The following is a 60262-nucleotide window of genomic DNA, read 5'->3' as shown; positions in this document are numbered from 1 at the left end:
GAAATTGGCAGAATTTGTAGAAAGATCGGACAGAATACTCGTAATCTTGAAATTTGCAGCCCACGATCCAGCACCAAAGTTGATCAAAGTATATTTCCTTTTGGAAAAAGGAAGAAAACCTTTTTTTTTTCATAGAAGCAAAAAAGTTACTAACACTCTGGTATTCTCTTATTATTTTACCCTCCCGTCCCTCCCTTTCTCTATCCCCCCGTTTTCCACCTCGGATCACAATCCTGCACCTGCGCCAATGAATACTCCTCGCGCAGAAACCTGGCTCTTCCAATACTGTAGCGCTGCGGCACACCTTGTTTTAGAAAGCGAAAGAGGCATTGCCCATGACGTTTTAGTGCTATAAGGCGTGCTCCTCTGCTCACTCCTAATAGAATGCCTTCATTCGGGGTGACTGCTGAAGAGACTGGCAATGTTCATCTAGGTAGAACTTTGGGGTGCTATTGATAAAGATGCCTTGTGCAGTGGCGACAGTAACTTTACTGTTTATATCAGTAATCTTGTCCAAGCATGGCTGCTTCATTAAATACCAGCCTGGCAATATCATGTAGCTCAGAGCCATTTCTGTTTACACTGAGGGCCTCAGACTAATCTGATTTCTGTAAAATATTTTTGCGGTTCCTTCAGAGACGGTAGTAATGTTCTGTTTTCTTTGTTAGTTATACAAAACGGAAACTACCGGGCCCTGCCTGGATTTTGCTGACTTCGGAGTTAAACTACTCCATCAATGTCAATAATGCAGCAAGTATAAAAGTATACACGAACAAAGCTCCAGTCGGGAAATCTGTGGTATGCAAAGATTCTGATCAGACCTGGTTCATTCGCTCGGTCTGGCCATTGGTCTTAGAATGATAAGCAGTATGCTAGAACCAGTTAAACGAATGCGGTACGTTATAGAATGGAGAGGGATCTATGGTTACTGCGAAACCTGTAACTCCGAGGGTCTAGCTTCCTGTGTCGACCCCAACGATGTTACATTCAACTGTAAAGAGACTCCCTAGAGAGCTTGTGGGGCTACTAAACCATTGATCAGCTGGCTGCTGCCAATCAAGCGAGCTATCATCAATATTGGTACTCGAAATATTAGAGTTCATACTTGAAAATAGACTTTCTACGCTGATCACACTTATGTCTTTCCTACCCTAGCTGTTATCAGAGCAAGGATGCTATTAATAACTATAACACTGGCATGAAATCCTTGGTTTAGCTATGGCGGCGTACTCGGAAAATAGGAATATCCCGATTGAGCTTCTGTGTAAGTATGTTAGAGCTTGATTTGTTTGTATGTTCCAGAAGCTAACGAGACTACAGCCTATCAAGGAAATTCCATATCATAGCTCATACCAGGGTCCCAGGTGCAGGTGCAAGAGAACTGTCATGGCTATTACTCAGGCCCCAACAGGACAAAAGTCTACACGATCTCGCACTCTACCCGCCCGTGCAAGTTACAAGGCTCCACAGCATTAGCATGATCTGTCGGCCCCCAACCGGCTACAGAGACCAGTTGAAACACTCCAATCAAATGAAAAAATTGAAGCTGTTGGCAACCGATATGAGTACCGGAATAGGCAAACTGTTGAGATTCTTACTAGTATCGGGGGCATTTATCATGAATGGAAGATAGTTGATTATGAATATGTCACAGGTAGATCAACGTGATGAACTATACACCCTGTTAATTCTGACGAAATAATATAAATGAAGCATTCCGTGCAGCCAATTTGCGAGAAGTTATGTTCTTCTAAAGGCATGATGATATTTGGATACGATATCAGAATCTTCTATCCTGATCTGGTGTTGTCAAACGAAGAAATTATAAAATTTCCCTCGCCCTATTCCCTTGACAAGATTCCAACTGTTTGAACACCTGTGAAGGCAAATTACTCGGTAGCAAGTTGTTTCATTCTTTTTGTCTTTGGTACCTATTTTTGTTGTGATTTATTGCTTGAGAGACTAATTATCCCTCTTATCTAGGTATCTTTCAATATGTCTTGCATTCACGAGAACGGTATTTTTGCTCAACTTGTTTCAACCGAAACCTGTTATGGACATTGGATCATTACGTTCATTCAATCTTCCACGTTTTCCGGTGCAAGCCTTGAGCAAAACAAAATCCAGTGGATTAAGAACCGACCCGACAAAGTTCTGGATATCATTGAGCTTGTTAGGACAGACAAATGCCCAAAAATTGAAGAGCTGAAAAGCTCTCTCGGGATCCCAGAGGATCTTATAGGGCCACGAAAGCACTGTACTTGTACGCAGTGGGTGTAAGTACGGTCATATAAGAAAGATGGCTCTTATTCTAACACTCAATAGCTGGCGATTGCTCTGGGACTATGGATGGAGGGGCTATATCGAGAAAGCCTCTAAAAACGGTGTTTCGATTGATGAATTATTCCACTGGATGGTCAAGGCCCAGTCAGAAGCACATATTGATAGAAATATGGAATCTGCATGATTGAAGCACTGCCAGGATTGGTGGATTAAGATAATTGTTTTGTGTCTCAACATGGCTCCAAGACTAGGCTTTCGCAGTTTGCCTTAGTTTTCTTTCTCTGCGTCAAATATAAGACCATGTGATTTATGCTTCTCTTCTCCCACAAGAATGTTAACTCTATAGACTATAGCAGCATGTGTAATCTTCTGTTTAAAATTATAGTAATAATACTTTGAAATTTTAATATCAAATACTAATTATTACCTGTGTCTCTTTAAATTTTCCTTTACTAGCCATGGGTCTTGCTCCGGCGGCTTGTTTTAGGGTAGCAGCAGTTAGCTAGGCAGTCAGTATTCTCGACTGCGATAAGTGGGATCCCATGTAAGAACCCGCCTCGATCCAAAAAATCGTTTGGACCGAGCGTACAATCTAAACCATCCTGGGAAAAGGTCGGCCTAGATTGAAGTTTAGCCCGGCCTCTGTATTCTACTCCACAATTGACCCGATCGGCACGCTGCCACAAGCTACTATTTTTTGTAGCTGTTGCCTTGTACTGACGCCCATTCTCCAGAGTACGGAGTACAACGTAAGGCAAAGCCTCGCTTGGGAGATCACCCAACGGTGTCGATGCATCCCTAGCGGATGCAACCATCTAGATCAGCAAAGATTTTACCGCATGAAATAACTAACATGGAGCCTAGTAAGATGCCTATAAGACTAAGGCTACACAAGTAGACTGATCGAGTGACTTTCTTTGTAATCTAAGGTGACATAACTAGTCTCCCTTCTAACTATTGATTACTAGGGAATCGCATACGCCATACACAGTACTACTAATGGGAAATGCCCAATCTTTCTAAGATAAGAAGATGACCCACATGTGTGGCCAATTGGATGTTCCTGGGTGCGCCACCTCCTGTTGGCTTCCTACTGTACGGAGTGCAAACAGGTGGTTGGCCATTCGGGGAGATTGCAATATCCTAGTACCTTGGCCGTTTTCCAGCCAAGGGGACAAAAATATACAAGACAAAATAGGACTGTACCTAGATACTAGTGTCCTGTGGGTCTAGGTCCTTAATCAGTTCACTAATTATCTTTTAGAGTAGATTAAGCAGTTGGCTAATAGTATCTATGCTTGATTATACCGTACTTTTGTTTATTTCTTTGCTATCCTATCCCTATTGGTATCAATGCTATCGTCTAATTTGAAATATCAGTTTTGATTCTTTTTATATATACCGGTCCTCGTTTTCCTGTGGCAAAGCCATTCTATTGTGTTTTACTCTCCAGAACTGCCTGGCCTGTTGCGGCCTTGTTCAAGAGCTATTGCACCGATAAATGTCAGACTTCCGATCTACTCGTCCTATCTCGGGTGTGCTTCTCCCACATCCTGCCTACTGTTCTGCAAATCGAACACTATATAACACTACACCTCGATCTGCATCTCCTTACCGTCAACCTCGCATGACTTTGTCATCGCAAGAGGCCCATAGCAACAGTGCCTCCCTGCCTCTACATTCGATTCCTTCAGCTCATGCAGATGTACCATATAATCTTGCTGCTCACCTGGAGATTTCTCGGGCCCGCCAGCCTAATATTCCCAGAGCGCTGCAGGTAAAGTTTCCCATCTATTATATTAATAGCATTATTATAAATCGCTGATATCATATGTTTCCGATTTGGAAAGGCATGTAAATATTGTCGCATGAAGAAGAGAAGATGCGATGAAGGGCGACCTTCATGCAACATTTGTGAAACAAATAATGTGATATGTATTTATGACGAAGTTCTTCCAGACAGGGAAATAATTCGTATCTTTGCTGATATCTCCACCTGCTAATGGTGATACATAGGGAACAAAGGAATACGCAAAAATTGATAAACCAACTTATTCATTTGGAAAACGTCATACAGGATCAAGCAGATCTTATTCAAAGGGCACAACTGGAGCACGAAAATCAACTAAACTGGATCTTTCATCAACTTCCAAAAGAACCGAAAGGAAAGGACAGTACAGAGTTGAGCACCTTACTAGTGCCGCAAAAGTGGGAAATGGAAACGTTGCAGTCTGAGGAATATGGCGAACTTTCAATCCCAAGTAAACACATGACCGCAGCCCATCAGCTGCTAGAGTGGCCACTGATCAAGCAGCTACTTCTTCCAAAGGAGTATGACAAGGATTATGTGATGATGCTTGAGGAAGATCGAGGATTGATCTTTGCTTGTGTTCCAGGAGAAGGAGACAATACTGATAATGATATGAACGCCTTACCCCCGATAGTGACCCCTGCCGAAAACGGTCTCCATGAAAGTGGTTACCTAACTGCAGATTCCCAAACTCTTCACCGGTATCATCGCAGCTATATAGAGCATATCCATCAGCTCCATCCGTTTCTCCATCAGACTGATCTGGAGACAAAGGTCGGGCAATTCATTGATGACCATTGTCCACAGAGTGTTTCGGATTTATCATCCAGAGCTAGCCAGATCAACGGGAGCCATATCGAGAGATCTATTGTGAATGCCATTGTTCTGCTGGTTTTCGCCATTGGGAGTATCTGCGAAGCCCCACTTGTTTCTGGATCTACAATGGACAACCAGGACGGCCAGGCATCTGCATCAGAGCGATTACACTATTTAGATGCCTACCACTTAACGAATCCGAATCCTATCCCCGGCCTTGCATATTACGGTTATGCTACTCAGATTCTTGGGAGCCTTCAAGGTGCCAATGGACTATTACATGTTCAAGCAGCCTTATTAGCCGGAATATACGCAGGTCAATTAGTACATCCGCTTCAAAGTTATGGATGGATCCATCAGGCAGCCCGCTCCTGCCAAGTTCTTGTCCGAAAGTAAGTTGGCTAAGGACTGACTTATAAAGAATCCTCTCTCACTTTTTTAGAAAACGATACGACCAAATTGAAGAGAGTCTTACAAAAGATCTCTACAATTCCGCATACTGGACTTGTTTACAGCTGGAAAGGTAGGCAAGTACATAGTTAAGGTTTAATATGATTTGCTGATATGTCAAGCAGCGATCTATTAGCAGAGCTTGATCTTCCAGCCAGCGGTATCTCCCGTTCTGAGGCCCGTATATCACTACCAAAGGGCTACTTGACGTTATCTCTTCCCGACGAGATTTCAGCTTCAAACACCAAAGCTATGTTCTTTTATTCTGCTCAGGTTCATCTTAGGAAAATTCTTAATCGTGTTCATACTGATCTATATAAAGTCGAAGGTAAGATTCTTCCCTGATATTAATAATAGTACTAATAATAGAAGAACAAGGTCAGATCCGTTGGTCGCTTAAAGTGCAAGAGACTTTAAGCATGAATCTTGAACTCTGGCGAACAAGCCTTCCTAATATGATGAAATGGAAAGACTATGACGCACCTTCAAATGAGATTAATGCTGCCCGTCTGCGAGCGAAATACTATGGTGCACGATACATTATTCATCGGCCTCTCTTATACCTTGCTCTACACCATTCTGCAAATCCTGATTTACAGCCCCTACCGACCAGTCTATTCACTGTATCTGGGTCTGAGTCGCAGCAGACCCCACCATCAACCACCTGTCGTGGGCGGGGTAGACAGGTAGCCTACCGTGATCTACCTTACAGGCTACGAAGAGCTTGCAAAATATGTGTCGAATCAGCAATACTGAGTACAATCGCTTTCGATGGAATCAAAGGTTATGCAATTGTAACAAATATCTTTGGGACTGCGCATGCGTATGTTATATTACAAACATTCAAATTGGTTTACTAATGTTTATTTGATTCTAGACAATTCGGTAATATGCTAGTTCTATCTACTGTATATATGTCCAACCTCTCTGAGCTTATTGATCGGAATACTCTGGAGCGACTTCTTAAACGAACGATCACATTCCTCCTCCGACATTGTTATATTTCACCGAGTATTCGTGTCGATGCACAAATACTTATTGAGATATATGAGAAAATCTTTAGGAAGCCGGAACGAAGCTCTTCAGCTATTAGTTAGAGAATGGTTAACATCATTGTGGAATAAAAGTCAGTATTACGAGGACTGTAGTAACTGTATGGCTCTGTTTGTAACTATAAATTAGGATTACAGCGATATTCCGGCGAGAATCCGATTGAGAAGCGTAGAGTAGTGTAGTATATACTCGTAGATACACGATAGTCCTATCTTAGATTTGGTAGTATAAGTGCATCCGAGTATAGAGAAACCGTTTGTCGCTGATCTTGTTATAACGGACAAAGGCTGTCTATGTATACTAAAACAAATCTTCTAAAGCTATTCCACTATTTGGACAAGCTGATATACTTATTCTTACGCATCGTAGTAAGGGCCTCGATACTATGATGGCAAACTGTATTTATAGTGTTTATCTTGCACAGCTTTTTATTGAGTTAAAGGCTTAAACTGAGAAACAACTGAAGACACTTTCGGAGATCTGGTATAAAGGAAGTGGTATATCCTGCCCGGGGGATACCAAACCTATAACACTACCTCTAAGCGTGTGTTTTTAGTGGGTTTGACGGCTTTCATAAACCGTTGATGATAACTGTGGAAAGGTGTCAAGCAATCTCGTAGAGGCGAAGAAACAACCAAACTCAACCATCCGGGTCTCTCCTTGCCTCCCTTACCTTTTCTCATTTTAGCAGCTACGGAACAAAGTTATTCCCGTCCCGCACAGTACCGTCCCACAGAATTACTAGAAACGGTCTTGGCGGGTAGAAGCGCACCTACCACTGCCAAGCCCCTAACAAGTGGAACGTCAACGGGATTACTCTGTTAAAGCAGCAGTCCTCTGATGGGATGCAGATCAGGTACCGAATCAAATATGCTATTCTACAAAGGGCCTGATTAATTTAATTTGTGGACCACACCGAATCATCGGCACAAGCTATATAGCCTTAAATCCCGTCGGTATATATTATAAATTGACTGAACTGTAGAGCTGTAGAACCCTTAAATTCATGTAAGATTTCGAAGATTGCTAGCTAGGTAAAGCTCACCCGAGACTGGTAAGATTCAATCCGTAGGTGATTAGAGGTACACGGGCCGGCCGTGAATCGGGCTCTCAGATTGCTAAATTTTAATCGATTGAACTAGCGGTCGTGATGGTTATTACACTCTGTATAGTATAGGTACGAATCTCAGTATGTGGATCGCCCCGAGTCGTTAAATCAGGGGATAACTACGCGGAGTAAGTACTAGGTAGTGTTGTCCCTGACATTAGTATGAAACTAAATTCTTGCTGGTGTAGCTAACTAGGTGACCAATCCTCGATCGCTTGAGATCCCTTCTTAACAAAGAGTTAGATCTGCATCCCCACACGTCAGCAGCGCCGGGTACAGGGGTTTTCGAAAACAGATTCCCCTCCAGACACACAATCTTTCTCTCCCAGCGGCCCACTTATATTTTTTTAAGCCGGATACGGTAAAGGCTAGCCTATTTGAGCACAGTCTTGCCGGGTGATTAGCTGGAGAGGGTATTTTAAAGTTCGACGGTCCAGGCTTAGACCTATAGTGGGTCCTTAGAAAGCGTGTGTGTCTCGTGGAGGAATCTGATTTCGAAAACCCCTGTGCAGTCATCCGGTAGAATGCCAAGCTGGGTGCTTATACCGATCTTGGGGTCGGATTTGGACTTACTGACACCCGCCACACTCACCTGGCGGAGAATAACTAGGCGCCCGTTACTTAGTTATAAGCTCCTATTCATCATACTTTACAGTTTACACACTCAGCACCCAACCATCATGGATAAACCCTCGATGCGAGTCATGGTATATATATGTGTTACCAATATTCCTGGAAACCCTCAAAGGCGCCATATCTCTCTTGGAGAAGCACTTTGCAAGCAAATCTTATATAAAAAGTTCCATGTGGAACTTCATCCTTCCTGTTATGATCATGTTCATATTCCCGCCGATTTCGATTCAGCTCGACCACTGAAAAGGTGGTTTATCTTCGATATAAATGTCAAGCAACAGTTGAGTGCCGAGGCTGTGACCCATATCCCACATTCAGTATTTCTGGCGAATTACCAACACGGTCAATTGTATGATATAAATTTTATTCAAGGGCTTAATGCTTACATGGATATTAGGATATTCATACGACGTGACAACTGGGTAGAGAAAGCAATATATCGAGCTCGGTCGTATACCTGGGGTGGTAGATTGGAACAAAAAGAAGCAGCTGAAATGAAAGAACAACTTGTAGGAGGTCCACTTTAGCTACATGCTATTGAGCTGATCTTCAATCAGGAAATCTCAAGCGGTGTCATCCCTTTACAGGCCAGACATGCCTCATCATCTTGCTCTTCTTGCCAGTCCCAAACATCTGTTCGCTGATCTGGAGGATATGTCACTTGATTTTGTACGGCAAGCCTACATCTAGCAATGTATATGATTGCCAAATCGGCCTCGTACGTTGTCGCACATCTATGCTATACTTGGCTGGGTAAACATAAAAGTAAGGTTAGGGAATATATTATACCTTAGGCTAGACAAGAGTTATCTGCTATTGGAAAGTTTTGGTATAGAATGTCAGGGGCCAAGGTGGTTGGTGTATGGATCTCAGGACTGGTATTTTGATAGTTGCTAGTCGAAAAAATTTCTTGGTGTAGGACTACTTCTTCATTCTCATTATTTCCATCAACCTAGACAGGCTTTCCGGGAACTGATGTCACTACCTACTCTGCTTCTCTCTTTCTTAGACTTTCGTAGCAAGGGAATCCTCATCCCCTTTAGTTAAGGTATGGTAATAGCCGTCCAGTCAGAATTAGTGTAAGCTAATAGTCCCACTCGGATATGGGGTTTTCTGTCTTGGCAATGGCATTCGAGAAAGAATGGAAGAGAGTAGATGGTAACATCGGTTCTCGGAAAGCCTGTATGCTTCTACAGCAGCTGGCTACTCCATAATCCAATCTTGCTTACAGGTGGGCAATCGTGTTGCCGACTACATCGTATAGAGAATATCCCGGGGCACCCAGGCGAGAACTTGAGGTAGGAAGGCAACCAAGCATCCAGAATACTGCGGAAAAGTGCCTCTGCGCTCACAGTAACAAAAAAGAAGGAGACATGAGAGAGAATATACACCCTCGGCCGAGCAAGACAGGGTAGTCACCCGGGAAGGAAAGTGTAGTACTCAACTGTTAGTATAACAGCGTACAGTAATATTACAAACTCAACTCAAGCCACCGTCACACAAGAACGGTAGACTGTGATCTCTCTTTTTCCTTTCTCTTATTTCCTCCCCCCCTCCTTGTCCAAAAACAGGCCAATCAAACCCGGTTCATGCTTGTGCCAGCCGTAAGTCACAGCCTGCTGTGTTACTGTTGTCAGACTTTGAGCATCAACGATAATGCTGGGGGCACGGTGGGTAGGTTTTGGGGGTCACTGGCATGCCCCCAACTTCAGTACACCATTTGCTTTCGACTTGCCCCGATAGATCTTGTAGCTTAGTGAGGTATGGCCTCTAGTAATGGTGACGAGCTGAATGTTGTACCAATTTCCCTTCCCAATTAGTAGAGAGTAGATGTAAAAATTGATTTAACTCTACTGGAGCATTCAATGTAAACGAAGCAAACATATCAAACCGGGCAAACAATGACTAAGGCATAATACTACGTACTCCGGAGTAGACTTTGCAGGCCCTGCGTGTAGACTGTAGACATGATACGATAACGCTCAATAACATCACCAGATCTACGATAGAGCCGAACGCTCGATATGCCACATGCTGATTAGGCTCCTGGCATGATCCTAGAGTTGCAGAGTGGATATTAATAGATCAGGGCGGTGGGACGGATACCTAGGGCGAACGGTGGCCGCGTACGGAGGACCTCGGTCAAAACTCAGATCTGCGACCGTTTAGCTGCATGCCATCAAACCCATTCGGAATATCTTATATCTCGAAACCTGGTGTCCTCGGACTCATATCATCTGTTTTAACTGATAATATAATAATACTGATTCGTTAGTACTATTATCTTTTTTTGCTAGAACCGACGAAAATTCAATTATTTAAATCAACACCTGCTGAGTGAACCTACAACTAGTTAACTAACTACTGTCCACGGCGGGTGGATTTGACACGCCGCGGCCATACATTGCTCTTTACCTCGGCTAGGGCCTTGCGCGTGAGCGGACAAAGTTCGACTGTTCCTTAAGAGACGGAGTGGAAATATATTGGTCTTATGGTTGCATACCCGCTGCCCAAAAAAGCGTTAATGCCTGTTTCCCGAAAACATTATGGCTGCATCAGGAGGGAACGCATGATATATGAAGATCCTTGAACCCCGTCTTCCTTAGATAAAAGGTGACGATCTTGCCAATACAAATTATTTGGATTCTGTCACGGACTGTGACCAGCCTCCGAAGACGTTCCTTCGTGATACCCTATGACCTAACTACCCGATCGGGACTAGCTTCACAACCTAGCTTAGTTTCTTTGTTGAATGCATCCCCTACATTCTCGCAACTCCTTATCGCCTGCGTAGCCGTTCGTCACAGATTCATCATCGGTTCTAGTTTTGCCTTCATGATCGAGAATGTAGTCGCACGGATGCGAGGGGTTTGAAGCGCCAGTTGCCTGGTAGGGAAGATAATGGGCGAGACAGCCGTGATAATCTCTGTCATTTACTTTTCCTTTACTTTTCCTTTTGCCTCTCTCAAGCTTCATAATTTCCTACCGCCCCAAGTTATGCGAGAATAAAACACTGGCTTTGTATTCAATGCGAGAATACTATTTCGTAACAGACGCCAGACAAATCACGCCTCTAAAAGGGTCCAGAACATCTAAGTGCTTGGGCCTTGCCGTATAATCATTCACTAGTCTCTTTCTGGCTGTCGATCCGTGATTGTCACGCATAAAAGCGTGCACACTAGACTAATGAATTATGTCTGAGGTAATTGTCTTAGCACCTTTAGGGAATAATACGTGCAAATAATTAGAGCGAGAAGGACCATCTGCTGGAGCTAGTTGGTGATTTGTATAGCCTTACGCTAAGCTTGAGGGAATATTAGTAAGTATCGTTTTGATTCGTTCGGCCCCGATGTTATGAATCATACCAAAGGAATGTCCCCGGAAGGAATAGAAAAGACTAGGTTCTGGTTCTGGCCAAATGCCAGCTGAACGCACAGACTCGGTCATGCGGAAGTGCGAGCAATTAGACAAGGGGATATCTGTCTATTGTACCCCTGTCTAGCTGGCACATTTTCGTAAAATGTGCCAGCTAGACAGGGGTACAATAAACAAAAATGTGCCAGCTAGACAGGGGTACAATATAAAATGTGCCAGCTAGACAGGGGTACAATATAAAATGTGCCAGCTAGACAGGGGTACAATAAACAAAAATGTGCCAGCTAGACAGGGGTACAATAGACAGGGGTACAATGCGGGGCTGACTGCTTAAACCACGTAAAAAGAAGCGGTAAGGAAGCATTCGCAAAAGATTATACCGCTGAAGTCCCATTCATTTCTTATTCCTTCATCTACATCTATCAAGTTCCTTACCTTGTCTTATATTGTCGTCATGATGGCAATAGAATCAATTATCCACGCGACCGAAGTCTTGTCTAAGCTCTCAGCAATTAACATCCAAGACTTGCTCCCGCACCGATGTGCATTAGAGCATACGTTTGATATTATCAAAAACACACTCGAATCCATTCATTCAGAACGCTCTCAGACTTCTCCTGCTAGGTCTTTTTCATCTGAGACTCCTTCGACTACCCCCTCGGTTCCCCGACCGGAACCGCATGCTGGTAGAGACACTGAAAGAAATGACTTGAGTGAGGATACTCGTGAAGATATCGCTTCAGATCTTAAGTCTCTTTCTCGGGCACTCTCTGATTGCAAACAATCCCAGAAAATTAAGGAATATCTGTGCTCGACAGACCTTGATCCCATCAACTATTCAGGGGGTGACTGGACTCAAGAAGACCCTCGCGTGGTCGACATCCAATTTTGTTCACGTACCTGCTCACTGGATTCCAAGTTTCGACGGGGCTTAGCCCAAAGATCCTTGGCCATAGAATTTGACAACTGGGAACGAGCAGAATACCAGTCTTCCAGAGTTTCGGAACTTCATCAGGACCCTGATATGGCTGATTACAAACAGAATGGGCACATACACGAATTCCTCCAGTCGAATGCCGATCGTTTCAAGGATCGAAACTCAACTTTACATGGAATTAAACACGGCATTCGACTCCTTGTATTCGAACTCATTTTTGGCCACGCTGGGGTCTCGGCAATTTTGGTATTATTTTACAGCCACTTCAGAGGCGTAAAATACAAGAATCACATCGAGTTGAAGAGTCTGATACTTGAGTCCCCATGGCAGTCATTAGCAATCCACAAATCGTCATGGCTGGAGGATTGCCAGCACCGTTATGATAGTACGTTTTCTAGAATCTGCGAGAGCCTTGCTGATCATATGCTTGCCAGCAAGAAGTGTGACATGGCGAGTATGGCAAAACATTTGGGGGGCCACTGAAGGTGGCCGAGAGCCCCAATGGCCACCCGCACAATGTCGGCACAGCATTGACGAGCCTATATCACTTTCGGAACAACGTCATGTGGCGACGGAGTCACAAACATCCCAAGAAAGAGAAAGTAACGTGTCTATGCCTCGAATCTTGGCGGATGAAACTCAATCTCTTGAGCCTCAAGTCGCAGGCCCTATTGAAGCAACAACAGTGGCCATCGACAGCCAGCAGATAGCTACTCATAGACAGTTGGCAGCTCCAAGTGTCGGGGGCAGCTCGGTAGACATGCGACCAGCTGTTCAAAATGCCTCATTTCGTGGTCCAGATCCATTGTACTCGGGCTCGATACATTCTTTCAACCCGCTTGATTACTCCAATCTTCTTGCAGACTCCGATTCGGAGCGAATCTCCCAAGAGATCTCCTCGACCGGGTTTGTCTTCAATCCCCTTGATTATCCCAACTTGCCTCCACCGCTACCAGACCCTGATGTTGAGTTTGTTTTCAATCCACTTAACTACCCGGGCATCCCTTCAGACCCACAAAATGGCGATCTGGAAAATCGTTTGTAACTTCTACCACTGTGCCTGTATTATGAACTCAAAATCAAATGTAGCTTTTTTTTTCTCTTTTTTTGTTCTTTTTTTCTGCAAATTCCGGATGTTGTACAAATGAAGGTCAGCTTTATTGTTTCGCATTCGCTATGTCCTTCCAATGCAGTTTCCATGCCAATCAATCCAGGGTAACTATCGCGATATCGGCACCATAACTTTGATCCGGCGTGAGAACTCGATCAACGTCATCACGAATATCAAAATAAGACCCAGGCGAAAGGTCCTCGGTTGGAGTTAAAGTGCTCGTTCCCTGTATAGGGATGAGAAGAAGCCGCTTCGTAGGGTTTTCGATCTTTGCAGTCAACAAGAAATGGAAAACCGTGCAGTCATGGACCTAGAAACATATTTATCAGACGCGGACAAAATGATATCATGGAAGATACACACTTTATACCCCCGACTTTCCATGTCCGCTTTCATGGCTTTGCATTCGTCCAAAAGTCGATATTGCCAGCCAGCTTTACTTTCTTTCACGCGTTCTGGGCTCTCATTTTGAATAATGTCTCTCATTTTGGCCACCACATCCCAAGCACTTTTCCAGAGAGATTCGCTCGCCATTTGTGTCACTCTAGTATCTGCAATAAGTGCTTGAAGATCTTTGGAGGAAGTCAGCATGGAGGGACTTGGGTATAGTAGGAATCTAACCTGCCTTGGATTGAACTCTTTAGGAAGGATATAAAGTGTTATGATGCCACTGATTGAGGGGTAACGCGGGGCTGTCGCGATCGCAAAATGCTACCCGAAAATCACATGATCTGCTGCCCCCTGAGCATGGTCTCTTGCTGACTGTCATGGCTACCTTACTAGGCGACAGCCCGGTGCCTAGAATTAGACATTTGGCCATTGCTGAGATGTCGAAGTCATTATTCGACGAAAATTACCGCTCTTAGGCATTTCACCGCCCATGTTTGATGGTTGCTAGTAGTGGCTTGCTATAAAAGAAGGCACACACAGTGATACAGCCTAGAGCAAAATCAAACATAGCTGCTACACACATGCCTCTTTTTAGCTTCAAAACTTCCAAGCTTTGCTTTCGCAGCGACGAATCTCATCCGCAAATGAAACATGTCTACACATGGTCCTAATAGTTCAGGACAGACTGCGCCAGCTTGTGGCCTTGGCGTATCAGATAGCAAGAGACAGAAGTCCCTACCCAAAGGCAGTCCTTATCAGGGACGCAGACATTCTAAACCTCAGTAAGTCTCTACCAGATTTAAACTAGAAATTATCTTCGAGGATTTACAGAGGCTGATTAGATAATTGAAAATATAAATTTCGGGTAAATAGTGTTACGCTATGTTATAAAAGCTTAACTAAAGTAATTACAACAAAAACCCATGTTTAAGTGCTTCAACCCTGTCTTTATCTGAAATAATTATCTTAACTGTGCTCTGTACGTCGTCATTGTCTTTCCTGTTGAAAAATGCCCTGGAACGTCTAATCGCCCGATACTCGCATCGAGTAATGTTACTTTGGATGCCATAGCACTTTCTGTAGAACGACCATAGCGTATCCTTCTATACAATCGCCAAAATTTGATTTGATCACGGTTAAATCCATCTAGGACAAGAGATCTGTGTTTCATATTCAAATTACCCTCCTAACTAAAAGCGTATGTATAATTCATTTACCATCCCGGACGAATCAAGAAGTAGGATAGTTGTTCCACTCTCTCCTGATGGTAAGATTGTGATAGGCGTAGCTTGTGCGGCCTCTTCCTTGTGCATTTTTACCGTAGCAGCTCTGGAAAGCGGTGGCCCTGAAGGCGTTCCTTCAGAATTAGGCTGCCTTCTTTCGGAACATAGTTTATTATGATCCCAACATACGTTCATCTTGCCCAGACCCTGTGCATCAGCGCGGCTAGCCTGTGAAGGAGCGAAGCCCTGTAGCCGAGCTTCATCGTGTGGCCGCAATGAAGACAGATTGTCTTCTTGATTTTCGGGATATATGTTCCAGTCGGTCAAGTCTGCAGAGCGGCGAGTATTAGGGATAAGCTGGTTGGGCCAACGCAAGATCATATCGAACAGGGATTGAATGCTGAAGCAAGGCATAATGGCTTATGATGAGAAAATGGTAGATAAGTAAATGAAACGGTGTATGTCTAAAAAAATAGCGGTATGTAATTTGGGCTCGCATCGAGTGTATAACTTGAATGTCAGATACATGTAATAAGCCTAGAATTCCACCTATCTAGTCACTAGGTCAGATAGTAGTTAGGAAAGAGCCGTGTAGTATCCAGAATATGCTCTATAATTAGCATACATTTAACAGGCTGTCTATCATCCAATCACATTTCATGGGTAGATCTCTGACTGGCCAACAGTGTAAGTCGAAAGGGTTCACTATGTAGGTCAGAATCCAGCCACATCACACGCACTGTAAGGGATTGACTAGATGCATAGGCCTCTTCGTGACAGACTAACCCCAGGTGATCACACTAAGGAACCATTCTCCTGTGCAAAGTTGCTAATCCACGGGCTATAAAATGCTTTTTCCAGAGCTTGCTGTTGTGCCTATTATACACAACTTCGAGCCTCCCATTTAAGGTAAAATTGGTTGGTAAGTTCTCCAGTCATTTATACTGAATATTGTGCTGACACTGACAGTATAGTATAATGTGTTGGTACATAAAAAGAACATCTTGTATGAAAGACGTGTACGGTAGCCGCGAAAGGTTATGAAGAACTACAGATCTCACGCGATGTTTGAACCGTATACTGTAATTGAATGCGTCCCCTGAACTAAGATAAAAAACATCATGGAAACCTATTATAACTTAAGTACTTGGACAGTACGATTTTAATTCATTGTTACAACCTTTCTTACTATCATCGTATTTGTAGTTCCTTTTCTTTCTGTTTCTTCCTTTCTTTTGCCTCAGCATCTGCCTGTGTCGGGATATATCCTCCGGTCAGAACAGATTTGCGGTAACTTACCGCTAGCGACTGACACATTACATCCCTTGCTCGGTGTACGTACACATTCTTGCGTGAGGCTACGGCTCTGGTATTATGACCGCCGAGTATCCGCGTACGGGATAAAAGGGGTATTTTGGAATCTGACCTGGGAAGGACACACATACATCTATCTATCTACAATCTATACTTTCGCTTCAGAAAACAACCTGTTCACTTAACTGTGTACACAGTGCCTAGCTGGTGATACCAACAGAGACAAGCTAGGGTTCCGAAAAAATTTCTGCGAGGATTTGCACGGTATGTTGGGGATTGTATCACCAGCTGAGCTGTCTCCTTTGTCTTGCGGATAGATCGAGACTTGAAAGGATACCGGTACGTTCTCCTGTTTAGTGACTGTATTCTTGTTGGTGTAGATGGGATTGCGGAAGTTTCAGGGGGCACAGTTGGCCATTTTTCACTTCCAGGTTCACTTCCAGGAAAAATGATGACAATTGTGCTTGTAAAGAGCAGAAAGAATAGAGGATATAGGTTACTGGTTGAATATAGTAGGAACTACAGCTGTATTTATTACTTAACTCATTACCCAGTGATCTCTTTTCAGACAAAAGGCAGCCATACGGTACCTGGTTAGGAAAAGTGTTACCAAACGAATGACGGCCGGGAGGGACAAAGCGATCAAATCCCAGTGCTATAAAATTCGAGTGCAATTATTCCACTAACTACAGCTGCCTGGTTATACAAGACCCCGCGGTATGTCCCAGACACATCTAGTCCGGCCTCTTTGGTATGTGCTATAGTTGCATGATCAGGGCCCAGAACAGGAGCTATGCGATAAGAGTACTCTCGGATATCTTGTCAGAGGGGACGGACATATTGGAGGTGTATCTCCCCTAGAAGTCTCTGCTTAACCTTTCCCATGAGTGACGTACTGTTCCTCCCAGTAGACAGTATTAGGCCCGTTATCTGGTATAATACATCCCTGTATAGGCGGAATGCCTAGTTCCCAACAATTGTTTTTCTTAGAGAGACCACAAGATACATAAATACTAATGAATGCTACCATAGCATCTCTTCTTTTTCAACCGTGATTGCTAACCCACAGAGAAAATTTCCCACTATGGCTACCCATGTAGTACATTCCTCGATTTCCCACCACAGCACCGAGCGCAGGCGATCCCGAAGAAATAATCAGCGCCCAGGAGATTCCAGAGGTCTACAAACATCCTGGCATTAAATACGCAGACGTTAACAGAGGGCAGATAATCCGATTGAGATCGATGCGGAAAGCAACAGCAGTAGCAAGCCTGGCCGTTACTGCTGTAGAAACGAAACTCCAGTCATTGGTAAGATGCTCACTAAGTCAACAAGTCTACTTCTGACCTATGTCTAGATATTGAAAACTATATTTGCAAAATCTGTTACGCAAGAGGCATTGAAATAACGCTTGGATGTGGACATGCGTTCTGTAGTACCTGTCTTAACAGGTTCTTCCATGATTCAGCCCTTGATAAGGCAAATGGGAATTACTATTATGCTCGTGCACGGCTTGCTGTCTGCTCTTTTCCTTTATCTTGCCCGGGGTGTAGAACACAATTGCCTGGACGTTACTTCACCCCTGCGGCTACCGAGGAAATTAAACGTATGTACTTTCCTCTTGTTTGCACAGACTCCAACTACAGGAGCTGCTTCGTTGAAGGGTATCATGTGATAGGGAAAAGAATTATTCTTCTGTAGCAAGCCAGGAAAATAAGATAATGTCAGACTCGATTAGCCATCTGCGACAACTTGCAGAACGCTACCTTATCTACATATTCTCTGCCTCATCCTGTGCCATGTTGTGTGCCGCGTTGATTCTGGTCGAAAGGCGAAAGATGTTTGACTCAAACCACTGGTAGACCGACTGATCTTTCGCGAATATGGCCCCTTTCGCTGCATCTAAACAACTTGCGTACTCCGTAACATAGATTAGACGCAGTTCGATAAGCCATGAGGTTTGATAGCTGTCACTGTGCACCTCCAGGCAGCTACCCTCGGATTTGTAGTATGGTATTCCCCAATTCTTGAGGATTCTACTAACTTTAAAGAGGCCCTCCCGACACACAGCCAGATCCATGAGTAAACCCTTATCACGAACCTCAAGTATCACCCCCCCAAAAACCACATCACCCAAGCCTCTCTGACGTAGAAACTCAATCGGACTCAGGTTGCCAACATCGATCATCGCTCGCACAGTCTGAAAAGGTCAGCTACCAAACGAACAGTAGAGCGAAAACAGCAGGCTCACATCCAAGGTGGGCAAAGGGTGCCGAGTTCTCAAATCACCAAACATAGTTGGTGCCTCCATGTTTGGATACAGTAGGCACAGTAGAGATGGATAAGATTGAAGTTCTGTGTCTCGGAAAGCGGTATGACTATAGCCCGGTAGTCTGGTTTCTTATGAGAAATGGTAAACCTTTGCGTGGAGGAAGCGGGCAGTATAATTGTAGGTAGGTTTCTGAAGCCAATCGCTCACCTTATTTTTATTTTTATTTTTTTTTAAGCTAAGAAATCAACAGTAGATACCGAGCTTATAATATGATGTATCGTAATTAAATTAACAACATAAATAAATTAGCAAGGTAGGATAAAAATGTGATACATGGTGTAAGACTATAAAGGTTATCCTTACTAGTACAACCCTGTAATTTCCTAGGGGCATCTAGTAACAAGAAAAGTGTTAATTTATTTTCCTTTAGTGAGTGTCACAACGGCTGCAGTCAAGAGTTCGAAACGTGCATGCGTTTATGAATACTAATAGGATACACAATTATCTCCTCGGCCCCCAACAGGTAGTACATAACTAGAGTGGCGTCTATCCATCCCTCCTTGGTTTCTTAGTCCTGCTTACCTGCCTGCCAATATGCTCTCCTGACAACTTGCTCCTACTCAAATTTCAGCAATTTTCGCAACGTCATTTCCGGGATCTACAGAGCAAGAATTCAATTCATCCTTTTTGCCTGTTCAGTTGAAGCTAGAAAAATACATAAAAAGTGAGAGTCACCAACCTTCGCGAAATCAGATCCACGTCTTTGAGCATTGACAACATGTACTACAAAATTGTCTTTACTCCGGCATCAGTGGATTGATAGGCTACATAATTGGTGGGAGGATGTTTCTGCGCCTTCTAGGCTGAGCGAAATGGCGCACCGTTTGTGTGATGATTATAGCTTGCCATACAATTCACGTTCTGTATCCATCTATCACCATCCGAGTCCCGAGTTGCAACGGCTGATTGGTAATTGAAGAAGAACTCCCTATAATATATATGTGACTGTAGCTGACAATATCTAGACACAATTCTATCTGATGACGTACGTACACGGGACTTTGTGGTTAAAAGAGATGAGTTGGTTGTTTTTTTGGAATACTGCGACCAACAAACTTTATCTGGCTCCCATGAAGTGTCCTAGGAGGTCCTCACTCTACTTCTAATCCTTCGGGGTATTTCGTCTTTGCCAGAAATCAAGGTAATATATTCTTCAGATGACCAGGCCCCAGTTCTGGCACTTAAACTGAATATCAATTTTCCGGTAGCGCTCTGTGAACAGTTCCTGCGATATCGTCAGGAACAAGATACTGGACTGGAAGACGATCATAGAACCTGAAGTTCTGACCCTCTTTTAAGACAATAATCTATGTATTTTCTGCTCGCTGGGGTCCCGTATGCACGATACCAATCAGTTCAGCTGATCGGGCATGAACAAAATCTGCGCTAATAGCAGGGATAACCTGTGATGTGACACCCTCAAAGTTCATAGTGACAGCTTCGCTTTCCTCTAAATTCACATTTCTTCCTGTCTTTTCTTTAACCTTTGCCTCCAGTGCTGCTTTATCGTACGCAATATTGCTCACTTGGAGCCTTTGATTGGATAGATCGGCTATAATTCGTGCTGCGTAGGAAGGGAATCTATAACACATAGGATTATTAGTAGAAAGATATAATCCCATTATCAGTATTCAGGCGTAAATGTGTTTTTACCGTTGTTCTTTCACCGGCTCCTAGTCTCACTCGGTTCGTTTATTCTTTCACCTTGCTCGCTATATCACGACGATTAAGGCTGGCATGAGTTGAACGTACCGGGATCGCAGAGCAGGATTAGGCAGCTATCTAAAACAGTCACATGACACGAAAGAGAAGTGAGACAAGAAGAAAGAACCAATTGAGCAAGTGATATCAAGCCCTTCCATACTGAGTAACGTGTCGTCAGTAATGTATCTTTCTATTTGCAAAGGGTCGTTGTACGAGCCCGGGGGTAATAAGGGGACAAGAGGGCAAGAGGGCAGATGGGCAAGAGGGAAATGAAGGAGAATCGAAGGAGCTATGTAAGCTGTCAGACAGAAGGACTGAAATAAACCTTTGAATTTTAAACCGGGCTAGATGAACAGAGTCTGTGATCATATGGGGGTTCAATGAAGCAACTCAGGTAACGATCGACTACAAGAGCAAGGTAGTTATGTTGAGTTCTTTGTTTGAAATTGCCAAGGAAAACTTTGTCTTCTTGCGAATTGTGTCCAAGCGTGCACATGCATCAATAGCAGAGCTCTGTAAATGACCCTGGTTCAATCACTCGCATACTATACCTGGAGAGCCGGTTGTATATATATTGCGCCGACACTGCCGTTTTCCTGGGTCAAACTTGTGAAGTACGATTAAAACCGAACAAGCCCTTTTTCTAGCATTTGATTCCTATAATACCCATCATGAGCACGTCATACTACCTGGACTACACGGATCAGGAGTTAGAATCAGTGCTTCAACAGCTCGATGGTCTTCCTCCGAGTGATGATATTTTTAACCCTGACTTTGGCCCTTCATTTGGTCGGGAATCATATAATATTGATAATACCTCAAAATATGAAATCACTTCTGCATCAGTGATTGACTCTAGAATTTGCACTCCATTATTAACAGCCAGCCCCAGCTACACGTCAATCCCTGAGCTGCAGAGAGAAATCAAAACCCCTAAAGAAAGGTTAGCAAATTCCGAAAGTACAGCACCTTATTGACTAACAAATACTGACTCTTCCTTTCCCAGGGTGGTTGTGATAGAAAGGTAATTTATAAGCCCGCTAGTTCACATGGAAAACGCTAAAGTTCACAAATAGCACGGTGAAATCCGTAAAATATTATCTGCTAAAGCTCCATCCGTATATAAGTAGAGTGAGGGAGATATTAAAGAGTCTGAGAGATTCACGCATGCCGGAAACGGAGTTACAGCCTACTTATAATTAGGATAGAAATACCGTTGTTCGAACAATTGTTCTGGTGAGCCCGCCGAGAAGCGAGCATCTATACTATGTATAATGGTCCCTGCCTGTAATAATATTTTGATAGCGGACGCAAAACAACTTGACAAAATGATAAAGTGGCTAACTGCGCTGTATTGAGAAATGATTAAGACACCTCTTAATGTATGTAGATTCTAAAGGGAGAATTTAGAATAGAAATCTGAAGATTGTTGTACCGAATATTAGATAAAAGACATAAGAGGTTGGCAGTGTTCATGTCCTCAAGTAACACTGGAGAATTCGACAGTAATTTGTGGCAACTTGATCCTAATGTATCATTCTTTGCGTGTACGAGCCCCTTTTCATAATTTCCCTCTCTGTATTTATCTTTTAGGATTTCAGCATAGCCTAGACTATAGATACCTAAGCCATATGTGTTAAATTATATGTTAGGCACTAAGTCAGAAAATAATAGCATCATTCCCCAATAGGCTAGTTTGTTCAACATAGTAGATTATTTATATCATGAGTTTGTCGCAAGCTTTAGGATTTACGACTAGACTTTGACATATATTATGTTAAAAGCTCTGCTTGACAAGACATCTTGAAATGACACCGAGCAAAAAAGACTTGGCCTGTTACCAATGCCGCATGAGCAAGGTTAGGGTGAGTTCATTCAAGCTTCTAAAAAATACACTGGCAGCTAATATAGACAGTGCTCTAAATGCTTTCCTTGTGATAGATGTATACACCGGGAAACTACATGTACCCCCCGACCAGTCACTATAACATACCCGTCCATGCCAGACTTGTCCAACGAATCCAGACAGTGTATTAGACCGGATCAGTTAGTGGAATCAGACACTTCAGTTAAATTGGACGGGTCTATGACTCTTTCAATTCTCAATATTGATGGGCCAGCAGAGGCCGCCAAAGTGATTTTAATCAGAGCGCATATGACACCGATTTATATGCAATCCTTGAGGCGGTTCTATTATAAGCTCACTAGCGACACAATAGAAACCCTAGTGAGAACGCATAGAGTGTTCTTCAGAGAAGGCTCTGAAACATGGCATCAAGAATTTCGATCAGCGTTAAAAAACTATGTCTACCTGACAAGATACTATGCAGCTCAAACTTCAGAATGGGACTGTACTGAGGATATATCTAAGAGTATCAATCCGGCGATTTCTGACCTATTTTATTCTCCTTCACCGTTGCAGATTGGTTGACATGATCCTTGTTTGGTAACTAACTGAATTTTATGATTACCTCATCTAATCAAATTATTTATTTCTTTATTTCTCTTATTAAGCTGAAAATTTAAGTTCGATCTGGACACTTTCCCTCCTCCTCTCCAAATTACATTAATCAGTAAGGAGGAGGTAGGATAAATTGAGTGAATAGAAAATTGTTAAAACGCATGATATAATATAGCATACAAACTGACAGTATTACATTCTATTCGGCAGCCTGTAGGTAACTACTCTTTAGTGGTAGTTTCCGTCTAGCTGCTAGAACTTGTTCGAAGGTAATTAGGTCAAAACGAACATCTGTCGACTTTGGCAGCAGATTCCTACGACAATCCAACTGCAAATTATCAATGCTGAACATACAACGCAAAAAGTCACTCGAAGAAAACATTCGGCAAGAAATCCTCTTATATCCAGGCGAGGACATTCCCTATACGTTCAGGGTATGGGCTTATCCGTAACATAAACCAAGTCATCCACTAATCCCCCTGGAGTCATGTGGAAATTGACCGAGACCGGAATGATGTACATGGCTGAATCCAGGTTTTTAATAGTTCTACCAGACGGAAAGTGCCACACAGCATATCGCCAGCCCTGAACGAGAATGAGCAGAAGGGTAAAGATTTGAGTGTCTGTTGAAGTGATACTAACCTTCTCTATTCTCAGGTGTCTAACAAGTAGGGGTGTAACGAATATTCGACGTCAGCCGATATATTCGACGATATATTCGATCGAATAAGTTTTCGAATACGATATTCGATACCTAATCAATCTCGAATAAAATGTTGAATACGATATTCGACACCCCTGTCAGGTCGAATACATTATTCGAAGATATTTGACATATTTGATGTTCGCTTATATGACTAAAAACTATCTCTAATTGGCTGATCTTGTGGGGAAAGCTTTGATATTTGTATTTTTTATAGCTATATATATGCACTATGCTGTATATATATTTATATATATCCCATATTAAGTGGCTCAGTTCAACAGTTGTTAAGTTGCGAACTTGTGAATAGCTTCATTTTTCTATTATAATTTCAGGATTATCTTGCTGATCTTGAAAGACAGAATACTATTGACTATTCTCTATATGTACTATCCATTAACATTAACATCCTCATTGTATCAGCTGTCATTGAGTGTCGCCAAATACCAATAACATCTCTTCCTTTACTGAACAGCCGTTCCACTGAGACCTCGGAAGCTGGAATAGCAAGATAATCCCGCGCAGCAGCAGCCATTCGAGGATAATCAGCCTGATTAACCCTCCACCAATTATATAGCCAGTTTGTATCTTCTGTATTATCTTCATTCACATGAGGAAGACTGAAGTATCGATCAATATCAGACATTTGTGATTGAGGTTCTGGTTGCAATCGTTTCAATAAGCCGGATGTAGTTGAATTGGATGCTTTCAACGTTAGCAGAGATCGTATCGTAGAATGATTAACCTCTACTTCAGCAGCAGTATACTACTCCTTGCCGTTGGTAGTCTCAAATGCTTTTTCAAGCCTAGAGAATAGCCAGTTATTATAAAATAAGAATAGAACACTAGCAATAAATGCAAAAGAGCCTGTCACGCTAGCTGTTACCGTTGCAGTTACTGACCAGAAGCCCGCTTGCTGTGTGTATATATTGATAATTGTATTAATAAATCCCATTACCGAGTTGATCAGTACTGGTCTACCACAGCTCTCAGTATTCTCTCAAAACTCTGACCTGCTTAGGGTACTCACAAGAAGATCTTTCGAGCAAGCCAAACGTAGTTATCTCTTCTGCGGTAGTATAGCCAGCCAGTACCACAGAGGCCTAATACACAACACACGGCAGCAACTGCAAGAAGGGAAACGTTCTGCACAGCATAAAATACCGATTCACCGATATTACTTTTTGCCGCAGTGGTCTTGAGTGATTTGGAAGCTCGGAGTGAAGCAAATGTACTTGGAAATACAAGATATCCAGCAAAGAGAATCCAAGAAAATGAAGCCGCCAAGATACTATCAAGCAGTGGGATTTTCTCCATGTCAAGAAGCATTTTCACATAAAGCGTGGGCGAGATAGATCTTTCATTGTCAATGGATCTTTTCCAACTTGAGGGGACTAATGAGGAGAACGATCGAAATATATGAAACATTTGCGGTCGCCACATATTTCTTAAAAGGGGCTGAATTAGAAGCACGTTAAAAAGTAGAAAATGAATATAAGTAGGAGTTGAGCACTAAATAAGTCTTATCTGTTCTTAAGGTGAAAATATGTTCTATGCCCCATCTTATATAATAGACGGGGCAGGCTAGACAAGACCTAAGCTCTGGGCCGTAACGGCATGAATGATGAGGAATGATGACAACCAAGATCCTAGTAGATCCCTTGTCCTTTGTTTAGCATCAGTACGGTACCTTATCGATTCATCTGCAGATCACCCCCTTTCTTAACATAAAGATACCCGGATCCCGTTAGTCACCTTGTCTTTGTCAGACTTCAAGCTCACATTTAATATTAAGTTTTGCATCACAGTAATGTTTGTTACTAGGAAAATATTAGCTTAAGGACATCAATTAAGAAGAATAACCAACTTACTTCCAGTCTTCCGAGGAAAGCATATATGCAAAAGGATTCTCGGTATCAGAAAAGGTTCCAGTGAGTAGAAAGTAACCGCAGTCACTGACTCCCATTCCTCCCATAGTCCAATCACGGTCTCTAGGGCATGAAGGCTGTCCTGAAAGTATTGACCGAAAGACATGTTGACATAATGAAGGGGAAAATTTAATATCACAGTCATTATGAGCGGCTGCTGCAAATACTAATTTCACATCCTTGCCTTCTTTAGACTGGCTTGATTCTTCATAGTGGAAGTCAGAAGACTTCTTAGAATGAGCACCCGTTGAGCGGCTTAGAGAAATAGCTCCATTAAAGTCACAAGCCCTATCTACCGCCGATCCAGCATCGGTTGCTTTGAATGTAGACCCCCACGGTTTGACATATGGCGATAAAGGGGCTTTGGTAGCGCATAGTATACTTGTGAGGGATGCCATATGAGGATCTAGTGCCTTGGAAGGTTCTGTAGATGATGTTGGTTGCCTTGTCTGAGATAGGGTGCCGGAAGTAATGGGGCCTATCTGTGATTCTGTAGACACGCGTGTATGTGTTGAGTGTAAAGTTGTACCAATAGATATTGTTGAAACTGTACTCATGTGGTTGTTGTCTAAAGCGCAGGCAAGATATACTGATTTGCCTTCGGTAGTGGTGCTGATATCGTATTGTGTCTTCCCGCACGTACACAAGCTATATATACCGGTGGGAAGCACACCGGCGTTGTTAGCGAAAAGACTATCATATTCCGCTGTTAGTAGTCTGACTGACGGATAATAGTCGAGTCGAACTCACGATGTGATATGGCAGTTTTGTGGCACCGAAGGGCTTGACCCAGAGGAGCTTGACACAGTAGCGCCGGGCACAGTAGCGCCGGGCACAGGAGAGCTTGAAACAGCAGAGCTTGAAACAGCAGAGCTTGAAACAGCAGAGCTTGAAACAGAAGAGCCTGGCAGGATAATGCTAACTGGAGCATTACAGTGCATGTTCGTGTCCACAGCCTGGACAGACAGGTCTCCTGCTAGGAATACGCAAAAGAAGTAGCAAATCAGGGAATACATGATGTTCAAGGTGTCAGAAAAAAAAGATCAATAAATTACCACGTATGTGGAGCTGGGCTTGGTATATATATAGTATTGAAAGGGCGCTGTCTCTTGCGGCATGAATGCCCGCGTTAGAGTGAATTTTCTCTATGCCAAGTACTTAAAGCCCTAGTTATCAAGCCAATTGTCTGACCTTTCATTTCACTCTTATGTCGGCAATATGTTTGGTTTGCTCACTGTACTGGTACATTTGCTCGCGACCACAACCGAAGCTGCAGGAATGGAGCATCTGGGTAGTATTTTCATACGCAACAACTTAGAAACCTACCTATATCTGTGGTCTGTTCAGAAGAACGATGGACCACTGTACACTATCAACCCCAAGGCTGAGGATTATCAAGAATCATGGAAGCCAACTATCGAAGACACTGGTATATCACTCAAGATAGCTACCGAGAACGATAAAAGGGATGTTCTTCAGTTCGAATATAGCATACTACACTCCATACTATACTGGGACCTATCATCTATCAATCTAAAGGGTGACTCGGAAATCGTTCGCCGTGGCTTCTCTGCAACACCGGACATTCATGATTGTGCAGCTGTTAAATGCAACCCAGGTGATGAGAAATGCCCCGATGTCTACCAAAAGCCCGATGATGACCATGCAGTCCGTGGGTGTCCTGCCAACGTCAGTATCGTGTTGAATATCGGAGTAGAAATGAGGAACGACTGGTACATGTGTTAGCAGATGATCTATTTGTCTCATTTCTAAGAGCTGGCTTACGGATACTATTTGGGTAGCGAATGAAGATATGTGTAGCGTCAGAATAACAATTTCCAATACACTGAATAAAAAAATAAACCCATATTTGCATATATATATCGGGGCATTACACTGCCTAAAGTGACAACTAAGGCTAGAGCCGAATATAAGAAAATGAGGATAAACATTCAAGAAGACAAAAAGATAATCTGTAGCTAGCTCACTGTCTATGTCCCGCGCCTAGGGTGATTGAGCGTCAACATATTCAAGTTAAAGAAAAGTAGATGGCCGGTCTCTTGAATTATCTCCTCACCTGTATCTTCCAGCGGATAGCGACATGTAGGGGGTCTCATATAAAGTAGGTTGCTCGATAAACCGGGGTCTACACCCATAAGGGTGTTGGGCTTCAGGTCCCGGAAGATCCTGCCCACGATCTTCTTTTCAGGATGTGATAGGTCCCTGTATGTGGTTGGGCTGAACTTATGTTTCCACACGGGAGGGCCGAAACTCCCGCGAGAGATCAGGCAAAGGATGTTGGGATCTTTGTTGCCAACCTCGTCCACGATAATATCCCAGTAGTTTCCTTTGTTGAGTTGCTCCAGGTCATGCCGGATCTCTGTACGGGTAGGGGCCTTTGTCCCTTCAGGGACTGTGCCGAGGATTTCAGCTTCTATATCCCCTCTATGGTTTCTGATCTGTGCCAGCTTGTACTGCGCCAGCCTCAATCCCAATTTGGAGAGCTCGCTTTTCTTAGAGAACGCCTGTAGGGCCCGAAAGGCCCCATAGGCAGTGTCGTATGGAGCATCGAGGTGTTGCGACTGTAGGCGTAACTCGCGGAGAGATGCCTTGATCGTCAGCAGAGCTTCGGGCGAACCGATTTTGATTGCCAGCTCGACCAGTTCGCTGGCACGCTGCAGTCCGATGGGATTATTTCCTCTGTGTGAAGGTATATCGGCCAGATCACTGACAGTTCTCCATATCTTATCACCACATTGATTTTTCGCCCCGATCCCCATGTAGTAGCCTTCAAGAATCTGCACCTTATTTTGTACAGGAAGGAATTGTCGGGGCATGTCAAGAACCTGTTCCGTGGCCTGGGCAGCTTTAAAGTCTGCGAGCATCTCTTGTACCAAGTCGGCTCGGAACTCTCGGGGTACTGGTTGGGACACGTCCCCTCCGGCTGCTCGAAGTCGGATAGTCCAGACTAGCCAATTCACATTTGGTGCCCACGTGCGCACCTTGGCCGGGCTGCGCTCCCAGGGCATAGTCAGACTGTGTTGCTCGTGGAGCAAATGCGTAATGCAGCTCTCAATCCTATCGCAGTTACGGCACTGATTGTGGTCGAAAGTCGAAAGCATCAGCGGCTCACCTGGATCGTATTCGTAGTGGATAATCTTTCCAGCAGACGGTTGCACCTCAACTAATGACCATCGATCATACTCCTTGATTATTATCAGAGGTCGGCGGCGCTGTGTATGTGATAGTCTACCCAGCTCATGGAGTTTGCCAATCCACAACCCGGACGATTCTCCAGAATGAACAAGCTTCTGTACAAAATACTCCATCACCAGTTCGGATATCACCTCACCCGGGTATATGAGGTCATCCAACATTGCTCTAAGGTGTTGGCCATCGAACTCCCCCCATGCACACCGAAAGCGCTCTGTGGGTAAGATCCAACCAAGCGAAACCTCCTCACCACGCATCAGTGCCAATCCGGCGTTCTGCATCGCCTGAGCAAATGAAAAGACCTCTGCTCTGTCCCAAATCATCATATCCCCGTCCGTATTTTCAAACGCCTGATTCGGTTGGAGATCAGCTTGCTGGGCATACGGGCCTGGTCCATTGTTCTGTGCTTCATGCGCTGTCGGTGTCCTCGCTGTTGGGACAGGTGTAGCGGCCATAGAATCGAAGTGGGCTCTCTGTGACGATTGTTCAGGGGCGAGAGCTCCGCTTCCAAAAGGGAAATCATCTCCAAACACGTCGAAAGCAAGTTTCATTGCCTCAGCGTTGGACATCATTCCCTCATCGTTGGGAAATATTTCCCAGAGGCTTGGCCCATTATCAGGCAGCGGTGACACGTAACCTGCTGTCTCTAGAGACCTATGAACTTCGTATGTCATCAGAGTTAGAACGATAAGCAGTAGACAGGGCTCAGAACGTACAGTTGCTGAGGGCTCTAGAAATGTCATTCTCTTCGGGCTGATCAAAGGGATTATGCCCATCAGGCGCCGTAGGGCGGGATCCCTGTCGCTCCAGTCGACCTTCGTGATTACCAGCGTTGTGGTCGGCAATACCGAGTGTATTTTGTCCCTGATCATTGCTGGAGGAGCTGTCTTGAGCGTCTTCATGAGGTGCGTCAGAAATATTTTGTAACCCAGCGGACTCGGTTCTCTCAGGTGAGTCAGGGCCACCGGTACCATAATCTTGTTCACTGTCGTAATTACTACTGCTCTGGTCCGTATTGTCCGAGATACTTGGTTCCGGTACATCGCCAGTAGACATTTCTCGGCAGTTCCTCATCGGTCTCCGGGCTTTTTTCACGACAGTAGGTCTCCTTCCCATTCCGGATGCAGGTTGACGAGCTGGTGTAGTTTGTAGCGGAGAATTGGATGTTGCGCCAGAGTCCGCGAACTCGGGGTGAATAGTCTGTATAAGTGACCGGAAGGCCTCGGCCAGCTCATGCTAGTCACGCATTTAGGAACAGAGCAATTGAAAGCGGGCGCGTACCTACCAATGCTGACAATATGTTGTCCCTTCTCTCAGGGCTCAGGGAGGGCAGAGTCTCCTCAATCACACGATGCAAGGCTTTCTGTTTCCATGTCTGAATATATGTATATCAAGGACCTTATCATACCTACCAGTTTCTCATCCATCTGTTTGACTTCCAGACTAATCATGATGTTGCCTCAACGGGGTTCATTACGAAGGAGAGTGAAATAATTCTGGAATGCAGGTTTGAAGTGGGGAATAGGTGAACCTTCGGGATCTGGCAACTCTTTGTCACATACTTCGAGCGAACAAAGAGTTATTTTCTGTGGGCTTTTTGAACTGCCAAGCCCGTTCTTCTACTACCTACGTTGTGTGTTGTGGAACGCTGGTGGGTAGCTTTGACCCTCTCATGGGTTAAGTTGGGGTTAACAGAAACGGAGCTTCTTGTCACAATAACGCTTTATTTGAAGATCTATATAATGAGGTGCTGAGCCCACGTATCTTAATACTCATAGCTTCAGAAAGACAGCTAAATACAAAATGGACAGAGTCTCAAACTACAATGTGACACAACCTCCAGGCTCTCTTTAATAGGCTCTTGCTAACGTACTGTAGGCCCCCGAGTTGCCAGCCCCAGGGCCAGCAGTGGGCCAACGCTCGGAAAACGAGGTTCTGAGGGAGCAAGTTGGCTCTTACCGGGCGGAATCCGAGAGTCTTCGATATCACATTGAGATGCTCCAAACCCAGCTTGCCACGATTCGGGAAGAGAACTCAAGACTCCGTCACGTATTCAGTTTGGAATGCAACAAGCATTGTGCGGCTACCAGGGAGCTCTCAAAGGTTCAAGAGCAGTTCGAACGACTCCAAATGATGTTGTCGTCCAAGGGAACGGAGGCTGATAGTATTGTACCCCTCTTCCTGCATCTGGAAGCCAGGGAAACATCTCTGCAGCAGGTCGAGCTGGAACTGGGCCAGAAAATAAGCGCCCTGAGAGCAACCTGCCTGAATGTAGAGGAGCGGCACCTCGGCCGATGGCAGGTTCCAGTTAGGTCTGCCAATCACGCGCAACGTCAACAGCAGGTGCAGGTGTACCGCATCCCTGTTGGCTGCCGTTCCAGTGTGGCGGAGCAGGTGGACAAAGAACAACAGTAGCTGCTTTCCTGAACCTGTTTTGCACTGGCTATACGCATCTGAACAAACCACATTCCTAGCCCGGATATCCTAGTCCGGCTTCAATTATATGCTTCACTAAAGCTAAATAAATCTGACTCTCTTCTTGTGCTGACGGTGTAACTGTATTAATGCGCTCTTGCGATTGACCCGCACATCACACGACTTGCATGGTGCGCGGGTAGGCAGATTTCGCAAATTAGCGGTGTGACCGACCGTGTCTAATCCCTGCCGATCCAGAAACCAACGAAGGGTAGACGGGAAGCCCCCTAGCCTTTGTGTGTGGAAACGGGTAAGTTGCAGCGATAGTGAGATTGGGCTATCTAGCTCCTTAACAGTGAAGCGAATAGGAACACAGTACCTTTCACAGCTCTGGCAAATAGCATCTTCATAGGGCGAGATACTCAGTTGATCCCCACCCATGATATATGTAGAGGCATCTGGATGGAGTTTTCGGAGGGTTTTGACCAATATTTCACCGGGTAGACGGCACCGTATGGCCCCATTGCAGTGGTAGTGCCCATCCTCCCAGCGGGGTGCCAGGGACAGTTCCAGGAATAGACTAGCGAGAAGGAGTGATGTTAAGGCCGAAGGTGTTTTCACCCTAGCTTCCTGATCCGCCAGAGTAACCATCCACTGCACCTTCTCGGCAGCATTCAACAAGGGTTCTTTATCTGGAAACTCCACATTTAGACGATGGTACTTCTGCCTTGATGCCTCGTCGACCTGTCCAAGTAGCCCTCGCCATGCCTGCTCAGCATCCATAGATGCCATGAATGAGTCGTAAAGGCGGAAAGCAAATCCACTTGCCCACCGTTGACGGCGATCGCGGCGGCGGGTCGTGGAAGGGCGTCGATCAAGGGCGGCTGATCCCGTACCAAGTGATATCAGTGCACCAGGCTCGGGTCTGGAAGGCCATAGAGACTGTATCTCTGATCGACAGATTAGGGCTGGGTTATTACATTTCAAGCCGCCATCTTCACATCTACCGATGCCTCGTATCTCGATCGGGGGGAAGAAACTACTCGCCATTAGCTTGCCTCTATAAAGGGGGAGAAGGCAAATAACGAACATCGGGGCTGCTGTAGTTGCACGAGCACTTCAATTGCGAATTAGACATATCTAGCCATAGGAATAGGGTAGTGACTCTAAACTCACCATTGCCACACTTTGGGTTCATCAGTCTTGTTTACCGCTTGATGGACATGGTAATATGCTCGGTCTAATACCTCAGCCATCCTACCTGGGGCGATAGGCGATGCGAACTTGCTTACCGGAACTTTCAGGCGCATCGGCATCCCGCCGGTAATTGGGAAGAAGCACTGGGTGCTCGGCTGAAGCGGTAACAGCAACCTTAGTCCCAGAAATTGGCTGGGTACCGAACATCTCCTGAGAAGGGCCAAATTGCTGCTGAAGCAGCTCATCCCATGCATTTGCGCTGTACCAACCGTCGGTCCACCAGCAGCGGATGGCCCGGCCGACCTTTGCCCAAATAGATCTGGGGGCCGGATTCTGGTGAAGAAACTGCCACATTAGATCCGAGAGTGCTTTCACACATTCATTCACAGATTGGCGTTGGTGGAAGAGCTTTAAAACAGCGAAGCCGCCTTGTATTGTGTCAGTCTTCCTGTCAGCGCTATGCGAGCCAATACGTACCGGAACTGGTGCCAAAGGCAATATCAAATAACTCTTGTATTGGGCATTCCTGCCCAAGCTGGTACTGCATGTACTTCAGGAACTGAAGCGGAATAAACCCGCGGACACCTCCACCATCCACAGTAACAGCACGCACGCATGCGGTTGGGGGCAGGATCCGAACAAGGTTATTGCAGTCGCTTCTACAAAGTACGCAGTGACTAAGCAGATACTTGTATTCCGTACCCTCAAGCGGTTTACTATATGCAACCACGCATATATCACAGTATGCATGACCGCAGTTCAAGGTGTGCTGCGGTGGCCTTGTTAGACAGATTAGACACGTCTGATTAGTGAACATGTGACTCAGGAAACCCTTCCATCGGTCAAGTGTTGATTGATGAATGCGTCGTGATGGCCCTTGTCCAAACAGGATCCGATGATAAAGCTGTGCAAAATGATACACAATCCGCTGGTAGTCTGCGGACGGCCGCCCTATCGCGATTAGCGCGTCCTGACATGTCTTACTATATAAGGAGTCAAAGACCGCCACAGGGCTAAAGCCTCAAGGATTGTCAGTTGTTATTCCTTAATTAGCAGGAGTATACATACAATGCTCGCCCGGAAGGTAGGCATCGACCAGGATCGTGGATGCGACAAATCTGGCACGGTCATTCCATGGGCGCCGCTCTGTTAGCTCCAGAAAGGTCTGTAGATGGAGACTGTGAGAACGCGTCTGAAAAGTATCGCGGGCGCTTCGAACAAAATCAAAAGATTCCTCTGTCGTCCGGCAGATATGTAATAGTGCGCGATAGAAGAACCGCTCAAGATGAATTCCTGAAAACAGATACCCCTCTTCTTTGCGGTGTCGGCGGCTCAGGTCAAGCGCTATCATTATCTCGTCCTTGACAGGCCGATACCGGCCAATATCCGATCCACCCTGCCGCAAGAACAGCATACTAGGTGTACCGAAGGCATTTGATACCTCAGCACTCTGTTCAAGAAGGGAATGAAAATCCTTTTGGTCCAGGAGGTCTTGTGTAACGCTCCCACTACTTTCTGAAACGACAACCAGGCGTGGTCGATGTTCAAGGCTAGATGCCTGGCAGCCTAGTGTTGCCCATGTCGCGAGCGCTGTGCGGACCGCATCCAGACCACCAACATCATCTGCAAATATACAGATAACGTCAACGAACATGAAGACCAATCGAGCCAAAAGAAGGTCTAAGAGACGACGATCATTATATAATGTACATCGGATCGGTATCTCTTCCTGTCCGTTGATACCTGGATCCGCGTCCTGACAAGAGAGATGCGGATTGCAGCTCGCAAAGAGAATCGGCTGTTCTGTAAAGATTCTTTGATTATCTATTTGAAGCCGCAGGTAGGAATTTCCCTTAGAGATCTTGTTCTCTGGAAACATGTATCGAAGGAAAATATCCCTCCGTCTCTGGCCTAGAAAGAGGGTAAGCCCGGGGAATTGTGTCTGTGGTGAGGAAAGTTGCTCCTTGATATGACTTAGACATCTGCCATGGTGCACAAAGGTGCCCGCTGAATTACTGACCGGCCTCAGCCAGTCAAGTTCTGCCATGATAACTATGTGGATAATGCGTGATAACGCTATGGTTCTCAGGAGCGTAGTTTACCTTTATACGTTGTCTCGGGGTACGGGACGCGAAACTCTATGGGTGGTAGACCGTTTTAGAAAGTGTGAGCTCCCCGTGGGGTTCCAATGAGCTTTGCGTCTAGGCTTTTTGGTCCGAAATGTACCCAGAGATTAACTAATTATTCTTCAATGATTATGCTAGAGGACAACCAATTGTAATATTTAATCAATTATATTAACACACAAAGTATTTTCTCGAAACAGTACATCCTATTACCAACACTTAGACTGAACGATGCTGTGCCTCCAATGCCTGCACCGCATTCTCAAGAAGCTTTTTAGTCCCATTATACAGCACACCTTTGGCCTCGTAGGCTCTCTCGGTCGAGTGTAACTTCTTGAGAAGGATGCTTTGTTCTCTCTCCATTTCAGCCACTTTCAGTTGAAGAGACTTCGAGTTCTCAGTAGTCTGTTCCAGCTCACGGCGAAGAACGACAGTCAACTGGTCGACAGAATTGCAGAGGCAGTTAATAGCCTGTGTCGTCAGGTACAGGTCATTCTCGTGCGGCACATTATTAGATAACTCGCGGATGCAATCACACAGATCGCAGATTCGCTGCTGTTTCATGTTAGCATGACACAACCAGTGATAGAATGGAAACTTACACCCGCAGAATCATAAGACGCGTCAGTTTGTGTATCTGTATCCATGGTTGTGGTTTCTTTCTAGCACTAGTGTTTTCCTCGGAGCGGACCGAGCAATTTATCATCTTTCGGACGATTCAGATCGAAGTGGAAGGCCAGCCCTTATGGATGGGCGGAATGCCTGCCTACCTGGGCCTACGCCTAAAATTTCACTAGCGTCGTCTCAATGGGTGTGTAGTACAAACTTGTCATGGGCGAAGACAGGCTGCCTTGAGCGCTACAGGGAAAGACCCACCTGTCAGCGTTTTAAATGTCTGGGGAATATCTGCAACTGCATTGCTTCTGTATCTCTACGGTTCAGGGATATATGGAAGCCACTGGGAAACATGAATTGCCCGAGAACTTCAACTGAATACAGTTCATCTGTATACACTGGAAATGAAAGACAAGCTTCGCCTGATCGCCCTGGCACGCCCAGTTCGTTCGAATACAACCTGACATTACAGGGTGGACGTAGCTCAGCTACAGAGATGCTACCCTCCAATATCCAACAAACGAAAAAAGAGCGTCTTACCGAGTCGAAGGAATACCTGAGGGCGGTCTTCGATGCATCCTCCCTCCGGGCCGAAAATACATGGCTTCATCGGATTAGAAAGTCAGCTATCACCCTCCAGGAAGGAACCGTTGATCCAACGGTGGAGTGCCTTGCTCAAGGTACAGCCCAGATTCATGGAGCACTTACACAGTTCTATATCGCCTTTTTTGCTGTTGAACAAACCCTCCGCCTTCTAAATGAGCCCGCCGTGGCTGACGTTGAAGCCACTTTACGAGAACTTACGTCCGCATTCGAAGCATATCGTGAGGGACTGGAAAAGGTTCGCCGTGCGGGGACTGATTTGGAAAACGGTCAAATGTTATTCTCCAATCAGCTATTTCACACGAACCAGAGCTTTGAACAATTTTTTAAGATTGACGATGATGAGATGTCACAACTACTACTGTGAAAGTATGTGATTTAAATCGGCTTTTACTGCACAATTATAGCTTTTTGCCAATAAACAGTCTTGTGGCGAGCCAGCCCCAGACACAGTGCTGTACCTGCTCAGGGCCACGGCAGCTCTGTAGGAATCTATGCTGGTTGTTGTTAGTAAGTTTACTGGGGGTCTTTCGGATTTCGCACCTGTAGTAATGCCGTGGCCGATTGCCCCCCCTCTAGGGCCTGTAGGAACTCTGCCAGGAGGGGTGTATGAGATGTATCTTGCTCGGCTAATTGTCTCACAATCAATGCCAGAGAGTATAGATCCCCATGATACTGCTCCTTCCCACGGAGGAGGCTATTTCCTATATTTGCTAGAACACGTGTAAGTATTATTGATCACATTCTAGGACATAATACCTACCAAGTTTAACTGTCCCATGTATATCAAAGCTAATATTTTCGGCCCGGACATCTCCGTGGGAGATATTTAGTGTACTGTGAATATACTTTAGAACCAATAGAACACCTTGACATACTGCAGCCGTCTCAGCGCTACTCCAGTATGGACGAAAAGTCAGGATATCCTTTAATGATGCCACAGTGGCTTCGTAGATCATGGTAACACATGATTCCTCAATATACACACGGTACAGATTTACCATATTTCGATGAATGCCCGGCTTGAAGTCGACATGCTTATAGCCTTGTAATTTAATTTGACGAACAAACACAGTAGTGTGTGGGTAGCTCTTCTGAAACGCTAGGTAATAACCTGGCTCCAAAGTTGCTTCATTCTGGTAATGCTCCCAGGGATCAACTCCCTCCACCTTGAAAGTGATATCTTCCACTTTTGCGGTACTCGAGGGGCGGATTGGTGGTCGCTTTGTTACTTTCTTCGAAGAGCCTCGAATGTCTGGATTTGGGGGTTGATTTGCCGTTTCCATGACTAGTCATTCCTGGAACGATGTTTGATAAGAACTGAAGTTGTATTATCCAGGTATATATAGAGGATGCACCTCCATTAAATAATTTACGTAGGATGTCCCATGTACCTCAGGACAAGTGAAGTACCCAACATTATAACTGATTCCCCTTCTGAAAGCGGCTTTTGCCACAGAAAGCAGTTTTCATACGTGTCAGTCTTAATAACGGCCAATCTTCTGGCATACTAAGTGAAATTCTAATAATGCACTGCAGTGTTTCAATGACATTATATATAAATCAAATATTATAGAACGATTCTCCGTTTTGGTTTATAGAATGGGTGTAATGATAGATTGGGTGGTCTATACTAGTGTACTTAGTATAGACATAAGTAAAATAAAGGCGATCACTGCTAGGATGGTATTTGGGCGCAGTATTAATCCTGTGCGCCGTACAAAGTTGTACAGAGTTGGGGCTTGGCGCTAGACATGCATGCTGATAGCAGGTCGGAAGAATATTTTTCTCGAGATGTAAATGATTGCCGTATCAATACGCATTTGCGGGCTAACCTACCCAGGAGGTTGGCCCAGGGGGTTGACCCAAGGGATTGACCCAAGGGATTGACCCAGGGGGTTGACCCAGGGGGCTGCAGGGATTGACCCAGAGGGTTACAGGGATTGGCCCAGAAAGTTACAGGGATTGGCCCAGAAAGTTACAGGAGTTAACACAGGAGATTGACATAGGACGTGTGTACAGGGGTGTCTACCCATAGGCAGTCTTCCAACCATGAAGAACAGTTATTCCCATAATAAAATGCATTTGAAATATAACTACTCTATTCTCTATATCAAATGTCTTGCGACAAGTTGATCTGATAAGAGGAAACCAGAAACATCATTGATCATCTGACTCTATAATTAATCCGACGGAACATTAATTACGGCTATTTAACCAATAGGAATTCTAGATTGACGGTGCTATATACGGATCGATTGACTCTTTTTGGTGGTGAATTTTATCTCGGAAATTAACCTAAATCTTGGTCAGGATAATAGATCTTTATTCTATAAATATCGATATAGGCTATATTATGAGTGAGATATATTGATGGGCTTCCCTGGAGTGGTACTTCGATTTTGGATAAATCAGAATCGGTATTTACTCTCCAGCACCAAGTTACAGCACCATAATGGACAGCACAGAGCTCTCAGACCAAAAACTCCTACAGATCAAGAACAATGCGTTCTTAGGCTACGCACGCGTCCGTCTTGATAGCTTATATTTTCTCACCAAAGATAGTCGTGTCTTTGACGAGCGAAATGTCTCACGACTTCTAAAGATATACAGTGATGTTGGCTGTAAAAGACTGGTTTTTGAAAATTTTATCCCAACTTTGATATCCACAAGCAAATTTGACAACATACTTCAAGCCAGTGATGTGTCTCGGCCACTGTCTCCGATCCACCCTCCATTTCTACAAATACCAGATAACTCTCCCCTACACGCACTGTCAGGAAGGCACCGATGGGAGGCTGCTAAAAGGTTCTATGCCGATCCACAGGATCGCTGGTGGATAATTACTCTTTTGAACGAAGATGGTAATAGCTCCATTTCCTAATGATATAAAGACACTGATCAAAAGTCTGGATAGTTATACCGCCAGCTGCCATAACAGCAATGGCCGAAGAGTTTGATAACACAATGCCTTACCTAGATGGTGAGCTATACGGGAAGATTCGAGCGTACCATCTCGCTCATCAATTGACACAATCCGCTAAGTGGAAGAGCCGCATAGTCTCCAGCTCTAAAAGAAGGGATTACGACCGTCTGCATGATAATAAGGCATATAAACCACTTTGTGAAGCTCTTGATTTGATGCTCCAATTTCCTGCTGTACTTGCTGGATTCAATTTAGGAAGTCTTCGCCGATTCTTCAGGATGAAGTGTGCAGAGGAGCTAGCAGCATCTGTACGATATATCTATATAATATGGACGGAGATTATGTGTGGACTCCCAGGTCATCTCCTTGATATGACTTCGGTCAATTATCTTCAAGGCCGCACTCCTCGATGGTCGCCTGCTGACAGAAGCTACATTGATGCCCTTTTCGAAAATAGGGCACTGTTTGCAGATGTACAAGATCCTGTTCATCGTAACCTGCTAAGAGAGCGACTATTCGCTTTCAATGGCATCATCCCGTCTATTACTACGTTTCTAGAAAACACCAAATACCTCGAGCCCGCAGCTATATTACTCAGGGCTCTCGTTCCTAGCAAGTTCACGGGAACACTGCGTCAGCAGATGATGCAACATTTTAGCCAAAATACGGTCTCAAACGTGGAGTTCTGGCCAGAGTACCAGCGCCTCTGGCTTGTAGCTCTTCGTGTATTCCCTTATTTGACCACTTTCAAGCCCTTACAGGACAAAAGGAGTTTTAAAGCGGAATATACTGGGAATTACTGGGGCTTTCTCGCACGGTCCGCAATAAATCACGGCTTTGACTCTACAAAGATTAGACAGACTGACAAGAACTATCCAACATCAGACAGACTACCTGAGATCGTCAGAGACCCAAGATTATCTACCAGCGTGGAGGAGAGATGGAAGTTAGGGAGGAGGTGTGGTATGCCAACAGAGAGTATGTTTGATAACATCAGTCCATATATGTGTTTAGAAAACATACAATGTACACTGCTACCGGACCCTGGTGTGGCAGCGATCAGCGTCTTTGCTGTAGCACGTGAAGCCTTCTTGTCATTCTTTCATGGAGATGGGGGGCATACTCTCGATTCCCTCTCCCAAGCACCGCCAATCCCGGGGGCTCCAGAAAATGTCTCAGCAGATGGATCTAGTGTTGACACGATAATGCATCCAGACGACGACGTGGATATGTCGCAAGATATTTCGACGCCCACAAATCGACAACCTGCAACAAATCAATTGACTAGGCCGCTAGCCCTTCCCCCAGTGCCACCCAATCCACCCATTGGCCAACCACAGACCTCTGGAGAGGTGACCCCTTTCCCCGGGAGTCCTGGATTGCATACTACTGGAATATATAATGCATCATCGGACCATAGTCCATTTCCTGCAGCGGATGCACTCAACATGCAACCAGCCCTGATCGCGCGACCACATGATATATCTGCTGGCTGGAATCCACAGTCTGGAACACCGCTGACTACTCTTTCCCAATCTCTCGTACATTCGAGCTCAAGAACACCTAACCCGCACTTGTGGGCGGCTTCTGTGCCCAGGGAAAAGGTGGACCTTCGACCCAAAGACATTAAAGACCATCTTAAGAACAGAGAGGAAAGATTTGCCATTTATGCATATGACAGGTCTATTTTGCACTTTTTTGACAGGCAGCAATTCTGTCTATTGGAGAACTTTCTTCATGGAAAGGAGCGTTGGTGGTTCGCGGCTTATGAAGGGGACAGTCTCATTACAATCGACCACAAATCACTGCAGTCCTATTTGGAACGGAGTAGTTTTGTGATATGTGGGTATGACCCGAGTAACTTCCTTTATGCGCAGAGAAATGAGCCTGGGCCAGGTGAGTTATAAGTAGCGTGCAAAATATAAACCATATGGAGCGGGCCTATGCCCATCAAGAGTATAGATGAAAGATTGCAGGCCTACGCTTACTGGGCCTACGCTCATTAGGCCTACGCTCATTAGGCCTACGCTCACTGGGCCTACGCTCATTAGGCCTACGCTCACTGGGCCTACGCTCACTGGGCCTACGCATACCTGGGCCTACGCATACCTGGGCCTACGCTATAGATGAAAGATTGCAGGCCTACGCTTACTGGGCCTACGCTCATTAGGCCTACGCTCACTGGGCCTACGCTCATTAGGCCTACGCTCACTGGGCCTACGCATACCTGGGCCTACGCTATAGATGAAAGACTGCCAGCCTACGCTTACCTAGGCACGTTATGGATTAAAGACTGCCAGCCTACTGGGCTTACGCTATAGGTGAAAGGCCGCATGTCTATGCTCATCAGGTTTACATTCCATCCTAACAGCGGATAGCCTACGCTACGCATATAATTGCCCTGGCCCATGCCCTACTCAAAGCCTGATAACATTTGTTATAACCTGTTAAGCTAGCTTATTGAGTGTCAGATATGACGGTAGTATTATCTGGAAGCCCTGTGTTATTTGTTTCCAACGGTAGACCGGGACAATCAACAAAATCACGTGGTCCAACCCTCTTCATATTTGGGAAAAGTGATCTCTGAAAAATGTTAGCATAGTAACTGAGTAGAGGTTGCGTGCTTGACAGACCATCTGACTTGGGGAAGGTGGCCAGCTTTTTGAGGAACTGCTATTGTATGTAATCGCGTACCCGTTTTCGCACTGGATTGCAAGAAATATTCTAGGCTTTTTGGCTTTGGACTTCGTAATAAAATCGTTTGCAGCTTTCAACAGGCGGAATTTCTTTCCCTCGAATAATGTCCCAGGCTTGTGAGGCATGCACTGTAAAGGAGTGTAAATCTCGTACGCCTGAAACTTTGAGTGTTGGGATGGCGGCCATTCAACCTCACAATTCTTGTAGGTCAGTACATTGCCCTCAGGGCCCTGGATGACCAAGTAAACTTTGCAGTAGAAGAGCTTGCCAATCTCGTCGCTTTGGCTAATCAGTCGAGAAGACATTCTTTTAAACTGCGACCGTTCGTTCTTCCGGCGTCTTCGTTCTTGTAAATCTGCCTCCATTTTTATGGGACAACCAGTCAGATGGTGCAAGCCTAGACTACCGGTGGCTCTTTGGGAATATATAGTTCCCCTCCCTGTTAGCTCTCTCTCAATTACAAAATAACCCTTCGGATAAAATGAACCCCCTGATTATCTATACACTCTGCTTAGGTTGCCCTATAGGCCTCCTCTTCCTACGGTCTTGCGTGCGTTTCATCCGTCCACGGCTCCCCCCTCGGTTTATAGCTGCTGTTCTCCAGCGTTGGTATCTGTTGTCGCTACCACGAGGCATCTGGTGTATACAGCAGCGGCTTTACAGTGAGCTAATATTGCAGCTACCTTACTGGGCTGGTACGATACTATGTAATACACTTGGCGTAAAAGGACTGGATGATGCCGGCACACGTGCGGCATCACTAGCCGTCCTTCACTTCACAGTCCTGTTTGCGGGTTCGCGGCTGCATCTGGTCTCTGATATCTTAGGTGTCTATCTCAATACATTCGTTTACATGCATCGAACTGCCGGCTGGATGGCTATTGTACAAGTAGCAATCCATGTCATAATCAAAAGTCAGACCACAGAAGTCCGGTGGTCTATGTCAGGCCATCGAGATGGTATTATGGTAATACAGTTTCTCTTTCTTGCAGGTATAATACTGATTAATATAGGGTGCCTCGGCTCTTGCTGCTCTTATTCTGGCCTCTGTCAAGCCTTTACGGCAATATGCCTATGGAATATTCACCAAGCTTCACTATAGCCTCGCTATTCTATGCCTTATATTCACCTGGACCCATGTGTTCCGTCTAGTACATAGCCCTTCACTCTGGACCCCTAACTTTAGTATTTGCTGCCTAGAGGCGGCCAGCCTACTGTTCGTCATAACTACCCTTGGCCAATTTGGGAGGATAGCCTACCGTAACTTTCGATTCGGTGAACCTTTTCCTGTTGCGACAGTTCATAAATATATGCACTCACAGGAAAATGGCGAAAGGACGCTGTGCTTATTCAAATTATGTGTACGCTTACCACGGGGCTGGAATCTTCATGCTGGTCAGACAGTATACATTCATCTCGAAACGATGAGACTCGGGTCCTTCATACAGGCCCATCCATTCTCTGTTGCGTGGTGGAATGCGCCGGAGCTCTCATGCCGTGCCCACAGAGCCCCGGATTCTGAGTTGCTTAATGATTTAAATACCCTCTATAAGGGTGCAAACTTGCCTTCGTCCAACGACGAGAATGATGGACCATTTGTTATCTGGCTAATTGTACAGGCCCAATGGGGACTTACAAAACAACTCGCTAGTTATGGATCTTACACTAATTTAAGAGCAATTATCGACGGGCCATATGGATGTCCTCCAAGACTAGAAAGGTTTGGTCATGTAGTGATGTTCACACAAGGCATTGGTATTGCTGCGCAGATGCCCTACATCAGGGAATCATTCTATGGCTCTCTCGGAGGCAGATTTCCTATCCGTCGACTTTCACTTATCTGGGAGACCAATGAAGGTACGTTTCAACCTATAGCTCCTAGCTACCTTTATTGACCGGCTATATGCTAGAGGAGCTTTCTATGGTGAAGCAGTGGATAGAGCACATGCTGAGGGAAGACCATGATAACCATAGCAAGACAATGGTAAAGATCACATGATGTCACATGTAATCAATTATAACACCTGATTAGATGCTAGATTTTCAGCTCTATGTTGTCAACGGCGATATGAATCTACGATACGGTAGACGCGTGAGAAGGTTTGCTAGTACTATTCATATAGAATCTGTGCTGATCGAAGAGCTCCAAGGCCGTCGTGGAAAGATGCTGATAACGGGTAAGTCTACGACTCCACCATTGTCGAATTTAATTTAACGATACGTTGTACTAGCTTCTGCTGGATCTCGGTTCGTGGATTCACTTCGGCGCTGTGTTTTGGACCAGATCAAGCGGGGTCATCTAGAAAAAGAGATCGAGTTTTTATGTCTAGATTTTCAGCCACCGGAGGCGCCAAGCCAGGTGCGGGGATAGGTGTTGGTACTCCGTCGGCTGTTTATAAATACCCTGTCATTCTATCCTCACCTGGAGTTCACAAGAGACAACATTTTCTAGTGCTGATTCCTTACATTTCCTAATATCTCACTTGATCCTATGGCATCCCCCGAACCCGCAAATATGGAGCTCCCAGAATCTGACTCTGAGTATGAAGCTCTAACCCTTGGCTATACAATGGTGCCTAAATTGCCTCTCCACCCATATCACATGGAACAGCATCAACGGGCAGGTGTCCTTATCTGTGCAATCTTCATGGCGAGACACGAACCTACGGCTGCAGACGAGCTGTGTAAACTTCAACAGAAGCTCTCTACAGTCAACCAGGACATCTACCAGTATAACATTGATCACTGTATCAACATCAAGTTAGGGATCATTGATATCGGCGTATTCCTGCATGCCTGGGAGAAGGGCGCTTCAACGACTCAGCTGGAACATTTCTGTCGACTGCATAATTACCCTGTGGAATGGGCTTGCCTGCCCCCAGCGCCCGGCGCTGAGTACTGCCCGTACAGACCTGACTACTGGTCGAGCAGTGACTGGGTTACACCAGGGTTTATCCTGAAATGTTTGTGGAGCCTGCGAATGGTAAACTCACCGGAAAGCACCATTGAGGATATTGAAGGTGTCCTGATAAGTGTTGGTTCGGACTTCAACCGCAATGTGAACAGATTACACAAAATCCATCAGCACCCCCGCCCATGGGTGAATGTTGGGTTTCTGGAGATGGATACTCTGCTTAGCTTATACCAGGAGCTAGGAACCTACGCGTTCACTGAGCATATTGGACACATTGTGAGATGTCGCGAGAAGCTTCGGAGAGAATGCATGCTGAATGGGTATCCCGAGACCTGGGTCCCTGATTATGGTGCTGATCTGGAAGAGGCGGAGGACTAGTTGGATTATACCTGATACTGATCGGAGGAATTTTTTCTCACTGTCTGATGTATCTTGTTAGGTCAGTAGCAATGTTACTTGATAGTATGGTGTTGATTGAATCATTTTCCTAATTATTGAATGCCCTGTTTAATCCTATACACCATTACGTATATTATCCCGCTACCTATATAGCCCTATCAGATGTTCCAGAAAGCTTAATAGGGTATCCAAATACATTCACTTTCGAGTATCTACAGTACACTACCTACTACCTCTAGCTTGCCCCTCTACCCGTCGCTGCTTTGTTACCTTTCAGCATGTAAGCTGCCCGTCATAGTTACTAATTATTTCGTCTATTCCATCCATGATTAGCTCTCGTCGCCCAGTTCGCATTCTTCCACAGTTACTGCCATATTTACTGACCTAGATCAAGTTGACCTAACTGGTATTTCTCCTCTCCAAGTACATACCCATCCTTGCCTTTATCACATAAACATTCTAGTATTCCATCTCTGTACTTGCAGTTATCACAACTCTTTATACTCTTCGATCCAGCGCTATTATATTACCTTTAGTTTCTCTAACTGCAAGTGGGGGTTCCTTGGGCAAACTAAAAGTTTCCTGACTGCGTTTCACTTACTAGATTCCTTTGTAGATATATCCAGCTGAGTGGCCTACGCACTCTTCAAGTGCCAATTTCGTTCCTACACTGTCCTTGGTAGCCTTTTCGCAGTTTCCATGGAGAACGTAGTCTCCGCCCATCACAACTCTGTTACAGCTAGATAGAAACTTCTGTCCATGAACTCCCGTCCATAGAGTGCATATCACTGTGATCACCTCGTGGATCTTCATCCTAAGAGATTGTGAGTAACTTTCCTTGAACCTTTTCTCTCTGCAAGCACAGGTTCACGTACCTGCCGATATTCAGTCTTGTCTGCTGTTATTTGGTGCTTTTATGCTCAACCTCGGCCCTTATCAGTATGTCTCTGGAAGTAGATTTAAGAGTAGGTTTACCGCCTTATATAGAAGAGACAGCTTTCATTCTTTATGTGTTTGACCTACTCGTCCCTAAGTCTAAAGAGTACAATGGATCAGTGATAGCCTGTCTTGGTATAGATAATAAAGTGTAGGTGGTAACATCAATTCCGGAACTACTGTTACAGTTCCATATCTTATAAGATAGTATTACAGACTAAAAATAATAATCTGCTTGATTACAGGTTTCCCCTTGTAATTTGAATCGGGTTATAGACCGCAGACGAGGGCTGCGAACAGGAGAGGTGTCGCAGAGAGAACAGAGATGCTTGAGTGGTGTAGCTTGTGGATACCCTTCGCTGATCCACAATCCATGTAATCCTGCCGGCGTTTTCGATAGACTGTTAGTGAAGTGACCTGCCCCCTTTGTACGTTGCCAAATATGCACTTTTCTATTCTATAAATAGTCAGGTTGAGTCAATGTCCATTCTACTGCACAACGCACCCACTGTTATTATATAATCTTGTGTACCAAGCTTAAGCAGTTTCTAAATTTGATAACCTGACTACACGTCAAAAATGGGAAAATTCCGTCAGGTTCTTATGCGTGAGGCACTTTCCCTATGATAAATCAAGAATAGGCTAATCATGGAGTCAGCTTGGAAAAAGGAAGCGCGTAAGAAGCACCGCACTAAGAAAGATCCGCCATACATCCTCAAAGTTGCTCGGGGTATTCCGCAGTCACATCTCGACAGAATAATCTTTACACCCAACTGGGAGCTGAGATCGGGCTGGGGACGAGTCACAAATAGGGATGTCTTTTTCAACATACTGAATCGCGACGAGGAGTATAGCTGGTATTATCTAGCCGAAATCAGAGCCAATGAATTTAAGAAAGGTGAAAACGGAAAATACGTACCCCGTTTTGCCGGGTCAGACCCCTTGTATTAGATTATTTTGTGCTAGACAAAGAGAACATTGTCTGGTATCGAGGCTATATGCAAATCACGTGACACCAACTACAGAGAATATATTTCACTAGTTAGTTGACCAAGGCTTGCTTGCTTATATAATACCTCTAGCCATGTAAATTCCAGCTTTGTTTCATTTTGACGCTTCCTGGCCAACTTCTGCTCTATTCACTCAGATGGGGATTTGTTCCAGACTGAATTCTATAATTCACGGGAATCGGCGTACATCAGGCTGCACTAAGGAGGGTTAACACTTATAAAGGCCGGTCGTGTCCCGCGTTGGGGAAGCAGGACCAGGTCCTAGCGTCGTCCACCAGCATGTGCAGAGCACTGCAGTGTCCACACGGCTGCTGCTCCTTGTCTGATGAGTCTCGTGCTGGTAGTTGGTGCTGCCAGGCTCGGGGCTTGTCGCGCCGCTGTGTCGGTCCTTCAAGGTGAGCTGTACTTCAGGCCATGGGCGCCGTGTTGTTTAGGGCCCACATCCAGCTCTTAGGGCAGCCGTCTAAGACCCCCAGCGATGGCAAGACATCTCTTCGCGGTGCTGGGTACTAGTACTCGTTCATCATCTGATGCGTGGGGAAGCCAAGACCTGCCTTAACTCCTACTTTACTATACATATTTTACACCGGGAAGTTGCCAATGGCGCAGTCGTCTTTCGCCCTGCTGTTGTAAACTCATCCATCCATGTTCATACTGTACAGATGCCTGGTGGGTCGGACAAATGAAATGCGTAGAGGTCACAGTCAAGCTCAGGGTATCGCCTCTGGGGCTTGACCCTTCTGCTAACTCCTCAAGAGACGTCACTTTAATGTCAAAGCATGTAGTATAGACCTATGTACAAGAGTGAATCAGTGCCACAGTACCAACATGTCCCCTGACAGATTATGTACTTACTTTATATCCAGTTTCCACCAACTTGGTTGTATTCTACAGCCAGTAGATCGTGTAGATACTTGCGATTTCCAAATCTTTAGAGATCCGAAACGGAGTCGGGCAACCGGAATGGTCAAACGAGGGATACGAGTGCATTACAAGAGCTAACAGCCCATTCCGAGTTTTGCCCGGTGATCTGTTTATTTAGCGCCCGAGGAAAACGTATGTAATGCAGCTGTCCAGTCCAGCCGGCAATAAACAAGATCTCGCAAGTGATGACTAGCACACACCGTCCAAAGGAAGAGGAGAGGGACAAAGAGGCCTCCCAGCAGACCATCAAGTTACTTGCGCAAGGTAGCCTTTCCTCACATGACTTGTAGAGACCCACCATAGAATCCTATATGGAATACTATGGACTTTCCTTTCATACACGTATTGTAATCTATATCACATATTACTGTAACATACACGACGCATTTTACTGAGTCTCTCAGTTTGATGCGGCCCGCTCAATAAATGATCTGCGCTAAGGTCTTGGCGGTAGCCCAGGAAAGAGTTTCTCAATGTGTATCGGTCAAGCCGATTTCGAGAACGACTGTACAGTTAAAGTAAACTTGGCGTTAGGGTCCGAAAACAACTTCAGAGTGTAAGACGACGAAACTGAAAACGAAAAAGTCTAATAGCAGGTTTATGGTCTGAAACACCAACATTGACAGCAGCAACACCTTTAACAGTATGTCACGACCCGGATCATTCACTCCAGTTCCTAGTCTGTGTTTCCTGTCATTTCATTCCCTCAAAACAAGAAACTAATTTTACAGATGTGAATCGGAGTTCATAATACTTTTTAGGACTTGGTGTACTTGGTATTTATGATATAAGATATGATTATTTAGTCTACTTATAATGTACCACTGTAATGCCTTGATCATGTGGTTTGATCACAGATCCATTGGAGCGACAGAGGAGTTGCTGTTGTACCCATAATAATTGAAGTAGACGATATTATATATTTGGGTCTCTACATCCTGTAGGTAATCTGGCTTTGGCATGTTATTCTGTCTGGTAGAAGGCGAGAGTATATCACGGCCATAGTACGTGCATAACTCTACTTCAGGCAAGAACTATTATAGTATAAATATAGCCTATCTGCTACCAAGTGTCGTAAATCACATCTTGAAACCAGAATTCTGACATCCTACATCAGATCAAGAACACCAGTAAACCACCACTATGGATAACGGAAATCATAACAATATCAAGTCTCCTACTCTTCCCCGACCTGAGAGTCAAAGTAGCGAAATGATGCAAAGCGGAAGGGGACCTATGGTCCCACGTCCTTCTCTTGTTAGAGAATCAGCATCGAACTTGATCATAATGGATTCCGATGATGAAGAGGACTCTCTACAGATGTCTCCTACAAAGGAGCGTCCGCAACTTGGTGAAAAAGGAGAAGCGTCAAAGTCCGCCAAGAGTCGTGGAAAACAGGCACTGAGAACTCTTGCTGAAACAGACGACGAAGATCCAGCGTCTTTCTATTATAATGACGCCGGAAAAACTACGGATGCCGCGAAGAATCGTGAAAAAGAGGGCATTACCCCTCGAGAGCCTACAACAACTACTCCAGCAATGAGGAGACAGGCTGTCGATGAGATACTTCAAGGGGAATTGACGGATTACGAACGTATACTAGGTGTTTACAAATTAGCTTCAGAAAAAGATATAAACCGGGCTTTCCGTCAGAAGGTTAAGCTAGTCCATCCCGACCATCACCAAGAAAGCGCAGAGTCCCGACAGAAAGCCAACAAAGCTCTCGAATGTAAATATGAGACTTCTAGTATATAGGTGCTATTGCTAATGGATAAAACAGGCGTTAATTACGCCTATCGTCAACTTAGCTCAAATCCAACTTTACTTGACGATTTACAAACTGGCGAGAGCTTTCACGTGAATGCATTCGAAGGTGATGATAGCGGTGACGAGGCTAATGACTACGAAGGAGGATATGAGGACAAGCCAAAGGATCAAAATAAACAGTCAAAGGAAGAATTAAATATTAAGCACACTCTGGACGCAATCAACAAGATGTTGAGTGAGAGGAAGGGGCGAACTGCACCGCCCAGTATTGTGCGAGCATATGAAAGTGTCACAAAAGACATCGAGGCTATCATAGCGAACCCAGATGATGAAGCGGCAGTCATGAGGGCAGAGAATGTCCAGACACGGATCAAATTTCAGAATGGATCGGAAAAATTCGATCTCAACATTAGCTTGATTCGCCAGTTAGCCAGGAATAAAATCCTGAGGCGTGAGGCGCTGCGTCAGAGCCCGGATAATATGGTAGAAATGACGCAATATGCCTCTGCATTTCTTACCTTTGAATGCGAAAAACAGTGTCACGGCTGGCTACAACACTGGTATCTGGATCAGCCTTCAGAAGCAATTCCTATAGCTTTTGCTGCCTTAGCAAACCCCTACATTGAGATTCTTAAGAGAAACCCCAAAAATAGAGCTGCAAAGAAATCACTGGACAGTCTGAGCTCCATGGCAAAAGAGTGGTTCGAAGAGAACAACCTACCAGATACATGGAACGTGGAAGACCTTCCTCAGTACTATCGAGACCTGGCTGCCGGCAGGTCTGGTGATAGATATTCGGACCAACGTCATTCTGAACTGGAGACATATCTTGTTCAACACAACTGTCCACGATCCTGGGCATTAAGGTCTGGGCAAGATGAGGATAGGACTAGCGATGTGCGAAATCCAGCCCCCGTGTCTAGAGGGAACAACAGGCTCCCGAGGCCAGAGAACAAAGTCCATGGACCGACGTTCAGCGAAAGAGCAAGAGACCCAGACTCTATGGATATCGACAAGCCGGCTCCAAAGACAAGAGATGGGGAAGCCATATGTGGCCATAGGTCATGGCAAATGAGCAAGCAACATGAAGGAAAGGCGTTCCTTTTCGCGGTTCTGCCAGATAAAGATATTCCTATTGGGGAGCTACGATCCGGCACCAAGATAGGTAAAGATGCAATGAAAGGATACCTGGCTTCTGATGCCGTTCAAGAGGTTTGTCAGGTCACAGAAAACGACCAACATCGTTTTCTTGAGTTGGAGGCGGTCTTTGCCCATACATCACAAGGTAATACGAGGGCGCCTGAGATTTGGGTAAATATGCGGTTGGGTGATCGCTCGGAAACAGGAGAAGAGCTTAATGTTGAGAAAAAGATCGCTACAAGATCGAGTTATCGAATAGTACGATCCGGTGTAGACGCGGATTATGATATTGTGCAGTTTTTTGAAAAATACGGACGAAAGCCGCCTGCCCAACTGGTGAACAAGCTACCGTCAAGAAAAAATATGAAAGTAAATGAGCCGAGCCTTAAAGTACATCTGATATCAGACAAGCCGGCATCGGGCGGCGATCCTGAGGCCGACCTTGAAAAGATGATGGCTGAACTTCGGCAACAGAAAAGACCGACCTCTGAACAACGCGCAACACCCTCAGGACCTACTAACGAAAGTACAGATGACATCTCCATTAATTATATCGCAAAGTTAGTACTGAGACAGCAACAGGAGATCAACAATTTAACTTCCTTGTTGCAAAGGAGACTATAGACAACGTCTTGATCCACCGAGTGTTTCAGCATATAGGGGCAGACAAGATATCAGCTTTGCTACGGAGGCACTTTCCAACTGCTATACTATCTATTCCGTTAAGGCTATCGGCCCATGATAAATGTATAGAGAGGTTATTACTGGTCATTCAATTCTTTGTCTTGAAACTATGTAGTCCCAAAGTGTTTTCATGGTAAACATGTGATAATCAATATCTTATAGTTAGTAGTTACAGGCTTTATGTCAATTCAAGTATCCTGCACTACCTCTCGTGTCCTTATAGTCAGTAAGCTCAAGAGGAAATTTGAAGCAATATATAGTCTGATAGTAATCAATATATAAGTTGCTTGTTATATCTACTATCAACGTAAAATTAAGAGTTTACGAACGAAAAATATTTATACGGACCTACATGACCTGAATAATATTGAAAACATATTTATTTGATTACAGATCTAACTCAATCATACGGTTTATTCGTATAACAGTTTGCTTCTTGTCGCTTTAAATACAACTTGACGGTAGCTGCCTCAGACTTTAAACGCGACTTTGTAATAATAATACACTACTTTTCAGCTAGAATACTTGGATTAGAGAATAGACAACGTATCAGGTTCTTTATTAACATACAATCTAGTAGCAGATGACAGTTAGGCGAATAGATATATATCTGTGTTTTGAGATCCGTCAAATGATAAATAATAATTCTCCTTATAGCGCCTAAATAGATGGTTTAAATACTCTATGTTCAAAGGCATCCTTAGTATATAAGGGTAGACATTAGTAGTATTTCTCCTACTTCTACTATACCACACTGATCATTTTCAAGATGGCAGACGCATCCAACATCAACTCCAGTCCCAATAAATTACAATTGTATCACAGATACAAACACCAGCGTGCCACATGCCATCTGATCGAGCTATATCAAGCATATATGGCAGATCCTATGAAGAGCCAGGAGGCCGAAGCAGCAATTGTCCAGCTGGAACGTATCAATTCTCGGATTCAGGATTTAAACAATGAAGCCGGGCTACTAAGTACTCTAGGGGTTGTGGACTATGGTGTATTTCTATACGGCTGGGACCTAAGACAGGATCGGGCTATGTTGAAAGACCAACTTGAAAACTTTTGTACCAGGAAACAATATATGAAAGGGTGGTGCAATATTCCTCCTACGCACGATTATGGATACTTTGCAGAGCCGGAAGAGTCTGTTAATGATGAGTGGGAGATTTTAGTCCCTTGGCTTCGTCTTATCTGGGCAATGTTGAAGAGGCAGTCCGAGTCGGATAGCCCATCAGAATTTCTGGATCATCTCGAAGGCATGTTCCTCGGGTACCTGGGAGGCCCCGGTGAAGACTTATCTGTCAGCCAATGTGACGCATTAACGACTTTAATCTCTTTACGTGAGATGAGTAGATTGCTAAACTCAATCCATGGAAATGGACAGATTACGACACAATGCGACTATGAAAAAGAAAGAGAAACGTTACGGCGTATGTGCGAGTTGCAAGGATTTTCATGTGATTGGATACCTGCGTGTGCTATGATAGAAAGAAAGGTGGATAAGGATGGCTCATAAGTGTGATCAAGAACCTTTCGGATATATTTTTGGTTCTAGCTCTATCCAGACCACATAGGTATCGCGCCATCGCTGGTAGGATCTCGCCCATACTAATCCCCCGAGCCTGTACCGTGGTTATTCTTGACTTGTATAAGCTATTATGCTAGAACACATAGCTATGTACTGAACAGCACAGTATAGTTCATCCTGCTCATTTGTTTAGACTAAATCCTTGAATCTAGGTGTGTAACTTCATACCTAGCAATCCGCTGTGGTAATAGGCATTGTCAGAATCGCAGATGGTAAATGATCAACTGTCAGTGTCTTTGACCAATCAATCTTATATAATTCATCGTTACATTGACAGCTCCCGTAAGGAAATATAAAGAGAATAAGTGTCAAGAGAACTTGCCAGTACCGCATGTTCGGGTAGACTGTGGTAGTTATTGAAACTTGGATATAGATATTGCATAGGCTATTGTAGCAAAAGTGAAAGAGAAATTCTGTACTTATACAACGGAATATCCGAGTCTCCTCGATCTCGGACTTCACCGGCAACGCACGTGAGGCGAGATGTCCACGTTGTTTGTATGCATTTGTCCCGCATCCTGGGAACCTTCTCTAAGCGCTATATGCTTGCGCAGGTTTAGGTACGTATATCTCAAGATTGCGCCTGAACCTAATAGGTCATTTTCTGCCGGAGCTTTATCTACTTCCCCCAATTCCTCTCCGCTCCCCATAGCTCGCTCTATTTGCCCTCCCCCCCCGGGATTAACTCTTACACCTGCGTGTGTGCATCCACTAGTTAGCAGCACCCAGAGGAGGTCTAGAGGAGTAATGCTTTGTGGCCAGCCCAGGCGGGATGAGATCGACTGGCTTTCTGCGGCGCTGGTTCACAGCCTGTTCGCTATATTGGGGGTCTGAGCAATTACTGGATTGTTTGGCTGTTTCTGTCACCGTATGTGACCGCTAGTTACATAGGAGACCTTCCTATTCCGGATATCGGAATTGGTAACTACCGATTCCCGAGGATTATGCAGAGTTTTCTGTTATTTACATGGTTCAAAAGTTATATCTCTTTCAGCTGCCTTTTTAGGGATTGCTTATTATTCTTCATGTATTTAAACCATCGTTTGCAACTAGATTGAAAGAAGAGACCTTCATCATTCGATATCCCTATGGGTAACATTACTAGCAATTACGCCTAGAGAGACGGCCAACAGTTTCCTACGTATCATATAGACAATCGTCTGGGAGTGTTAGGGGTTAAGATACCATGCCATCTCGATGCTCTGAGATAAAAGCACGCAGTCATCTTAAGGACGTGAGGTGATGGCAAATAACTGGAGGGTGGGCGGAGGGTGTATTCTTGGCCGTCATGTCACGGTTGGTCATTTTGTGTTTTTATTGGGCGTGGTGCCATTTATGGCGGATACAAGCCGAAAATATAGGCTAACCACTTTCAGGAGACTAGGGCTTCGGAACTAGCGCTTGAAAACCAGTTGAGTCTGTTCAAAGCATGAAAGGACATTTTGGGTCAGACTATATAGCTGGATACACACCATATAAATTTCAACAGTTGTAAAAGATAATCCACTGCCAGGATAGCAAGGAAAGGGGCGGATGTCAATGTTGTACAAGCATTGAAGTGATACAAAAGACTATGTCCTTCGACGTGGCCACCGAAGACAAAGAAATCCAAGGTGGGTTCATATAGCCCTTTCACCCCTTTATTGCTGGTCGTGAAAGGTCGCTATCGCTTTCTCCCACCTTCTGCAAACATGGCTCTGTATGATTCCTTAGCCTTTGATAACATATCGGCGCTTACTCTTACCGCTGGTATCATTATCATCATTATACTACTCAACAGAATCTTCTTTAATGACGTTCCATTACCCGCGCCACTGCAAAAACCCCGTAAGTATACTGATATTCTAAATATGATCTTGATCCAGCCATTAGTTCCTAGATAGCTAATGTCCTGTAGCCTTACCGGAACCCTCCCAAACCAGACCTCAGAGACTGTCTATGCTGGACTTGAATGTACGATAAAATCTGTGGGGCTTTCCTGTAGCTTGGTAGAACTATCTTGCGATAGTAGGACAAGCATATCTTATTCATTGCACTTTCAGTCCTTGTACATATTAAAGAACAAGGTACACTGTACCTCTTTATATCGTCTACTCTACGAACTATTTAGTATACAGGCAGTCAAGACGGGTCAATCTTTCTTTGTTATGCACTAGCAGTATTTATATCAACCAGGCTCCTACAATCATAACAAAGATACCCGTGTTCACTGGGAACATTCAGCCTCAGAGCACCATTTAATCTGAAGGCGTAGAAGTTGTTTATTACCGTCGGGGTTCAGTCGTTGCGAGAGATATAACGTCATTGACTCGCCTATTCCATAGATAGGGGGTGGGTCTAGTTTGACGGAGTTTTGAGCTTTGTCTCTATGCTATATTTCAAGGTCACTTGACTCACTTTCTATTGGTTGTCTCCTTAGGTCTGGGATGGTGTGGTACATGTCGCCCGATTGTCTTTCCGGCAATACAGGATCATGACCAAACATGCGGCTCTCTGGGGGGCTATAAGGTGCATCTGGAATAGTGTCGCCAGAGACCACACTTTGCTCCCTGATCAGGAAAGAAATCGGCGAGGGAAGATCAAACTCAAGGGCATCCTCTGGTTGATAACATCCAGGTGACTGGTGATCCTGGGTAGGAACAGGGCCCTCGATGCAGTCGAGAGAAAATTGAGCCATCTTTGGAGGCATTTCTAGATAAACAGATTGGCTCTGCTAGTTGAGGTAAGAAAAGTCCAAGAAACAACATGGGAAGAGTGGTATTTATTATTTTAGCTTGCTGTGTCCGTGCTTATAAGTTAACCTCTCATCGGAACATCAGGCGTGGTTAGAAATAATGTCTGCGTGGATTACCTCTACCTGGATCTCGAGGCTCATTATTGCGGTCTTATCTGCTGTGGCTTGTTATACCCCTGATAATCTAAACAGTAGCTAATAGAGCAGGTAGACTTTCCAATAAACGTCAATGATAGCATTGGGCAAGAACACTACTATCAACGCAGCGGGAATACTCGAGGTACTACATGTGAGTTCTACAGATGTAGTAATACTAACCAATGCAGCAGAGAGTCCAATTGGAACTAAACGCAAAGATAGTATCTACGCCAATACTGTACTGGTGCGTTGACTTACTTTTTGATCTTTTTAAACTCAGCCGGATGATATGTGCTATTCTATCTAACACAGCAGACCGAGCAGATTTTACATGCAAGATATGCTATAATAAACCCATCGAATTAGTTCTCACTTGCGGCCATGCATTTTGTTGCGCCTGTCTCAATAGATTCTATCATAACTTTATCTTTGATAAAGCGAAATGTATTTTTCAAGTTGCCCGAAAGCAATTAAAGAATCGGTTTCGGACACCGCGCTCTCTCGGCTATAGAAGGGATATAGTTGGATATTTCCACATTCCGTACAACCAAAGCTCCGAGCCATATTTCCCCCTTCAGTGTCCCGGCAATGTACATCAGGAATGTTTCATCAGGGGCTTTTACATAAAGGCGACATTGCTAAAGCCTCTATAATTGAGAGAGCTGGGCTTCGAAATTGAATCTTAGACTGAAATATTACATTACATCCAAAGAAACGTCCATCTCATGTACAACCTCTCTCGCCTTAAAGTTTCCTCCCATAGACCCTCCGATATTGTAACCATATTCTCTGTGATCGGCGTAGGAGACTTATGGACCCCCTTTTGAGGTTCAATCTAATGGTCAATCGGCGTGAGGGAGAGTTGTACAGCCGATAAAGATGTAAGATATCTGCAGAGAGATCATAGACTTGACTTTCTAGAAGCCAGGCACGCGCATATACATTCATCATCTCACTACTGTGGTTTGTTGGAGCGAATCCTCGAAGTTCGACCACTGGCATCTCAATCGGATGGTTCTTGGTCTGAACAAAAAGCCCTGGTACGGCCTCTTTGGCCATTTTCAACTTGGAGATTTGGCGCCGGCGAATTTCTTTTTCAGACTTGCTAGCTAACATAAACGGCAGGGATTGATAGGTCTTGATAAACTCTGGTATCATTTCCAAAAGTTTCTGTGTTCCTATCTTCATTCTAAATTCTGTCAGGTAGTACTGCTCGCCTTTCTTGAATTCATCACTTATGACAGCAATAACTTCATTAATTAAAAAAACAGCCTATCTTATGGTTAATCGGTTTGTGAATAGATCAAATTAACAGAACATACCATTTGTACCCATGAACAGTTCAAAAATAGTCTGCAGTGTTTTTTGAGATGTAAATTAATCCTTCGATATTTTATTCGTTTACAAGCTTTTATAGTACAGTCGGGATTATCTACATACAACTGATCTTTACTTCCATTGGTACTTGTTGTTGAGCAGTCTACTACAGTTTTATATTCTTTGAATAATCTTTTGAAGTTTCGCAAGCAGATATGTCAAACAAAGGAATACGAGATGTATTCTTTTAATTGTCAGATAATTGCATGTCTTGTAATCTAGCAGACTTATATTTTACGCGCTTCATGACCTAATTGATGAGGCCTCTGAATGCAAAGGGAGATTCAAGGATCTAGACAAGGATATATCTTCAGCTGTTGCAAAAATCTCAAAGAAGTATGAAAAATACTATTCTTTAGTAGATGATTGCAACATATATTATACAGCACATCTCCTGGATCCTCGTTTTAAAGGTGATCTTCTTCGCCAAGAATTGACAGATTCAACAACTGCAGAACTTATTATCAATGATGTTCTTAATACTCTCCATATGGGTTATCCTGCTGCTGAAGTAGAGGTTAATCATTCTACGATACGATCTCTGCCAACGTTGAAAGCATCCAATTCAACTACATCCGGCTTATTGAAACGATTGCAACCAGAACCTCAATCACAAATGTCTGATATTGATCGATACTTCAGTCTTCCTCATGTGAATGAAGATAATACAGAAGATACAAACTGGCTATATAATTGGTGGAGGGTTAATCGGGCTGATTATCCTCGAATGGCTGCTGCTGCGCGGGATTATCTTGCTATTCCAGCTTCCGAGGTCTCAGTGGAACGGCTGTTCAGTAAAGGAAGAGATGTTATTGGTATTCGGCGACACTCAATGACAGCTGATACAATGAGGATGTTAATGTTAATGGATAGTACATATAGAGAATAGTCAATAGTATTCTGTCTTTCAAGATCAGCAAGATAATCCTGAAATTATAATAGAAAAATGAAGCTATTCACAAGTTCGCAACTTAACAACTGTTGAACTGAGCCACTTAATATGGGATATATATATATCAATGGGAGTTCAAAATCGTGACACGTGTGGCCCCCGTTTCCCGGGCCTCGCTGACCACTTAATCTAGAGCTGCATAGGGTTCCACATTATTTAAAGTTGCCGTTTTCTTCCATCTAACTCTACTACACGCTTTCTCAAAATGAACCCTAAAAAACGATCAATCTACCATCGCCGCTCCAGCAGTGCCAAGTCCAGATACCAGCAGCGCAGCCGACGGAAGAGTCACTTGTTTTGAAGAGCCTTTGAGTATTCCTTAGAGTGTGATGCAGATGTATCCTTGATAATTAGCCTAAAACATAATGGGCATATTTTATTTTTCAATTCGAATGGGTTATGGCCTCTTTCACAGGAGTAGCTTGTAAGTAGCTGAAAACTTTAAAAATAGAGTTAGATTAACAGACCCACAGGCTACACACTTCCCAAAGCCAGGAAAAATTACTGCAGAGGAGTTAGCAATACAATATAAATAATAAGTCCCCTGTATGATTCTGGGCTATATATATATAATGTCATTATTTCGCCCTCTTCATTACAATCGGATGGATGGGTGAATTCATTTACCTCGACCCCTCGCCGTAGCGATATGCATCTTCATTATGTAGAAGAAATCAAGACCTTCATTCATGTGAATAGTTAACTAACTATGATCATAGTTAGTTATAGTTAGTTAATAGATCGGCTGATTAATCGCATCTTCGGTAGACCCACATAGATTGAGGATGATCCAATATATTATGTTCTTGAAAAAGCTCGTGGGGCTAGAGAAACATTTTTTAGTGTACGCTGGGGGAATCTGATTTTGAATATGGCAGTATTGAAGACTAAATTTAAGTAATCCTAAATCAGTCCAATAGCAGGAAACAGTCGACCGAAGATAGTTCGTTTGCATACCATTCTAGGGTGTCGCATCTTGGATGCATAAATCATTGCAAAATACTGTAGTCCGGTAAATCCATTTCCTCCAGTATATTATAGTAATTATATTAATAGGAAATGTCTACGCAGTTGTGAAGAATCAGGATACAGATTATACTTTATAAGTTCTCAGCGGATATGTGGAAATATCACATTGCTGCTATTTTCCTGTTTTCTAGCCATAGGTAGTTGGCTATATTATGTTACATTATGGCCTATTCAGAGTAGGAAGCTTGAAAACTAAAACCCAGTAAGTGTTTATCTATATTTTTCCTTCTAATACTAACATTCTTTAAATCAAACCCCTCATTTATTGACTCATAAACAGATATATACCTCTGACTGTCGCTCGATACACCAACTAGCTATATAAAATGTCATTCTCGCTATCTTCTACCTTGGGAACATATCAAGAGCGATATAACCGCCTACTAGTGAACTGTGTACTTCCTTTCAATCACTGCCGTCGTTATTTTGAGGCTTTGTCCAACACGGAACTTGAGGAAATTCGTGTCAAATTTAAAGATATACTTAATTTGCGGGCTGAAGAGATCAATAACTGGATAGAATTGTCCGGGGATTGGGACGAAAAGATCAGATACAAAAACTATGGATCCATGTTGTCTTGTCGTACTATAAACAAGATATACATACGTCTCCTTTGGATTGACGAGATTGTGTATGATCGAAAAGACAGAACAACTGCAATGATGGCTGTGTCGGGATATGAATAGTCACAAGATAGTCAGTTCTCGGTCAGTGATATATTGAATATCTACCGTCTGTCATTTTTAATTTGACTCATTCTTTGGCAAAAAATGCGCATTCCTGTGTCTCCCATCATTTCATCTTAGATTATGGTTGCAGCAGTCAGCCCGACTCGTCTCCATATTCCGCACCGAGACTAACCGAGTTAGCTATATCAAGAATAGCGCCTGTAAATATAACAATCGGATAACCATAGACACCTGGACTCGCCCAGTTGTCAGTTCTTAGTACACTCGCCTCTACCAGAAAAGCGCGCTATATTATGAGCTAAACAGACATTACAGCTTGATTACCTAGGCGGCGGGCCTGCCGCTTGCCATCAATTCTTGGAAGAAGTACTAATCAAGTAATTACTTTATCATTAATCACAACCAAGATTCGTAACTAGCCATAAATACAACGGTGAATAGACAGATTATTACCCCAAAAATGCTAAAAGAAAATGTTGGAACGATGTTATCAACCAGACCAGAGAAGTGGAGTATCTTGACCTAATCCACATACCGCACAGCACCTTG

The 60262-nt window shown here is 44.3% G+C and overlaps 13 protein-coding genes across 13 annotated transcripts; 9 read left to right on the top strand and 4 right to left on the bottom strand.

Annotated features, from left to right (window-relative positions):
- Nucleotides 1–4552: 4552 nt before the first annotated feature.
- On the top strand, nt 4553–5305 carry KD926_008969 (fungal specific transcription factor domain-containing protein; the record flags this gene model as incomplete). The annotated part of the gene is made up of 1 exon (XM_053101559.1): nt 4553–5305. One exon carries the CDS (start codon nt 4553–4555, stop codon nt 5303–5305), a length of 753 nt encoding a protein of 250 aa, XP_052954849.1.
- Nucleotides 5306–11982: 6677 nt separating this feature from the next.
- On the top strand, nt 11983–13510 carry KD926_008968 (uncharacterized protein; the record flags this gene model as incomplete). Its single annotated transcript, XM_053101558.1, has 2 exons — nt 11983–12850; nt 12900–13510. 2 exons carry the CDS (start codon nt 11983–11985, stop codon nt 13508–13510), a joined length of 1479 nt encoding a protein of 492 aa, XP_052954848.1.
- A 160-nt stretch (nt 13511–13670) lies between these two features.
- On the bottom strand, nt 13671–14110 carry KD926_008967 (uncharacterized protein; the record flags this gene model as incomplete). Its single annotated transcript, XM_053101556.1, has 2 exons — nt 13671–13886; nt 13940–14110. 2 exons carry the CDS (start codon nt 14108–14110, stop codon nt 13671–13673), a joined length of 387 nt encoding a protein of 128 aa, XP_052954847.1.
- A 4164-nt stretch (nt 14111–18274) lies between these two features.
- On the bottom strand, nt 18275–18814 carry KD926_008966 (uncharacterized protein; the record flags this gene model as incomplete). The annotated part of the gene is made up of 2 exons (XM_053101555.1): nt 18275–18703; nt 18755–18814. 2 exons carry the CDS (start codon nt 18812–18814, stop codon nt 18275–18277), a joined length of 489 nt encoding a protein of 162 aa, XP_052954846.1.
- An 8035-nt stretch (nt 18815–26849) lies between these two features.
- Nucleotides 26850–27377, top strand: KD926_008965 (uncharacterized protein; the record flags this gene model as incomplete). The annotated part of the gene is made up of 1 exon (XM_053101554.1): nt 26850–27377. One exon carries the CDS (start codon nt 26850–26852, stop codon nt 27375–27377), a length of 528 nt encoding a protein of 175 aa, XP_052954845.1.
- Nucleotides 27378–27622: 245 nt separating this feature from the next.
- Nucleotides 27623–30295, bottom strand: KD926_008964 (uncharacterized protein; the record flags this gene model as incomplete). Its single annotated transcript, XM_053101553.1, has 4 exons — nt 27623–29505; nt 29561–30080; nt 30130–30207; nt 30257–30295. 4 exons carry the CDS (start codon nt 30293–30295, stop codon nt 27623–27625), a joined length of 2520 nt encoding a protein of 839 aa, XP_052954844.1.
- Nucleotides 30296–30647: 352 nt separating this feature from the next.
- KD926_008963 (uncharacterized protein) lies at nt 30648–31259 on the top strand (the record flags this gene model as incomplete). Its single annotated transcript, XM_053101552.1, has 2 exons — nt 30648–30671; nt 30723–31259. 2 exons carry the CDS (start codon nt 30648–30650, stop codon nt 31257–31259), a joined length of 561 nt encoding a protein of 186 aa, XP_052954843.1.
- A 102-nt stretch (nt 31260–31361) lies between these two features.
- On the bottom strand, nt 31362–35229 carry KD926_008962 (patatin-like phospholipase family protein; the record flags this gene model as incomplete). The annotated part of the gene is made up of 8 exons (XM_053101551.1): nt 31362–32376; nt 32436–32499; nt 32552–32884; nt 32934–33407; nt 33525–34508; nt 34559–34594; nt 34879–35137; nt 35185–35229. The coding sequence occupies 8 exons, from the start codon at nt 35227–35229 to the stop codon at nt 31362–31364; spliced, it is 3210 nt and encodes a 1069-aa protein (XP_052954842.1).
- A 320-nt stretch (nt 35230–35549) lies between these two features.
- KD926_008961 (uncharacterized protein) lies at nt 35550–36167 on the top strand (the record flags this gene model as incomplete). Its single annotated transcript, XM_053101550.1, has 1 exon — nt 35550–36167. One exon carries the CDS (start codon nt 35550–35552, stop codon nt 36165–36167), a length of 618 nt encoding a protein of 205 aa, XP_052954841.1.
- A 2576-nt stretch (nt 36168–38743) lies between these two features.
- KD926_008960 (uncharacterized protein) lies at nt 38744–40896 on the top strand (the record flags this gene model as incomplete). Its single annotated transcript, XM_053101549.1, has 2 exons — nt 38744–40622; nt 40703–40896. 2 exons carry the CDS (start codon nt 38744–38746, stop codon nt 40894–40896), a joined length of 2073 nt encoding a protein of 690 aa, XP_052954840.1.
- Nucleotides 40897–42847: 1951 nt separating this feature from the next.
- On the top strand, nt 42848–43794 carry KD926_008959 (NADPH oxidase family protein; the record flags this gene model as incomplete). The annotated part of the gene is made up of 4 exons (XM_053101548.1): nt 42848–43280; nt 43334–43407; nt 43456–43600; nt 43655–43794. 4 exons carry the CDS (start codon nt 42848–42850, stop codon nt 43792–43794), a joined length of 792 nt encoding a protein of 263 aa, XP_052954839.1.
- A 120-nt stretch (nt 43795–43914) lies between these two features.
- KD926_008958 (uncharacterized protein) lies at nt 43915–44715 on the top strand (the record flags this gene model as incomplete). The annotated part of the gene is made up of 1 exon (XM_053101547.1): nt 43915–44715. One exon carries the CDS (start codon nt 43915–43917, stop codon nt 44713–44715), a length of 801 nt encoding a protein of 266 aa, XP_052954838.1.
- Nucleotides 44716–48749: 4034 nt separating this feature from the next.
- KD926_008957 (J domain-containing protein) lies at nt 48750–52613 on the top strand (the record flags this gene model as incomplete). The annotated part of the gene is made up of 4 exons (XM_053101545.1): nt 48750–49335; nt 49387–51073; nt 52023–52506; nt 52560–52613. The coding sequence occupies 4 exons, from the start codon at nt 48750–48752 to the stop codon at nt 52611–52613; spliced, it is 2811 nt and encodes a 936-aa protein (XP_052954837.1).
- Between the last annotated feature and the right edge of the window lie 7649 nt (nt 52614–60262).

The sequence above is a fragment of the Aspergillus affinis genome (assembly GCF_023601865.1).
Source record: "Aspergillus affinis strain CMG 70 chromosome Unknown NODE_61_length_193485_cov_92_287067, whole genome shotgun sequence".
Taxonomy (NCBI): domain Eukaryota; kingdom Fungi; phylum Ascomycota; class Eurotiomycetes; order Eurotiales; family Aspergillaceae; genus Aspergillus; species Aspergillus affinis.
This window is presented reverse-complemented; position numbering and strand designations above follow the sequence as displayed.